The 53911-nt window shown below is 47.9% G+C and overlaps 2 protein-coding genes and 1 long non-coding RNA gene across 8 annotated transcripts; all 3 read right to left on the bottom strand.

Moving 5' to 3' along the window:
* Positions 1–831: 831 nt before the first annotated feature.
* LOC110504515 (THO complex subunit 3) lies at positions 832–4667 on the bottom strand. The gene is made up of 6 exons (XM_090221553.1): positions 4413–4667; positions 3927–4083; positions 3484–3688; positions 3015–3176; positions 2735–2835; positions 832–1331 (listed from the first exon to the last, which is right to left on the bottom strand). The coding sequence occupies exons 1-6, from the start codon at positions 4590–4592 to the stop codon at positions 1168–1170; spliced, it is 969 nt and encodes a 322-aa protein (XP_090077679.1). The 5' UTR covers positions 4593–4667; the 3' UTR covers positions 832–1167.
* Positions 4668–6730: 2063 nt separating this feature from the next.
* Positions 6731–49945, bottom strand: LOC110504513 (shootin-1). 6 transcript variants are annotated; one of them, XM_036970195.2, is made up of 17 exons: positions 49656–49945; positions 48106–48166; positions 31097–31191; positions 30548–30710; positions 29171–29268; positions 27866–27947; positions 26690–26784; positions 12953–13099; positions 11361–11514; positions 11015–11174; positions 10828–10901; positions 10588–10700; positions 10320–10334; positions 9746–9811; positions 9484–9619; positions 8624–8939; positions 6731–8214 (listed from the first exon to the last, which is right to left on the bottom strand). In XM_036970195.2, exons 1-17 carry the CDS (start codon positions 49731–49733, stop codon positions 8037–8039), a joined length of 2031 nt encoding a protein of 676 aa, XP_036826090.2. In that variant the 5' UTR covers positions 49734–49945; the 3' UTR covers positions 6731–8036. The 6 variants fall into 6 exon arrangements, with proteins under 6 accessions (XP_036826090.2, XP_036826091.2, XP_036826092.2 ...); XM_036970196.2 differs by having other exon boundaries at positions 9484–9616; XM_036970197.2 differs by having other exon boundaries at positions 30554–30710; positions 49656–49939.
* A 150-nt stretch (positions 49946–50095) lies between these two features.
* LOC110504512 (uncharacterized) lies at positions 50096–51900 on the bottom strand. Its single transcript, XR_002470608.3, has 2 exons — positions 51767–51900; positions 50096–50921 (listed from the first exon to the last, which is right to left on the bottom strand). It is a non-coding gene; the product is annotated as an uncharacterized LOC110504512 (long non-coding RNA).
* Positions 51901–53911: the final 2011 nt, after the last annotated feature.

The raw sequence follows: 53911 nt of genomic DNA, 5'->3' as shown, positions 1-53911 counted from the left end.
CAGAGGGCAGGCAGGTCTACCATATCAAGTCCAAAATCTCACATATCCTCACTTCTTGTATACATTACATAGTTGCACATCATCTTAATAATGCCGTAGCCTGCAATGAATCACCATTTTCTGGCTGAGATACTGAGATATTGTGTTATTGACTGTGCGTTTGTTTATGTGTAACTTCTGTGTTGCTGTTTTTTGTCGCACTGCTTTGCTTTATCTTGGCCAGGTCGCAGTTGTAAATGAGAACTTGTTCTCAACTGGCCTACCTGGTTAAATATATATTTTCCTAAATGTATTGAAATAACCCACTAAAATCTAGACAGAAGACATATCCTGCACCATATCCGTTTTACACCTTGATATGTCCAACCAAGACAAATAAGTAAACAAGACTGTTCTTTTAATATAAAAAAAAAAAATCAATTTAAAGTTAACAAAAATATGGTACTGCACTGTGTGTAATGCAAACCGTACGGAGAAACTGTACAAGAAACACATGTTGATAATTAGGATGCAGTGCCATCTGGTGGTTGTAAAGAGAAAGAACTGTTGAGTGTTTTTTCCCCTCACTACAGAGAGTAAATCTCGTTTTATCCCAATCCTTAAAGACAACTCTAGAGTCGCTGTTAAGCATCTCATTTTACATCTAACACGGCACATTTTCTATAAACAAAAACAGTAGAAGAAAGTTGAGCATACGACTTAAGACAGATATCGGTTTACATGATATAGTCATTTAAACAGGCATCCCTTTCTGGCAATGTTTAATGGACCAAAAGACAAGGATGTTGTATTGAACATATAGAGAAGAAGTGATACAGCACAGGGATAGCATCCCTTTCTGGCAATGTTTAATGGACCAAAAGACAAGGATGTTGTATTGAACATATAGAGAAGAAGTGATACAGCACAGGGATAGGTAACATGACTCCACGAAGTAGGGCCAATCATCCGTATAAACTCGGGTTTAAAGAGTGAATCAAAATACAGTGTGTTAGATCCCACTCAGGAATCATTAGGTAATCCAAACAGTTTGACTGTGCCTGCCTTGCTATCCCACTCAGGAATCATTAGGTAATCCAAACAGTTTGACAGTGCCTGCCTTGCTATCCCACTCAGGAATCATTAGGTAATCCAAACAGTTTGACAGTGCCTGCCTTGCTATCCCACTCAGGAATCATTAGGTAATCCAAACAGTTTGACTGTGCCAGACTCTCTATTGTTGTCGTACTTCCCTTCCTTGTCATCACATGCGTAGGCCAGCAGCGGTCTCTTAGGATGCCAGGCTACTGTGAACGTAGGAGACTCACACTGGACCTCCCACAGCTTCTCTCCTGCAAAAACACGAAACAGAAGATACTCTGAATGATGAACTGAAATTAATGAGGACTATATTCTTGCCAAGGACTATGCGGCATAGCGTGGGCTTGTTTTGTAGGCCGTAAGGTCCACGGGGAGTGGGGGGAGTGGGTTATTCTTGCACATTCAATTCTTTTAACTATTTTGTGGTTTTGCTAATTGTGTTTCTTATGTGTCAACAAAAAGTTTGTGTGACTTTTTTTTTTCTCCAACTAACCTGTTTCAACCTCTGCTATGTCTATGAAGTGGTTCCAACTAACCTGTTTCAACCTCTGCTATGTCTATGAAGTGGTTCCAACTAACCTGTTTCAACCTCTGCTATGTCTATGAAGTGGTTCCAACTAACCTGTTTCAACCTCTGCTATGTCTATGAAGTGGTTCCAACTAACCTGTTTCAACCTCTGCTATGTCTATGAAGTGGTTCCAACTAACCTGTTTCAACCTCTGCTATGTCTATGAAGTGGTTCCAACTAACCTGTTTCAACCTCTGCTATGTCTATGAAGTGGTTCCAACTAACCTGTTTCAACCTCTGCTATGTCTATGAAGTGGTTCCAACTAACCTGTTTCAACCTCTGCTATGTCTATGAAGTGGTTCCAACTAACCTGTTTCAACCTCTGCTATGTCTATGAAGTGGTTCCAACTAACCTGTTTCAACCTCTGCTATGTCTATGAAGTGGTTCCAACTAACCTGTTTCAACCTCTGCTATGTCTATGAAGTGGTTCCAACTAACCTGTTTCAACCTCTGCTATGTCTATGAAGTGGTTCCAACTAACCTGTTTCAACCTCTGCTATGTCTATGAAGTGGTTCCAACTAACCTGTTTCAACCTCTGCTATGTCTATGAAGTGGTTCCAACTAACCTGTTTCAACCTCTGCTATGTCTATGAAGTGGTTCCAACTAACCTGTTTCAACCTCTGCTATGTCTATGAAGTGGTTCCAACTAACCTGTTTCAACCTCTGCTATGTCTATGAAGTGGTTCCAACTAACCTGTTTCAACCTCTGCTATGTCTATGAAGTGGTTCCAACTAACCTGTTTCAACCTCTGCTATGTCTATGAAGTGGTTCAAACTAACCTGTTTCAACCTCTGCTATGTCTATGAAGTGGTTCCAACTAACCTGTTTCAACCTCTGCTATGTCTATGAAGTGGTTCCAACTAACCTGTTTCAACCTCTGCTATGTCTATGAAGTGGTTCCAACTAACCTGTTTCAACCTCTGCTATGTCTATGAAGTGGTTCCAACTAACCTGTTTCAACCTCTGCTATGTCTATGAAGTGGTTCCAACTAACCTGTTTCAACCTCTGCTATGTCTATGAAGTGGTTCCAACTAACCTGTTTCAACCTCTGCTATGTCTATGAAGTGGTTCCAACTAACCTGTTTCAACCTCTGCTATGTCTATGAAGTGGTCCTCGGAGGCTGAAGCCAGCATCTTCCCATCATGGCTGAAACTCAATGTTCTCACTGGCCAGTCCAACCTGAAACGCAAGACAATCAGACTCAATGTATGTATACATTGCAAAAGCATGAATGTCAAGTGATACAAATACGGATCATTGTTTGGGTGCTTAATGGGCTACTAGGGTTAGCTGATGATGGTGATGAGGGATATGCACCATCTGTCCATATGGACTGTTTTCAATGTAGACTCACTAACCTGGAGAAACAGCGAACACAGACCAGTTCTTCAACGGTCCACAGACTGACCAGGGCATCTGCACTTCCTGTGGCAAAGTACTTCCCCGTGGGGTCAAACTTGATGCAGATGCAGTTGGAGGGGTGGGCGTTGATCGACTGGATGGGCTTCAGCTCGGGGTAACTGAAAACAACATGTCAAAGTCAGGGAGCCCGTAACTTAGGCTAATTATGAACCTATCTACTACTTCAAGTCATATCCATTTTCATGTGCAGCAGCAATAGGCATAGGCTACATCACAGGACATAAGCTACACATTCTAGTTTGGACAGGATTGTGAATACTTGAGTAACGGGGTATGGGGGAAATGACACCCTATTCCCTAAATAGTGCACTGGTTTATACCAGCACTATATGGGTTCTAGCCAAAAGTAGTGCACTAAATAGGGAATAACCTAGGGTTCTATTTTGGAAGGGACCAAGGTCTTACCTCAAGATGTTGATGCACCCGTTTCCATTGGTGAGAAAGAACATGTTGTTGTCATTATTCCACGAGATCTCGTTGACTTCAAACTTAAACTGCTCCTCAGCTCGTGACCGGTGTGATTTGACGTCGATGAAGGTAACCACATCATCCTTGTTCCCAACGGCTATCGTTTGGCCGTCGGGACTCCAGCAGATGTTGATGTTTTCCCCTGCAAACAAACACAGCAGGTAGATCATGCACTTTTGGGTCGGCACAGATCAGAATGAATACAACAGGACACATTACTGTAATGGCACATACTGTAAAGTCTTGCACTTCAGTACAATGCTAATGTATTGTTTTTGGCTTAAGACACAGCAGATGTATCGCTTGCATCGCTGTACAAAATGGGTTTTACTTTAGTGTTGACAGTAGCCGTGCACGTTGTTGATCTAATTGGAATGTACCTTTAGTGTTGACAGTAGCCGTGCACTTCGTTGTTCTGACGTCCCAGATGCGTATGGTCTTGTCCCCCGATGCAGTGACAAACACGTCTGGGTTGGTAGGATGCCAACACAACTGATCAACACTGTCTCCGTGGCCTCTGTAGTTGTTCTCCTTCACCTGTAAGGGGTAGAAATAGGTCAAAACAACAAGATAGCTAGCTGTGTGCTAAAGTGGAGGTTGCTACTACAAATAGTAACTAACTAGCCAGTTGTCTCGGCTAGCTGGTTCAGCACATAACATAGCATCTAGCTAGTTAGCAGGCTCTTCCCGATCTGATCATAGTTAACAAATTAATAGATATCTGCTAGATATAAAAGTAAGTGTATAATTTGGTGTGCCTGAATGTTACAATATAAGACTTGAGAGTTGTGTTATGAGCCTTGCACTAGCATGCGTGGTTCATTTATGCAATGTTAGCTTGCGTCTATAACATGCTAGCAACGTACCAAACGGTCTTTTTCCAAGACAAATACGCTTGCTGTTTTATCAAAAGACCCAGATGCCAACCTCCTGCCGTCGCAACTCCATGCTACTGAATGGACTTTAGCGCTATGCGCAGGGAATTCCCTGCTTTTGTTGTTATTTCTAAAACTCTCTTGCATCTCTTGATAATATTTGGACGCCATTTTGGAAGATACTACCGCGTTATGTCGCTACGGGGGGGGGGGGGGGGGGGGGGGTCTTCTTCTTCTTTGGAGTTTAACGGCGGTTGGCATCCAATATGTTGCATTACCGCCCCCAACTGGACTATGATGTAAATCCATTATACTTTGTGATAACAAAAAAAATCTAAAATAAACCCCCTTCGACTAACGCTATAGTCATTAAAAACCCACTACCCCATTCCACTACTTTGCCCCTATCTCCTCCTGCACCATGCCAACAGCCTTGGAAGACCAGACACCACCACTCAACACACCCTGTAACTCTTCTGAAGTCAAATCTCATATACCCAAATACTTCTCTGCAGCTGCCACCACAACATCTATTTTCTGTGATTTACATTCCATTTCTGTGATACAGTTGATAACCATTGCTATGAACGCTAAGAAGACAACCTTGCTGAAGCATATATCACTCATTGGCCTATCCTTCTGTGCTGGCACAGATCTATTACTCACAGGGATACTCTCAGGATCCTTCACCCTCGACCCATTCACCTCTACTTTCTTCACTGCCTCAGCATATGACACCTTCTGCACTGCTCCCAGCAACATGGAGCCCCCTTACAGTTGACACAGACAACTTTATTCACCAAAACTACACAATCCTCTATCCCATGCCCTCCTGCACACATCCCACATCTTGGAATCTCTCTCCTACAAACTGCTACGACATGACCATAAACGTTGCACCTGACTCAGTGCAGTGGATTCGGCACAAAACCTCTAACAGGATAACTGATATATCCTGACATGATTTTGTCTGGTAGAGACTCTGACCCAAAACTCAAGAGGACCATGCTCACCACCAGGTCTGATTTGCACCAAACAACGGGCATCACAAACACCAGGAATCTTCAACTTCAATTGCTCACGCGCCAGCTCCCTCTGGTCAGAAGAAACACAAACAAATATCACAAGTCCAGTACAGGTTACCTTCACTGATTCAACTGTACCCAACTCCTTTCCTACCCACCCTGAAATCACAAATGGATCCGCCAAAAGGCAAGGGTCCACTTTCTCCAAAAATGTCACTCCTACTCGCTCTTCTTCCTCTTTCCTCTCCATTCCTCTTCAGAAATCCACCTTTCTGTGTCCCTGGCCTGGCCTGATATTCCTGCTCTCCTGACTCCAACACATAATTGTTCTGCTCACCTTGGAAAACGTGTCGTCTCCAGGCGGCAACATTTTGAGAGCATGAGAAGTAGCCACACACAGAAAAAACGACCACCAAACTCAACTGTGTTTTATTCCCCGTCGCAGTGGAAAACCTTGAGCTTTCTCTTGGTACACTCTGATAGCGCCTTGTGCTCTAGTTCACTTGGCATTGGCCCAAAGCACCAAAGTGGCTGGTTGACAACACAGCCAAAAACGTGTTAGCCCCGATTACACATTGCTGGCCTTCCAATGTCTTGAGGGGTGGGATCTAGCTACAGTCCTGTATTATGTTTTTTGTATTATCACGGATAAATCGTGGATTATAAAAGATTATAAACTGGGTGGTTCAAACCCTGAATGCTGATTGGCTGACAGCCATGGTATATCAGACTGCATACCACGGGTATGACGAAACATTTATTTTTACTCTCCTAATTACGTTGGTAAACAGTTTATAATAGCAATAAGGCACCTCGGGGGTTTGTGATACATGGCCAATGTACCACGGCTAAGGGCTGTATCCAAGCACTCCACGTTGCGTCGTGCATAAGAACAGCCCTTAGCCGTGGTATATTGTCCATATACCACACCTCCTCAGGCCTTATTGCTTGAATATATCATCATTGTCTAAATAGTTAAATGGTTTTGAATTATTTATAATCTTTTTTTTTTTTTTACTTTTATTGAACAAAATAGGCATTAAAGTGAAGCAATCCATTTAAACGCTGTCTAACTTTATTGATTCAACACTCTTAACAATTACACACCTTACATTTAGGTATTAAAGGCTCAGTCAAACACAGCACAGTACAACACTCTGTGGTTCAGTTTCTATGCCAATAATGCCATCTCAGGTTATGTTTGAAATGGAGTTCAGTTCAGCAATAATGATCTAACATTAGTCATATACTACACACACAAAGATGGAAAAATAGATGCAAGTACAAGTCTTGTTGTTTTTATTGGGTCATTTTATTTCATACAATTGAAAAATGAATATCAATGTAAATGTTAAAAAAAACAACAAAAAAAAACATAACACTTCATTTTTCAAATCCCAAACACACACAATATCAAGATTCACACAAACTCAGTCCAGTTATTTCCTTGTTCGTCAGCTGCTTGCCTAATAAATAAAAATGGAATTGAGAAAATGGTGACAGGTTTAAGACTTAGTCAACGATCTGGAAAACATGAAAGAAGGCTTCATAGAAATGACTTAAAATAGAGTCAATGCTCTCAATGTCGTTTCTATATTTTTAAGAAAAAATGTACAATGTCATAACGTGAGAGTGACTGTCCTATGAGCCTTCAAATGTATTTATTTCTTAGATTAAGTTGCTGTATCAGTTAAGTTTGCATACTGTTTAATCCAGTTGTTTTAGGTTGTACTAGATATCTGAAAGCATGACCTACTAACATAATACAGGTGGGATAATACACACAGGATGAAATCAGGTTACAGCCGTAATGAAACAATGGGAGTATCCCAGCAAATATGAACAAAGCACCTTATACAGCTTGGGAATGTAGGTGGAAGTCATTTACAAATGTTGTGCCATTGCTAGGATAGTCAAGAGGCAAGTGTGTCTAATACGAGGTAGACTGAGTACACAAGCACCTAATTCCTCACGGACGGTAGGCTATTTTTGATTGAAACATGTGCACGGCTTTCATTTGCATCCCTACGCTGTAGTCGCATCGATTACACATTAAATATAGTTCACAAACTGAAACAGTTTGAAGTAGCAAAAGTACCTTCGTAATGTGCAATATCTGTATCCTATTTGCTAATGATGACCCAGATGGTAAACATACTTCTGTATTGATGTTTAGGTGGTGGTTCTACTGCACAAAGTAAGCAGTGACTGTACTGAAAGTCTTACGGTAGTCGGATAGTGTCTTCTTTAGATTCAGGAAAAGTAAGGGAGAAGCAGAACTTGCATCAAATAAGCTTGTGCTATACTGTAGATTAGAAGTATCATTAAATTCCTGTACACTATAACAGGATGTGCGGAAGAAGAGAAAGAACTGATCAAAAAAGGTTGGATTCTAAAACAGTGCATTTCATCAGATGGTGACACAAAGACACATCCGATTGAGATCGTTTGCGCATCAAATAAAATAACCTAACACTTTTTTATAATGAAGTGTCTCTTAACTGCAGATAACTGAGATTCTGTGCAAATTGTGCAGCTTTCCTCAGCACGCCTGCCTTCCTGGTTGCCCAGGGACCTCTGGAGCCGACCTTCAACACTCTGCATCTGTACTCCCATTCCCGCTGAGTGGGTTGGGCACTGCGGAGAGGCTGGGAGACAGTGTGGCATGCGTGTCCGTCTCCACAGTCAGACTAGGGTTAAGGTGGTTGATTCCGTTGGCCTGTGGTGGTGCCCATTTCTCAGGCTTCTCCTTCTCAGGCTCCTCCCCACTGTTGGAACGCAACAACAAGGGTGAGTACTCTTTCAAAAGTCCTTCTTATTTTCAAACATGTATTCTGCACCAACAAAAAGATACCCCAACAAAGTATTTAATAGAATAATTTTGTTTGAAAAAAAAAAACGTTTAAAAAAAATAACAAAATATATATATATGTTTTATTGTTACACACCGGATAGGTGCAGTGAAATGTGTTGTTTATAAGGGTCTGCCACAGTAGTCCTGCGCCCCTGGAGCAAATTTGGGTTAAGTGCCTTGCTCAAGGGCACATCAACAGGTGTTTCACTTTGTCGGCTAGGGTATTCAAACCAGAGACATTTCGTAGTTGTGCCTATGATATGTGAGCCAATTTAGCTGAAATAATTAACATGATGATAGTCACCATAATGGATGTACATTACCTGACAATGCATCCATTGGTTACCGGCGCCTCGGAGTAGGCCTCTTTCTCAGACAAAGAAGTACGGGACCTCCTGTCCTGCCAGGACCCTGCTTGGGGCTCTTGGCCAGAGTCTGACCTGCGCCTGGCTGCTACGGCTGGGCCAGGGCCCCTTCCGCTGGGGGAGGCTGGCTCTCTGGGGCTCTGCCCAGGCCCTGGTCCTGTAGGCCCCTCTGGCTCTTTGCCTGAGCTGTCGGAGCTGTGGGAGCTCTGGCTGTGCCTCCCGTTCAGGCTGTCAGAGGACGAAACCTTGCTTATTTGTCCGTCCCTGCTCTCATCTGAGGGAGCGAGACAAAGGGGTTAGTAGGGACATGATGTAAGAGAACAGCATGTTCACTCTCTCTGTGGGTTATTATCTGCACTAGATTACTATATGATCTAGGAGCATAAACAATAACATATTTTGACTGGCATTTTACAAAGTAAACAGTGATGCAGATTTTTTACCAACCACACTGTAGGCCTGACATCTAAACTGGTTCATGATACTTGGTTGTCCCTGGACAATAATCAAAAGACAAAGATAACACACTGTTGATTGGCTAAGAACTGGTTACAAAGACTACACTGTATAATTATTATTGAATTCACAACACGTGAATGTGGCTCACCCCTAATGAATAGTGACATCATGCATGCCCTGGTCTATAGTTTAACGATTAGAGTACTGTATCCAAATGATCACGACAGAGTGTATTGAGCCCTCTGGTGGGGATATGTAGAATAGTCACGGCTATTTCAGCACACCACTCAAATAGTCTATTCATAGCTATTTTAGGAGAATTAAAGAAATTTAAACAAACAGACGAATGGTGGTGCTACCTCCATCTCTGGAGTCACAGGCTTGTTTACGTCTCCTCCTAAGGATGACCTCCAGCTCACTGCTGACAGGGCTCTTCCCTGGGGGGGGCGGGACCGACTCCTGAGACCCCCGACTGGGACTCTTCTTCACCGTCTCCTGGGGGGGGGAGCCAGAAACACATACAACATGTTTTACTGTTAGTAACAGATATATAGGTTGTTGTCACTTATTAAAAGCATATATGAGCTTTTATAATGTCTTTATAAAAAATAAATAACATACCAGAATGCCTTTCAGTTCTTCCATGGCACTCTCCTGTGGCAACTTTTCTTCCATTACTGGAGGTTGCTAGGGGTTGAGAGAATGCTATTAATACATCAACTAAGTTAATAAACAGGACAGAACACACATGTTACTTATGTGCTGACGTAAGCTGGTGTTAGCTTTTATCACATAGCTGGTCTATATTTGAAAGCTGGAGGCCATTTTTTTTTTTATAGATTTTTCTCCTCATAGCCCCTCGGAGCCTGCAAGTTGTCATGGTGATTGTGTCAATCAATAGAATATACCGGTAAATGACATGAAAGCGGCAGCCATGTTGTGTCTGTCAGTCTACACTGTGAGGTAATCCACGGACAATGTTACACAAAGAGAAAGAGCCCCATGCCAAAAGCCAAACATGAAGACTGGTTTTAGTGAGAGATTAATAACAGAACTGCTATAATCCATCTCACTCTAGTACCATATGATGTGGATTATCCCTGTGATGTGGGGGTTAGCATGCTGTTTTGTTGTGATTTTAGGATCCCGGGAGACTTCCCTTTCACAAAATGTATGTAAAAGTCAATATACTCACTTTTACGGCAACTCTCTTTGGGGAGACAGTCAGTTGATTAAAAAACATGACATGGTTGGAGAAATAAGGGAGTAATCAGTTTGAGAACATCAAGTAGAGTCTATATTTCCACAGTTTGAGAACATCAAGTACAGTCTATATTTCCACAGTATGACAACATTAAGTAGAGTCTATATTTCCACAGTTTGAGAACATCAAGTAGAGTCTATATTTCCACACTTTTCCAAGACAATTATTTAAACAAAACATGAACTGTTGACCTCTTCACCTTAGTATCTCCTCCCTTGACAGGCCTCAGAACCACTCCATGTTTAATCCTCTCCATCATCTCGTTGACTGCCTTCACTTTGACATCATCTGTACCTCCTTCTGCACCTCCTTCTACAAGACAAGGAGAGATGGATAATATTGTGAAGATGTGTGATTTTAAAATAAGAAATTCCTCAATTATGAATGATTATTTGAACCATATTCTCTATGTTCTATATTATTCTGATTTCAAACCTACCAGGAGTTTGTTCCAACTTCGGGGATCCCCCCTTTGAACCCTTGGATGATTTCCTCATGATTGCAATCAGTGAGCTATTGAATGAAAAGAGTCAATTAAACTCAGTATGATTAGACAGATTGGTGGTTGGAGCATTCATCCCTCCATGCAAGCCTGTACACGACATAATAATAGCCTATTGTCTTACCTGAGGGGGTTGCATCGCGATGGGGGAGGGGGTGGAGGAGGAGGAGGGGGTGGTGGTGGGGGTGGAGGGGGCTGGGGAACAGGGGCGGGGGGTGGGGCGATCCCTGGTTCAGGGCCTGGTGAGGGCTCAGTGCTCTTCTGGACCTGCAGCAGCTCTTGCACTAAAGATGTAAAAGACAGATGTGTTAGATGAAGCCTGGGTCACCAGTCTTTTAACATGAGAAGATGGACAACCAGTTATTCTACTGGTACTGCTGGAGACGTATTCGTTCACAAAGCTGTAGGAATAAAATCTGTGGGTAACCCACAGTGTGATGTGATTGACAGCCCGTAGGTGTCCTCCTCACCTCTTTTCTCTAGGTCACGGTTCTTCTTCTCTACTTCCTGCAGACATCCCTCTGTCTCTCTCTTCTCCTCCTCCATCAGTTCCAGCTGGCTCTGCAGCTCTGCTATCTGCTGTTTCAGAGAGTACTCCTGTAGCTCAGCCTCCAGAGCCTTCACCTACATGGATATGAATGGAGATCCAGATTGACTATATTTCAGTTGGACTGCGCAGAATCACTGATTTACAAAATCACCTTGCACTACTCATTATGTGTTCAAGATGAGCAATTCTGCTCTTTGCCTTGCTAAAACTACACTGAAGAAACTATAAACGCAACAGCAGCAGAAAGGCTGGTAAAACAGAAACAATCCAGGTTTATGGTGCTTCAACACGACTGAGAATATAATACACTGAACAAAAATATAAACACAACATGTAAAGTGTTGGTCCCATGTTTCATGAGCTGAAATAATCCCAGACATTTTCCATATACAAAAAAATCTTGTCTCTCAAATATTGTGCACAATGGGATGTGTTTACATCCCTGTTAGTGAGCATTTCTCCTTTGCCAAGATAATCCATCCACCTGACAGGTGTGGCATATCAAGAAGCTGACTTAACAGCATGATCATTACACAGGTGTACCTTGTGCTGGGGACAATAAAAGGCCACTTTAAAATGTCAAATTTTGTCACACAACACAATGCCACTGAGAGAGCATGCAATTGGCATGCTGACTGCAGGAATGCCGACCAGAGCTGTTGCCAGAGAATTTAACGTTAATTTCTACACTATAAGCCCAGGACTTCCATATCTGTCTTCTTCACCTGCGGAATGGTCTGAGGGGGAGTGCCGAGGACTGTTTCTGTTTGTAATAAAGATCAGCTTGTCTACATGGTGCTGAGAAAGATCAGTTACAGAAGCTAGATCTGTCAGACATATGTCTGTAATGTAGCCTGCTGTCTGTCGGTCGGTCGGTCGGTCTGTAGGAAAATATAATATACTGTCAGAGAGGGGAAGATGGTAGTTTATGATTGCTGCCAGATTAATTAGGGAGGAATCCTGTGGGCTGGACAGCTTCAAACAGACACCCATCATAGCCCCATGTCATATGTTGTGGGTACTGGGGGTGGAGATCTGAGAGGTGATGACTTTGCAGGTTTGGCCACAGCTGCAGTACAGCAACTGCTGCATGGGAAACCAGTGTGGGTAGTCAGACCATAGAGATATATACTGTATCTATCTAGGAGTCAGACTGGGACTGTGAGGCTTACCTTCTGGTGATGCTACCTATAACTGTAGTAGTCCTCTGAGGGAGGGAGGGAGGGAGGGAAGGAAGGAAGGAAGGAAGGAAGGAAGGAAGGAAGGAAGGAGGGAGGGAGGGAGGGAGGGAGGGAGGGAGGGAGGGAGGGAGGGAGTCAGTCAGTCAGTCAGACAGACAGACAGACAGACAGACCGTCCATGACCTAGACCTACCTTCTGGTGATGCTGCAGTCTCTCCTGCTCCAGAGTCTTGGTAACATTAGATATATACTGTATCTATCTCTATGAGTGAGTCAGGGACTCATAGTGGGGGTAGGATAGTCATACTGCGACAGTGGGACCTAGACCTACCTTCTGGTGGTGCTGCAGTCTCTCCTGCTCCAGAGTCTTGGTAACATTAGCCACGTCCTCTAGAGCCTTGATCAGCTGCAGGCTGGGGTCAGCGTTCTGCAGCAGGATCATACTCTGTCTGTTAGCCTCTTTCTGCTTCACCAACATCTTGAGGAGGAGAGAGAAGGAGGGGAGGAGGGAGGGGAGGGGAGAGGAGGGGAGGGATGGAGGAAGGGAGGAGGGGAGGGAGTGAGGAAGTGAGGAAGGGAGGAGGGGAGGGAGTGAGGAGGGGAGGGAGTGAGGAAGGGAGTAGGGAGGAGGGGAGGGAGTGAGGAAGGGAGGGAGGGGGAGGGAGGAAGGGAGGAGGGGGGAGAGTAAGGACGGGAGGAGGGGAGGGAGTGAGGAAGGGAGGGAGGGGGAGGAGGGGGGAGGGAGGAGGGGAGGAGGGGAGGAGGGGAGAGAGTGAGGAAGGGAGGATGGGAGGGAGTGAGGAAGGGAGGAGGGGATGGAGTGAGGGAATGAGCAGGTGTTTTAAAAGACAACAGACCCAGGTTCTCTGGATATGGAAGCATTAGACTGTAGCATGAAGCAGGATATGGAAGAGTTAGACTGTAGCATGAAGCAGGATATGGAAGAGTTAGACTGTAGCATGAAGCAGGATATGGAAGAGTTAGACTGTAGCATGAAGCAGGATATGGAAGAGTTAGACTGTAGCATGAAGCAGGATATAGAAGCATTAGACTGTAGCATGAAGCAGGATATAGAAGCATTAGACTGTGGCATGAAGCAGGATATAGAAGCATTAGACTGTGGCATGAAGCAGGATATGGAAGCATTAGACTGTTGCATGAAGCAGGATATAGAAGCATTAGACTGTAGCATGAAGCAGGATATAGAAGCATTAGACTGTAGCATGAAGCAGGATATGGAAGAGTTAGACTGTAGCATGAAGCAGGATATGGAAGAGTTAGACTGTAGCATGAAGCATGATATGGAAGAGTTAGACTGTAGCATGAAGCAGGATATGGAAGAGTTAGACTGTAGCATGAAGCAGGATATAGAAGCATTAGACTGTAGCATGAAGCAGGATATAGAAGCATTAGACTGTAGCATGAAGCAGGATATGGAAGAGTTAGACTGTAGCATGAAGCAGGATATAGAAGCATTAGACTGTAGCATGAAGCAGGATATGGAAGCATTAGACTGTAGCATGAAGCAGGATATAGAAGCATTAGACTGTAGCATGAAGCAGGATATGGAAGCATTAGACTGTGGCATGAAGCAGGATATGGAAGCATTAGACTGTAGCATGAAGCAGGATATGGAAGCATTAGACTGTAGCATGAAACAGGATATGGAAGCATTAGACTGTAGCATGAAGCAGGATATGGAAGCATTAGACTGTAGCATGAAACAGGATATGGAAGCATTAGACTGTAGCATGAAGCAGGATATTGACGCATTAGATTGTAGCATGAAGCAGGAAGTAGGAAGTAAGCATGTGTTGTTTTTATATAAATGGTCAACAACCACAGCCAGCATTCTCCAGAGAACCCCCTTCTCCAGCCTCAGGCCAAGCAGTGTAACAGTACACACCACTACTGTGGCTGTGGTTCCCACAAGCAAATGTGTGCCCTTCAAAGCATTGCTGAGTCTGTGCTGCTGCTGTCAGTCCCCAGACTAGGACTAATACTGTTGATGCTCCTCTGTCCCCAGACTAGGACTAGTACTGTTGCTGCTGTCAGTCCCTAGACTAGGACTAATACTGTTGCTGCTGTCAGTCCCCAGACTAGGACTAATACTGTTGATGCTCCTCTGTCCCCAGACTAGGACTAATACTGTTGCTGCTGTCAGTCCCTAGACTAGGACTAATACTGTTGCTGCTGTCAGTCCCCAGACTAGAACTAGTACTGTTGCTGCTGTCAGTCCCTAGACTAGGACTAATACTGTTGCTGCTGTCAGTCCCTAGACTAGAACTAGTACTGTTGATGCTCCTCTGTCCCCAGACTAGGACTAATACTGTTGCTGCTGTCAGTCCCTAGACTAGGACTAATACTGTTGCTGCTGTCAGTCCCTAGACTAGGACTAGTACTGTCATGTTGTCTTGTCTCTGTCCTTTCCCTTCACCCTGTCTCCCTCTGCTGGTCGTTGTTATGTTACCTTTTCTCCCCCTCTTTTCCCCAGCTGTGCCTTGTCTCCTCCTAATTACCCATTCACCCCGTTCCCCACCTGTTCCCTTTTTCCCTCTGATTAGGTCCCTATATCTGTCTCTGTTTCTGCTCCTGTCCTTGTCGGATTCTTGTTTGTTTGTTTATGTGTCTCATGCCTGAACCAGACTATCATCGTGTGTGTGCTGCAACCTTGTCCTGTCCTGTCGGAATCTACCTGTCCATCTGAGCCCACGTATGTTCGTCATTAAAGTACTCTGTTTGTTAATTCGCTTTTGGGTCCTCATTCACGCACCATAACAGAAGAATCCGACCAAGAATGGACCCAGCGACTTCGGATCCTCTCCACTCAGCCGTCGAGATCCAGGGAGCGATGCTAGGCAGACACAAGCAGGAATTGTCTGCTGCTCGACATGCCGTTGAGACCCTGGCCACCCAAGTCTCCAACCTCACAGAACAGGTTCACCATCTCCGCCTCGATCCACCGGCCACTTCCAGGGCTTTCGAATCTCCGGAGCCCAGAATCAATAACCCGCCGTGTTACTCTGGGGAGCCCACTGAATGCCGCTCGTTCCTCACCCAGTGTGATATTGTGTTTTCTCTCCAGCCCAACACTTACTCCAGGAGCACTGCTCGTGTCGCCTACGTCATATCTCTCCTTATTGGACGGGCTCGTGAGTGGGGCACGGCAATCTGGGAGGCAAGGGCTGAGTGTATTAACCAGTATCAAGACTTTAAGGAGGAGATGATACGGGTTTTTGATCGATCTGTTTTTGGGGAGGAGGCTTCCAGGGCCCTGTCTTCCCTATGTCAAGGCAATCGATCCATAACAGACTACTCTATTGAGTTTCGCACTCTTGCTGTCTCCAGTGGCTGGAACGAGCCGGCCTTGCTCGCTCGTCTTCTGGAGGGTTTCCGCGCAGAGGTAAAGGATGAGATTCTCTCCCGGGAGGTTCCTTCCAGCGTGGATTCCTTGATTGAACTCGCTATTCGCATTGAGCGACGGGTTGATCTTCGTCACCGAGCTCGTGGAAAGGAGCTCGCGCTCTCCGTCGCCTCCCTCTCCGCATCACTACCATCTTCCTCTGCCGGCTCGGGTGCTGAGCCCATGCAGCTGGGAGGTATCCGCATCTCGACTAAGGAGAGGGAACGGAGAATCACCAACCGCCTCTGTCTCTATTGCGGTTCCGCTGGTCATTTTGCCACTTCATGTCCAGTAAAAGGCCAGAGCTCGTCAGTAAGCGGAGGGCTACTGGTGAGCGCTACTACTCCTGTCTCTCCTTCAAGATCCTGCACTACCTTGTCGGTCCATCTACGCTGGACCGGTTCGTCAGCTTCCTGCAGTGCCTTAATAGACTCTGGGGCGGAGGGCTGTTTTATGGACGAGACCTGGGCTCGGGAACATGACATTCCTCTCAGACAGTTAAAGGAGCCCACGGCCTTGTTCGCCCTGGATGGTAGTCCTCTCCCCAGGATTCAGCGTGAGACGCTACCTTTAACCCTCACTGTTTCTGGTAATCATAGTGAAACCATTTCTTTTTTAATTTTTCGTTCACCTTTTACACCTGTTGTTTTGGGCCATCCCTGGCTAGTTTGTCATAATCCTTCCATTAATTGGTCTAGTAATTCTATCCTCTCCTGGAACGTCTCTTGTCATGTGAAATGTTTAATGTCTGCTATCCCTCCTGTTTCCTCTGTCTCTTCTTCACAGGAGGAGCCTGGTGATTTGACAGGGGTGCCGGAGGAATATCACGATCTGCGCACGGTGTTCAGTCGGTCCAGGGCCACCTCTCTTCCTCCACACCGGTCGTATGATTGTAGTATTGATCTCCTTCCGGGAACCACCCCCCCCCGGGGTAGACTATACTCTCTGTCGGCTCCCGAACGTAAGGCTCTCGAAGATTATTTGTCTGTAGCTCTTGACGCCGGTACCATAGTCCCCTCCTCCTCTCCCGCCGGAGCGGGGTTTTTTTTTGTCAAGAAGAAGGACGGGTCTCTGCGCCCCTGCATAGATTATCGAGGGCTGAATGACATAACAGTGAAGAATCGTTATCCGCTTCCTCTTATGTCTTCAGCCTTCGAGATCCTGCAGGGAGCCAGGTTTTTCACTAAGTTGGACCTTCGTAACGCTTACCATCTCGTGCGCATCAGGGAGGGGGACGAGTGGAAGACGGCGTTTAACACTCCGTTAGGGCACTTTGAATACCGGGTTCTTCCTTTCGGCCTCGCTAACGCTCCAGCTGTCTTTCAGGCATTAGTCAATGATGTCCTGAGAGACATGCTGAACATCTTTGTTTTCGTTTACCTTGACGATATCCTGATTTTTTCACCGTCACTCCAGATTCATGTTCAGCACGTTCGACGTGTCCTCCAGCGCCTTTTAGAGAATTGTCTTTTCGTGAAGGCTGAGAAGTGCACTTTTCATGCCTCCTCCGTCACATTTCTCGGTTCTGTTATTTCCGCTGAAGGCATTAAGATGGATCCCGCTAAGGTCCAAGCTGTCATTGATTGGCCCGTCCCTAAGTCACGCGTCGAGCTGCAGCGCTTTCTCGGCTTCGCGAACTTCTATCGTCGTTTCATCCGTAATTTCGGTCAGGTGGCAGCTCCTCTCACAGCCCTTACTTCTGTCAAGACGTGCTTTAAGTGGTCCGTTTCCGCCCAGGGAGCTTTTGATCTCCTCAAGAATCGTTTTACATCCGCTCCTATCCTTGTTACACCTGACGTCTCTAGACAGTTCGTTGTCGAGGTTGACGCGTCAGAGGTGGGAGTGGGAGCCATCCTTTCTCAGCGCTCCCTCTCTGACGACAAGGTCCACCCATGCGCGTATTTTTCTCATCGCCTGTCGCCGTCGGAACGTAACTATGATGTGGGTAACCGCGAACTGCTCGCCATCCGGTTAGCCCTAGGCGAATGGCGACAGTGGTTGGAGGGGGCGACCGTTCCTTTTGTCGTTTGGACTGACCATAGGAACCTTGAGTACATCCGTTCTGCCAAACGACTTAATGCGCGTCAGGCGCGTTGGGCGCTGTTTTTCGCTCGTTTCGAGTTCGTGATTTCTTATCGTCCGGGCTCTAAGAACACCAAGCCTGATGCTTTGTCTCGTCTCTTCAGTTCTTCAGTAGCCTCCACTGACCCCGAGGGGATTCTCCCTGAGGGGCGTGTTGTCGGGTTGACTGTCTGGGGAATTGAGAGGCAGGTAAAGCAAGCACTCACTCAAACTCCGTCGCCGCGCGCTTGTCCTAGGAACCTTCTTTTCGTTCCCGTTCCTACTCGTCTGGCCGTTCTTCAGTGGGCTCACTCTGCCAAGTTAGCCGGTCACCCTGGCGTTCGGGGTACGCTTGCTTCCATTCGCCAGCGTTTCTGGTGGCCCACCCGGGAGCATGACACGCGTCGTTTCGTGGCTGCTTGTTCGGTCTGCGCGCAGACTAAGTCCGGTAACTCTCCTCCTGCCGGCCGTCTCAGGCCGCTTCCTATTCCCTCTCGACCGTGGTCTCACATCGCCTTAGATTTTGTCACCGGACTGCCTTCGTCAGCGGGGAAGACTGTTATTCTTACGGTTGTCGATAGGTTCTCTAAGGCGGCTCATTTCATTCCCCTTGCTAAGCTTCCTTCTGCTAAAGAGACGGCACAAATCATCATCGAGAATGTTTTCAGAATTCATGGCCTTCCGTCAGACGTCGTTTCGGACAGAGGTCCGCAATTCACGTCTCAATTTTGGAGGGAGTTTTGCCGTTTGATTGGGGCTTCCGTCAGTCTCTCTTCCGGCTTTCACCCCCAGTCTAACGGTCAAGCAGAACGGGCCAATCAGACTATTGGTCGCATCTTACGCAGTCTTTCTTTTCGCAACCCTGCGTCTTGGTCAGAACAGCTCCCCTGGGCAGAATACGCCCACAACTCGCTTCCTTCGTCTGCGACCGGGCTATCTCCTTTTCAGAGTAGCCTCGGGTACCAGCCTCCGTTGTTCTCATCTCAGTTCGCCGAGTCCAGCGTCCCCTCCGCTCAGGCTTTTGTCCAACGTTGCGAGCGCACCTGGAAGAGGGTCAGGTCTGCACTTTGCCGTTATAGGGCGCAGACTGTGAGAGCTGCTAATAAGCGTAGAACGAAGAGCCCTAGATATTGTCGCGGTCAGAGAGTTTGGCTCTCCACTCAGAACCTTCCCCTTAAGACGGCTTCTCGCAAGTTGACCCCGCGGTTCATTGGTCCATTCCGTATCTCTCAAATCATTAACCCTGTCGCAGTGCGACTTCTTCTGCCGCGATATCTTCGTCGCGTCCACCCGGTCTTCCATGTCTCCTGTGTCAAGCCCGTTCTTCGCGCCCCCGCTCGTCTTCCCCCCCCCCCCCCCATCCTTGTCGAGGGCGCACCCATCTACAGGGTCCGTAGGATTTTGGACATGCGTCCTCGGGGCCGTGGTCATCAGTACCTAGTAGATTGGGAGGGGTACGGTCCTGAGGAGAGGAGTTGGGTTCCCTCTCGGGACGTGCTGGACCGTGCGCTGATCGATGATTTCCTCCGTTGCCGCCAGGCTTCCTCCTCGAGTGCGCCAGGAGGCGCTCGGTGAGTGGGGGGGTACTGTCATGTTGTCTTGTCTCTGTCCTTTCCCTTCACCCTGTCTCCCTCTGCTGGTCGTTGTTATGTTACCTTTTCTCCCCCTCTTTTCCCCAGCTGTGCCTTGTCTCCTCCTAATTACCCATTCACCCCGTTCCCCACCTGTTCCCTTTTTCCCTCTGATTAGGTCCCTATATCTGTCTCTGTTTCTGCTCCTGTCCTTGTCGGATTCTTGTTTGTTTGTTTATGTGTCTCATGCCTGAACCAGACTATCATCGTGTGTGTGCTGCAACCTTGTCCTGTCCTGTCGGAATCTACCTGTCCATCTGAGCCCACGTATGTTCGTCATTAAAGTACTCTGTTTGTTAATTCGCTTTTGGGTCCTCATTCACGCACCATAACAAGTACTGTTGCTGCTGTCAGTCCCTAGACTAGGACTAATACTGTTGCTGCTGTCAGTCCCCAGACTAGGACTAATACTGTTACTGCTGTCAGTCCCCAGACTAGAACTAGTACTGTTGCTGCTGTCAGTCCCTAGACTAGAACTAGTACTGTTGCTGCTGTCAGTCCCTAGACTAGAACTAGTACTGTTGCTGCTGTCAGTCCCTAGACTAGAACTAGTACTGTTGCTGCTGTCAGTCCCCAGACTAGAACTAGTACTGTTGCTGCTGTCAGTCCCCAGACTAGAACTAGTACTGTTGCTGCTGTCAGTCCCCAGATTAGAACTAGTACTGTTGCTGCTGTTAGTCCCTAGACTAGAACTAATACTGTTGCTGCTGTCAGTCCCTAGACTAGAACTAGTACTGTTGCTGCTGTCAGTCCCCAGACTAGGACTAATACTGTTGCTGCTGTCAGTCCCCAGACTAGGACTAATACTGTTGCTGCTGTCAGTCCCCAGACTAGGACTAATACTGTTGCTGCTGTCAGTCCCCAGACTAGGACTAATACTGTTGCTGCTGTCAGTCCCCAGACTAGGACTAATACTGTTGCTGCTGTCAGTCCCCAGACTAGGACTAATACTGTTGCTGCTGTCAGTCCCCAGACTAGGACTAATACTGTTTCTGCTCCTCAGTCCCCAGACTAGGACTAATACTGTTGCTGCTGTCAGTCCCCAGACTAGGACTAATACTGTTGCTGCTGTCAGTCCCCAGACTAGGACTAATACTGTTGCTGCTGTCAGTCCCTAGACTAGGACTAATACTGTTGCTGCTGTCAGTCCCTAGACTAGGACTAGTACTGTTGCTGCTGTCAGTCCCTAGACTAGGACTAATACTGTTGCTGCTGTCAGTCTCCAGACTAGGACTGATACTGTTGCTGCTGTCAGTCCCCAGACTAGGACTAATACTGTTGCTGCTGTCAGACCCCAGACTAGGACTAATACTGTTGCTGCTGTCAGTCCCTAGACTAGGACTAATACTGTTGCTGCTGTCAGTCCCCAGACTAGGACTAATACTGTTGCTGCTCCTCAGTCCCCAGACTAGGACTAATACTGTTGCTGCTGTCAGTCCCCAGACTAGGACTAATACTGTTGCTGCTGTCAGTCCCCAGACTAGGACTAATACTGTTGCTGCTGTCAGTCCCCAGACTAGGACTAATACTGTTGCTGCTGTCAGTCCCCAGACTAGGACTAATACTGTTGCTGCTGTCAGTCCCTAGACTAGGACTAATACTGTTGCTGCTGTCAGTCCCCAGACTAGGACTAATACTGTTGCTGCTCCTCAGTCCCCAGACTAGGACTAATACTGTTGCTGCTGTCAGTCCCCAGACTAGGACTAATACTGTTGCTGCTGTCAGTCCCCAGACTAGGACTAGTACTGTTGCTGCTGTCAGTCCCTAGACTAGGTCTAATACTGTTGCTGCTGTCAGTCCCTAGACTAGGACTAATACTGTTGCTGCTGTCAGTCCCCAGACTAGGTCTAATACTGTTGCTGCTGTCAGTCCCCAGACTAGGACTAATACTGTTGCTGCTGTCAGTCCCCAGACTAGGTCTAATACTGTTGCTGCTGTCAGTCCCTAGACTAGGACTAATACTGTTGCTGCTGTCAGTCCCCAGACTAGGACTAATACTGTTGCTGCTGTCAGTCCCTAGACTAGGACTAATACTGTTGCTGCTGTCAGTCCCCAGACTAGGACTAATACTGTTGCTGCTGTCAGTCCCTAGGCTAGGACTAATACTGTTGCTGCTGTCAGTCCCTAGACTAGGACTAATACTGTTGCTGCTGTCAGTCCCCAGACTAGGACTAATACTGTTGCTGCTGTCAGTCTCTAGACTAGGACTAATACTGTTGCTGCTGTCAGTCCCCAGACTAGGACTAGTACTGTTGCTGCTGTCAGTCCCTAGACTAGGACTAATACTGTTGCTGCTGTCAGTCCCTAGACTAGGACTAATACTGTTGCTGCTGTCAGTCCCTAGACTAGGACTAATACTGTTGCTGCTGTCAGTCCCTAGACTAGGACTAATACTGTTGCTGCTGTCAGTCCCCAGACTAGGACTAATACTGTTGCTGCTGTCAGTCCCCAGACTAGGACTAATACTGTTGCTGCTGTCAGTCCCCAGACTAGGACTAGTACTGTTGCTGCTGTCAGTCCCCAGACTAGGACTAATACTGTTGCTGCTGTCAGTCCCTAGACTAGGACTAATACTGTTGCTGCTGTCAGTCCCTAGACTAGGACTAGTACTGTTGCTGCTGTCAGTCCCCAGACTAGGACTAATACTGTTGCTGCTGTCAGTCCCTAGACTAGGACTAATACTGTTGCTGCTGTCAGTCCCCAGACTAGGTCTAATACTGTTGCTGCTGTAAGTCCCCAGACTAGGACTAATACTGTTGCTGCTGTCAGTCCCTAGACTAGGACAAGTACTGTTGCTGCTGTCAGTCCCCAGACTAGGACTAATACTGTTGCTGCTGTCAGTCCCTAGACTAGGACTAATACTGTTGCTGCTGTCAGTCCCCAGACTAGGTCTAATACTGTTGCTGCTGTCAGTCCCTAGACTAGGACTAATACTGTTGCTGCTGTCAGTCCCTAGACTAGGACTAGTACTGTTGCTGCTGTCAGTCCCCAGACTAGGACTAATACTGTTGCTGCTGTCAGTCCCTAGACTAGGACTAATACTGTTGCTGCTGTCAGTCCCTGGACTAGGACTAGTACTGTTGCTGCTGTCAGTCCCCAGACTAGGACTAATACTGTTGCTGCTGTCAGTCCCTAGACTAGGACTAGTACTGTTACTGCTGTCAGTCCCTAGACTAGGACTAATACTGTTGCTGCTGTCAGTCCCTAGACTAGGACTAATACTGTTGCTGCTGTCAGTCCCCAGACTAGGACTAATACTGTTGCTGCTCCTCAGTCCCCAGACTAGGACTAATACTGTTGCTGCTGTCAGTCCCCAGACTAGGACTAGTACTGTTGCTGCTGTCAGTCCCTAGACAAGGTCTAATACTGTTGCTGCTGTCAGTCCCTAGACTAGGACTAATACTGTTGCTGCTGTCAGTCCCCAGACTAGGTCTAATACTGTTGCTGCTGTCAGTCCCTAGACTAGGACTAATACTGTTGCTGCTGTCAGTCCCCAGACTAGGACTAATACTGTTGCTGCTGTCAGTCCCCAGACTAGGACTAATATTGTTGCTGCTGTCAGTCCCCAGACTAGGACTAATACTGTTGCTGCTGTCAGTCCCTAGACTAGGACTAATACTGTTGCTGCTGTCAGTCCCCAGACTAGGACTAATACTGTTGCTGCTCCTCAGTCCCCAGACTAGGACTAATACTGTTGCTGCTGTCAGTCCCTAGACTAGGACTAGTACTGTTGCTGCTGTCAGTCCCTAGACTAGGTCTAATACTGTTGCTGCTGTCAGTCCCTAGACTAGGACTAATACTGTTGCTGCTGTCAGTCCCCAGACTAGGTCTAATACTGTTGCTGCTGTCAGTCCCTAGACTAGGTCTAATACTGTTGCTGCTGTCAGTCCCTAGACTAGGACTAATACTGTTGCTGCTGTCAGTCCCCAGACTAGGACTAATACTGTTGCTGCTGTCAGTCCCTAGACTAGGACTAATACTGTTGCTGCTGTCAGTCCCTAGACTAGGACTAATACTGTTGCTGCTGTCAGTCCCCAGACTAGGACTAATACTGTTGCTGCTGTCAGTCCCTAGACTAGGACTAATACTGTTGCTTCTGTCAGTCCCCAGACTAGGACTAATACTGTTGCTGCTGTCAGTCCCTAGACTAGGACTAGTACTGTTGCTGCTGTCAGTCCCCAGACTAGGACTAATACTGTTGCTGCTGTCAGTCCCTAGACTAGGACTAATACTGTTGCTGCTGTCAGTCCCCAGACTAGGTCTAATACTGTTGCTGCTGTCAGTCCCCAGACTAGGACTAATACTGTTGCTGCTGTCAGTCCCTAGACTAGGACTAATACTGTTGCTGCTGTCAGTCCCCAGACTAGGTCTAATACTGTTGCTGCTGTCAGTCCCTAGACTAGGACTAATACTGTTGCTGCTGTCAGTCCCTAGACTAGGACTAGTACTGTTGCTGCTGTCAGTCCCTAGACTAGGACTAATACTGTTGCTGCTGTCAGTCCCTAGACTAGGACTAGTACTGTTGCTGCTGTCAGTCCCCAGACTAGGACTAATACTGTTGCTGCTGTCAGTCCCTAGACTAGGACTAATGCTGTTGCTGCTGTCAGTCCCTAGACTAGGACTAGTACTGTTGCTGCTGTCAGTCCCCAGACTAGGACTAATCACGTTTGCTGCTGTCAGTCCCAAGACTAGGACTAATACTGTTGCTGCTGTCAGTCCCTAGACTAGGACTAGTACTGTTGCTGCTGTCAGTCCCCAGACTAGGACTAATACTGTTGCTGCTGTCAGTCCCCAGACTAGGACTAATACTGTTGCTGCTGTCAGTCCCTAGACTAGGACTAATACTGTTGCTGCTGTCAGTCCCTAGACTAGGACTAGTACTGTTGCTGCTGTCAGTCCCCAGACTAGGACTAATACTGTTGCTGCTGTCAGTCCCTAGACTAGGACTAATACTGTTGCTGCTGTCAGTCCCCAGACTAGGACTAATACTGTTGATGCTCCTCTGTCCCCAGACTAGGACTAATACTGTTGCTGCTGTCAGTCCCTAGACTAGGACTAGTACTGTTGCTGCTGTCAGTCCCTAGACTAGGACTAATACTGTTGCTGCTGTCAGTCCCCAGACTAGGACTAGTACTGTTGCTGCTGTCAGTCCCTAGACTAGGACTAGTACTGTTGCTGCTGTCAGTCCCTAGACTAGAACTAGTACTGTTGCTGCTGTCAGTCCCCAGACTAGGACTAATACTGTTGCTGCTGTCAGTCCCTAGACTAGGACTAATACTGTTGCTGCTCCTCAGTCCCCAGACTAGGACTAATACTGTTGCTGCTGTCAGTCCCTAGACTAGGACTAATACTGTTGCTTCTGTCAGTCCCCAGACTAGGACTAGTACTGTTGCTGCTGTCAGTCCCCAGACTAGGTCTAATACTGTTGCTGCTGTCAGTCCCTAGACTAGGACTAATACTGTTGCTGCTGTCAGTCCCTAGACAAGGTCTAATACTGTTGCTGCTGTCATTCCCTAGACTAGGACTAATACTGTTGCTGCTCCTCAGTCCCTAGACTAGGACTAATACTGTTGCTGCTGTCAGTCCCTAGACAAGGTCTAATACTGTTGCTGCTGTCATTCCCTAGACTAGGACTAATACTGTTGCTGCTGTCAGTCCCCAGACTAGGTCTAATACTGTTGCTGCTGTCAGTCCCTAGACTAGGACTAATACTGTTGCTGCTGTCAGTCCCCAGACTAGGACTAATACTGTTGCTGCTGTCAGTCCCCAGACTAGGACTAATACTGTTGCTGCTGTCAGTCCCCAGACTAGAACTAGTACTGTTGCTGCTGTCAGTCCCCAGACTAGGACTAATACTGTTGCTGCTGTCAGTCCCTAGACTAGAACTAGTACTGTTGCTGCTGTCAGTCCCCAGACTAGGACTAGTACTGTTGCTGCTGTCAGTCCCCAGACTAGGACTAATACTGTTGCTGCTGTCAGTCCCTAGACTAGGACTAATACTGTTGCTGCTGTCAGTCCCTAGACTAGGACTAATACTGTTGCTGCTCCTCAGTCCCCAGACTAGGACTAATACTGTTGCTGCTGTCAGTCCCCAGACTAGGACTAATACTGTTGCTGCTGTCAGTCCCCAGACTAGGACTAGTACTGTTGCTGCTGTCAGTCCCCAGACTAGGACTAATACTGTTGCTGCTGTCAGTCCCCAGACTAGGACTAATACTGTTGCTGCTGTCAGTCCCCAGACTAGGTCTAATACTGTTGCTGCTGTCAGTCCCCAGACTAGGACTAATACTGTTGCTGCTGTCAGTCCCTAGACTAGGACTAATACTGTTGCTGCTGTCAGTCCCCAGACTAGGACTAATACTGTTGCTGCTGTCAGTCCCTAGACTAGGACTAATACTGTTGCTGCTGTCAGTCCCCAGACTAGGTCTAATACTGTTGCTGCTGTCAGTCCCTAGACTAGGACTAATACTGTTGCTGCTGTCAGTCCCCAGACTAGGTCTAATACTGTTGCTGCTGTCAGTCCCCAGACTAGGACTAATACTGTTGCTGCTGTCAGTCCCCAGACTAGGACTAATACTGTTGGATCTGGACGGTTTCTGTTATTGGAGGTCAGTAAACATGCATTCAGGATAATCTATACGCACCATTCCGCAACACAAAATTATTATGAATAACTAATTACAGTGAGAATATAGGTCTATGTTTATTTAAGAGTAATTTGAACATTAGGAGAAAAAAAAGTAAAGTTATAAAACATTTGGAGATGTTAGCTATCACACGTAGCTAAAGACAACAAACATTTGGAGATGTTGCTTGTCTGCCTGCCTGCCTGCCTGCCTGCCTGCCCGTCCGTCCGTCCGCCCGCCCGCCCGCCCGCCCGCCCGCCCGTCCGTCCGTCCGCCCGCCCGCCCGTCTGTCTGCCTGCCTGCTTGCCTGCCTGCCTGTCTGTCTGTCTGTCTGTCTGTCTGTCTACCTCGTGGGCATACGTCTCAGCCTTCACCCTCAGGCTCTGCTCCAAATCCAGCTGCTCCTTCATCTCCTCATACTCTGTAGTAGCCATCACAGACACTGAAGAGAGAGAGAGAGAGAGATGAGAGGAGAGAGATGAGAGAGAGAACTATGGATTAAAGCATAACCACAGTAAAACAATAAAACATAGCCACTCAGGGAGGATGGTCTAATTGAAAGCCTGAAGCTGTTTCCAGATCACTGTAATATAGTAACAGCAGAGGAGAAAGAAGAGGGCCATCTGCTGTGTAGCCCCCTCTCTACCAGGATGAAGTCTCTGAGGGGGAGACCGTGGAGCAGTAGCATGCCCTCGACAGTTGATTAAGGATGGTGAGCTGTGTGTGTGTGTGTGTGTGTGTGTGTGTGTGTGTGTGTGTGTGTGTGTGTGTGTGTGTGTGTGTGTGTGTGTGTGTGTGTGTGTGTGTGTGTGTGTGTGTGTGTGTGTGTGTGTGTGTGTGTGTGTGTGTGTGTGTTGGGAGGGCCTGGTCTTTACAGGAAGACAGCCAGCTGCCAGCTACACAGCCACCCCCACATATATTACCTTATAGAAAGCTGACAGGAGTTTAGTACAGCTCTTGTGGCAGTGCCTCACTGATGCATATAAATCAATGCACACATTATATCTCTCTATATACAGTATAACTGGTATTAAATGTAACTGTCCCGAAGGCTACTACACCACATTCCCTGGTCTATACATTCTGCACTACATATGATGAACAGTAGCCAACCAGAAACATTTGAACACAGTGGGTCGTGTATAGACTGTCATGTACTGATATGAACACAGTGGGTCGTGTATAGACTGTCATGTACTGATATGAACACAGTGGGTCGTGTATAGACTGTCATGTACTGATGTGAACACAGTGGGTCGTGAGCAGACTGTCATGTACTGATATGAACACAGTGGGTCGTGTATAGACTGTCATGTACTGATATGAACACAGTGGGTCGTGTATAGACTGCCATGGACTGATATGAACACAGTGGGTCGTGTATAGACTGTCATGTACTGATATGAACACAGTGGGTCGTGTATAGACTGTCATGTACTGATATGAACACAGTGGGTCGTGGGTAGACTGTCATGTACTGATACGAACACAGTGGGTCGTGGGTAGACTGTCATGTAACTCACCTCTATTGAACCTCTTGATGGTCTTGCTTTGCTGCTCCATGGTTTTGTGAAGCTCCTTCATTTCAGCCTGCTCCTTCTCAGTCTACAAAAACATTCAGAGTGAAGCAGAAAGGCTGGTCAAACAGAAACAATCCAGGTTTATGGTGCTTCAACACGACTGAGAATATAATACACTGAACAAAAATATAAACACAACATGTAAAGTGTTGGTCCCATGTTTCATGAGCTGAAATAAAATATCCCAGAAATGTTCCATACTGCACAAAAAGCTTATTTCTCTCAAATGTTGTACACACATTTGTTTACATCCCTGTTAGTGAGCATTTTTCTCCTTTGCGAAGATAATCAATCCACATGACTTCAAGAAATGGATTAAACAGCATGATCATTACACAGGTGCACCTTGTGCTCTGGACAATAAAAGGCTACTCTAAAATGTGCTGTTTTGTCACACAACAATGCCACAGATGTCTCAAGATCTGAGGGAGCGTGCAATTGGCATGCTGACTAAAATAATGTCCACCAGAGCTGTTGACAGATAATTCAATGTTAATTTCTCTACCATAAGCCGCCTACAATGTCGTTTTAGAGAATTTGGCAGTACGTCCAACCGGCCTCACAACCGCAGACCACGTGTAACCAAATCAGTCCAGGACCTCCACATCCGGCTTCGTCACCTGCGGGATGGTCTGACACGAGCCACCCGGACAGCTGATGAAACTGTGGGTTTGCATTTTACTCACCAGACATGTCACCCATTGAGCATGTTTGGGATGCTCTGGATCGACGTGTACGACAGCGTGTTCCAGTTCCCGCCAATATCCAGCAACTTTGCACAGCCATTGAAGAGGAGTGGGACAACATTCCACAGGCCACAATCAACAGCCTGATCAGCTCTACGTGAAGGAGATGTGTCACGCTGCTTGAGGCAAATGGTGGTCACACCAGATACTGACTGGTTTTCTGATCCACACTCCTACCTTTTATTTTAAGGTGTCTGTGACCAACAGATGCATATCTGTATTCCCAGTCATGTAAAATCCATACATTAAGCCCCAAATAATGTATTTCAATTGACTGATTTCCTTATATGAACTGTAACTCATTTATATTTTTGTTCAGTGTACATATCAAAACTATGAAAAATCTAGACAGATATTCTGCATTCAAACTTACATAGTACAATACAAGCCCTCTCAGCAGCCCTCAGAATCCCGCCCCAAGCAGACAGAGACACTTTCTGTGCCTGTCTGAGACTGTCCTCCTGTGAGGTATTGATTTCCAGGCCTGGTAGTGGATACTCACCAGGGCTGTTAGCTCTTCAATCTGCCTCTGCTGCTCTTGAAGCTGACAGGCGAGCCACTTCTTCTCCTCCAGCAGAGTGCTCACTGTCTCCTGCAGCTCTGGAGGGGAAGAAAGAGGTTCCTGGGTGACACGACGTGATGACATCTCTTCACTACATCTAATATTCTGACATATAGCTCTGTTACTTTAACATTTTCAACATGGTTTATCTTGCTACTGGAAATACCATTAGAAAAAAACAACAGAAAGACGAAACCTAATATGCTGTACAGGCACAACGTTATTTCACTGCAGTCAGTCCATTACCCCGTCAAGACACATTTAGACAAAGGGTCTGATATAGTGTTGACCTGCTGTTGGTATTGGCTGTACTGGTCTGGGCTGGTGTCCTGTGTTCCGGTCTGTGTACTGGTCTGATATAGTGTTGACCTGCTGTTGGTATTGGCTGTACGGGTCAGGACTGGTGTCCTGTGTTCCGGTCTGTGTACGGGTCAGGGCTGGTGTCCTGTGTTCCGGTCTGTGTACGGGTCAGGGCTGGTGTCCTGTGTTCCGGTCTGTGTACGGGTCTGGGCTGGTGTCCTGTGTTCCGGTCTGTGTACGGGTCAGGGCTGGTGTCCTGTGTTCCGGTCTTTGTACGGGTCAGGGCTGGTGTCCTGTGTTCCGGTCTGTGTACTGGTCTGGTAGGTACCCAGTACTGTCTGTGTACTGGTCTGGTAGCTACCCGGTACTGTCTGTGTACGGGTCTGGTAGCTACCCGGTACTGTCTGTGTACTGGTCTGGTAGCTACCCGGTACTGTCTGTGTACTGGTCTGGTAGCTACCCGGTACTGTCTGTGTACGGGTCTGGTAGGTACCCGGTACTGTCTGTGTACGGGTCTGGTAGGTACCCGGTACTGTCTGTGTACTGGTCTGGTAGCTACCCGGTACTGTCTGTGTACTGGTCTGGTAGCTACCCGGTACTGTCTGTGTACTGGTCTGGTAGCTACCCGGTACTGTCTGTGTACGGGTCTGGTAGCTACCCGGTACTGTCTGTGTACTGGTCTGGTAGCTACCCGGTACTGTCTGTGTACTGGTCTGGTAGCTACCCGGTACTGTCTGTGTACGGGTCTGGTAGGTACCCGGTACTGTCTGTGTACGGGTCTGGTAGGTACCCGGTACTGTCTGTGTACTGGTCTGGTAGCTACCCGGTACTGTCTGTGTACTGGTCTGGTAGCTACCCGGTACTGTCTGTGTACTGGTCTGGTAGCTACCCGGTACTGTCTGTGTACTGGTCTGGTAGCTACCCGGTACTGTCTGTGTACTGGTCTGGTAGCTACCCGGTACTGTCTCTGTACTGGTCTGGTAGGTACCCGGTACTGTCTGTGTACGGGTCTGGTACCTTTACCCTGCTGTTGGTTCTGGCTGTACGGATGAGGGCTGGTGTCCTGTGTTTCCGTCTCCTCCTCAAGGGGCATGCAGTCTGTGATGCTAGGTAGCATCTCATCCAGACAGGGTCGAGACGACAGGCTCAGATACTTCAGCTTCCTGTTCTCACTGTTCAACTGTGGGACAAACAACACACACTGGATTATATATGATAAAGACAAATTATGTACAGATAATAACAGAGGCCAATAGCACATAGAAACATACACTGATTTGGCATGTTGACTGTAATATTGTAAGATATGTATGTACTGTAGCCTACACGTCAATGGCTTATGGAAATAAACATTATACCTACAAACGTGTAAAAATGCTTGTCTTTTTGAATCACCACCTCTTGGTATAATTAAGTAATGGTATACCACTACTTAATTACTAAGTCAAGCAGTGTCAGTCTCTTACCTTGGTGGTAAGGGCCTCAACTACTAAGTCAAGCAGTGTCAGTCTCTTACCTTGGTGGCAAGGGCCTCAACTACTAAGCCAAGCAGTGTCAGTATCTTACCTTGGTGGCAAGGGCCTCAGCATTTTCTCTGCAGGATTTTTCTATCTCCAGCTGCGTCTGCAGAACGCTCACCTCCTCGATCACCATTTGGGAAACTGGAATACAAAAAACATTACATTGCAGTTAGTTTTATTGTTTTATGGTACGATTTGACTCCTATTTAAAATAATGAATGACTGACTGAATAAATGACTGACTGAATGAGAGGAAACATGTCTATTGTGTTACTCTATTTCCCCTTCTCCCTATTGAGCTATTCAGTTGCCCTCTATTTCCCCTTCTCCCTATTGAGCTATTTAGTTTCCATCTATTTCCCCTTCTCCCTATTGAGCTATTCAGTTTCCCTCTATTTCCCCTTCTCCCTATTGAGCTATTCATTTTCCCTCTGTCGACAGACAGAACTGTAACAGGGTCCATGTGACATGCTAATGTAGCCAGATCGTGTTGCATTGGAGACCAGGAAGGCTCAGGCTCTTTTTTCATTGTAAATCATTAGTATTTCCTCTGGCTACTAACTACTCTAAATCAGATTAACTAAGGTCCATGTGGTTCCATTGACAATGTAAGCTTATTCTGCATTTGTGCCAGTGGTAATTTTAGTTTCAAAACAAAGGCGACAGTGCTTAAAATGCTCTTAGATTTGTTTTGGGGGGGTTGCTGTTGTTGTCAGGAAAAGAGGTGCAATCATTCTCCCATATGCACATACACATTGCATATTGGCACACCCAGAACACCCATATGTCCATAATTTGTTATCTATTGAAATGCTCCTTAGTTTACAGTGTCTATACTACTACAGTACAACTGGCCCCTCAAGGGAGAATCTGGTTTCATCCGCTTCATCGTGACACCAATCCAACTAGGGATACAACAGCCTACCTACTCTCCTACCTAGTCTGCTACCTAGTCTGCTGCCTAGTCTGCTACCTAGTCTGCTGCCTAGTCTGCTACCTAGTCTGCTACCTAGTCTGCTGCCTAGTCTGCTGCCTAGTCTGCTACATAGTCTGCTACCTAGTCTGCTACCTAGTCTGCTAGCTAGTCTGCTACCTAGTCTGCTAGCTAGTCTGCTGCCTAGTCTGCTACCTAGTCTGCTGCCTAGTCTGCTACCTAGTCTGCTACCTAGTCTGCTCCCTAGTCTGCTACCTAGTCTGCTGCCTAGTCTGCTGCCTAGTCTGCTACCTACTCTTCTACCTAGTCTGCTCCCTAGTCTGCTACCTAGTCTGCTACCTAGTCTGCTGCCTAGTCTGCTACCTAGTCTGCTACCTACTCTTCTACCTAGTCTGCTCCCTAGTCTGCTACCTAGTCTGCTGCCTAGTCTGCTGCCTAGTCTGCTACCTAGTCTGCTAGCTAGTCTGCTAGCTAGTCTGCTGCCTAGTCTGCTGCCTAGTCTGCTACCTAGTCTGCTAGCTAGTCTGCTACCTAGTCTGCTAGCTAGTCTGCTACCTAGTCTGCTAGCTAGTCTGCTGCCTAGTCTGCTACCTAGTCTGCTGCCTAGTCTGCTAAATAGTCTGCTGCCTAGTCTGCTACCTAGTCTGCTGCCTAGTCTGCTACCTAGTCTGCTACCTAGTCTGCTACCTAGTCTGCTAGCTAGTCTGCTACCTAGTCTGCTAGCTAGTCTGCTACCTACTCTTCTACCTAGTCTGCTCCCTAGTCTGCTACCTAGTCTGCTAGCTAGTCTGCTACCTAGTCTGCTAGCTAGTCTGCTACCTAGTCTGCTACCTACTCTGCTACATAGTCTGCTACCTAGTCTTCTACCTAGTCTGCTAGCTAGTCTGCTACCTAGTCCGCTAGCTAGTCCGCTACCTAGTCCGCTAGCTAGTCCACTACCTAGTCCGCTACCTAGTCCGCTACCTAGTCCGCTAGCTAGTCCGCTACCGAGTCCGCTACCTTCTCTGCTACCTAGTCTGCTACCTAGTCTGCTACCTAGTCCGCTACCTAGTCCGCTACCTAGTCCGCTACCTAGTCCGCTAGCTAGTCCGCTACCGAGTCCGCTACCTTCTCTGCTACCTAGTCTGCTACCTAGTCTGCTACCTAGTCCGCTACCTAGTACGCTACCTACTCCGCTACCTAGTCCGCTAGCTAGTCCGCTACCTAGTCCGCTACCTAGTCTCCTACCTAGTCTGCTACCTAGTCTGCTGCCAAGTCTGCTACCTAGTCTGCTGCCTAGTCTCCTGCCTAGTCTGCTACCTAGTCTGCTGCCTAGTCTCCTGCCTAGTCTGCTACCTAGTCTGCTACCTAGTCTGCTACCTAGTCTGCTGCCTAGTCTGCTACCTAGTCTGCTGCCTAGTCTGCTACCTAGTCTGCTACCTAGTCTGCTGCCTAGTCTGCTGCCTAGTCTGCTACATAGTCTGCTACCTAGTCTGCTACCTAGTCTGCTAGCTAGTCTGCTACCTAGTCTGCTAGCTAGTCTGCTGCCTAGTCTGCTACCTAGTCTGCTGCCTAGTCTGCTACCTAGTCTGCTACCTAGTCTGCTCCCTAGTCTGCTACCTAGTCTGCTGCCTAGTCTGCTGCCTAGTCTGCTACCTACTCTTCTACCTAGTCTGCTCCCTAGTCTGCTACCTAGTCTGCTACCTAGTCTGCTGCCTAGTCTGCTGCCTAGTCTGCTACCTAGTCTGCTACCTACTCTTCTACCTAGTCTGCTCCCTAGTCTGCTACCTAGTCTGCTGCCTAGTCTGCTGCCTAGTCTGCTACCTAGTCTGCTAGCTAGTCTGCTAGCTAGTCTGCTGCGTAGTCTGCTGCCTAGTCTGCTACCTAGTCTGCTAGCTAGTCTGCTACCTAGTCTGCTAGCTAGTCTGCTACCTAGTCTGCTAGCTAGTCTGCTGCCTAGTCTGCTACCTAGTCTGCTGCCTAGTCTGCTACCTAGTCTGCTGCCTAGTCTGCTACCTAGTCTGCTGCCTAGTCTGCTACCTAGTCTGCTACCTAGTCTGCTACCTAGTCTGCTACCTAGTCTGCTAGCTAGTCTGCTACCTACTCTTCTACCTAGTCTGCTCCCTAGTCTGCTACCTAGTCTGCTAGCTAGTCTGCTACCTAGTCTGCTAGCTAGTCTGCTACCTAGTCTGCTACCTACTCTGCTACATAGTCTGCTACCTAGTCTGCTACCTAGTCTGCTGCCTAGTCTGCTACCTAGTCTGCTACCTAGTCTGCTACCTAGTCTGCTACCTAGTCTGCTAGCTAGTCTGCTACCTACTCTTCTACCTAGTCTGCTCCCTAGTCTGCTACCTAGTCCGCTAGCTAGTCCGCTACCTAGTCCGCTAGCTAGTCCGCTACCTAGTCCGCTACCTAGTCCGCTACCTAGTCCGCTAGCTAGTCCGCTACCGAGTCCGCTACCTTCTCTGCTACCTAGTCTGCTACCTAGTCTGCTACCTAGTCCGCTACCTAGTACGCTACCTACTCCGCTACCTAGTCCGCTAGCTAGTCTGCTACCTAGTCCGCTACCTAGTCTCCTACCTAGTCTGCTACCTAGTCTGCTGCCTAGTCTGCTACCTAGTCTGCTGCCTAGTCTCCTGCCTAGTCTGCTACCTAGTCTGCTACCTAGTCTGCTACCTAGTCTGCTGCCTAGTCTGCTACCTAGTCTGCTGCCTAGTCTGCTACCTAGTCTGCTACCTAGTCTGCTACCTAGTCTGCTGCCTAGTCTGCTACCTAGTCTGCTGCCTAGTCTGCTACCTAGTCTCCTACCTAGTCCGCTACCTAGTTCCCTACCTAGTACCCTACCTAGTCCGCTGCCTAGTTCCCTACCTAGTCCGCTACCTAGTCCGCTACCGAGTCCGCTACCTAGTCCGCTACCTAGTCCCCTAGCTAGTCCGCTACCGAGTCCGCTACCTAGTCCGCTACCTAGTCCCCTACCTAGTCCCCTAGCTAGTCCGCTACCTAGTCCGCTACCTAGTCCGCTGCCTAGTCTGCTGCCTAGTCCGCTACCTAGTCCGCTGCCTAGTCCGCTACCTAGTCCCCTAGCTAGTCCGCTACCTAGTCCGCTACCTAGTCCGCTGCCTACTCCGCTGCCTAGTCCGCTGCCTAGTCCGCTACCTACTCCGCTACCTAGTCCGCTACCTACTCCGCTACCTAGTCCGCTACCTAGTCCCCTACCTAGTCTCCTACCTAGTCCCCTAGCAAGTCCGCTACCTAGTCCGCTACCTAGTCCGCTGCCTACTCCGCTGCCTAGTCCGCTGCCTAGTCCGCTACCTACTCCGCTACCTAGTCCGCTACCTAGTCCGCTACCTAGTCCGCTGCCTACTCCGCTGCCTAGTCCGCTGCCTAGTCCGCTACCTAGTCCGCTACCTACTCCGCTACCTAGTCCGCTACCTAGTCCGCTACCTAGTCCCCTACCTAGTCTCCTACCTAGTCCCCTAGCTAGTCCGCTACCTAGTCCGCTACCTAGTCCGCTACCTAGTCCCCTACCTAGTCTCCTACCGAGTCCGCTACCTAGTCCGCTACCTAGTCCCCTAGCTAGTCCGCTACCGAGTCCGCTACCTAGTCCGCTACCTAGTCCCCTACCTAGTCCCCTAGCTAGTCCGCTACCTAGTCCGCTACCTAGTCCGCTGCCTAGTCTGCTGCCTAGTCCGCTACCTAGTCCGCTGCCTAGTCCGCTACCTAGTCCCCTAGCTAGTCCGCTACCTAGTCCGCTACCTAGTCCGCTGCCTACTCCGCTGCCTAGTCCGCTGCCTAGTCCGCTACCTACTCCGCTACCTAGTCCGCTACCTACTCCGCTACCTAGTCCGCTACCTAGTCCCCTACCTAGTCTCCTACCTAGTCCCCTAGCTAGTCCGCTACCTAGTCCGCTACCTAGTCTGCTAAACTCCCCCTCTGTGTTCTGCTTAAGCAACCACTGTGTTTATTCATGTAGAATATTGTTCCGTTGCAAAAAACACAACATCTTAACGCAATATTCAAAATGTTCATTCATTTTATTTTTTCTACCTAGTCCGCTAGCTAGTCCGCTAGCTAGTCCGCTACCTAGTCCGCTACCTAGTCCCCTACCTAGTCTCCTACCTAGTCCCCTACCTAGTCCCCTACCTAGTCCCCTACCTAGTCCCCTACCTAGTCTCCTACCTAGTCCCCTACCTAGTCCCCTACCTAGTCCCCTACCTAGTCTCCTACCTAGTCCCCTAGCTAGTCCCCTAGCTAGTCCGCTAGCTAGTCCGCTAGCTAGTCCGCTACCTAGTCCGCTACCTAGTCCCCTACCTAGTCTCCTACCTAGTCCCCTACCTAGTCCCCTACCTAGTCCCCTACCTAGTCCCCTACCTAGTCTCCTACCTAGTCCCCTACCTAGTCCCCTACCTAGTCCCCTACCTAGTCTCCTACCTAGTCCCCTAGCTAGTCCGCTAGCTAGTCCGCTACCTAGTCCGCTACCTAGTCCCCTACCTAGTCTCCTACCTAGTCTCCTACCTAGTCCCCTACCTAGTCCGCTACCTAGTCCGCTACCTAGTCCGCTACCTAGTCCGCTAGCTAGTCCGCTACCGAGTCCGCTAACTAGTCCGCTAGCTAGTCCGCTACCTAGTCCGCTACCTAGTCCGCTACCTACTCCGCTAGCTAGTCCGCTAGCTAGTCCGCTACCTAGTCCGCTACCTAGTCCGCTACCTAGTCCGCTACCTAGTCCGCTAGCTAGTCCGCTACCGAGTCCGCTACCTTCTCTGCTACCTAGTCTGCTACCTAGTCTGCTACCTAGTCCACTACCTAGTACGCTACCTACTCCGCTACCTAGTCCGCTAGCTAGTCCGCTACCTAGTCCGCTACCTAGTCTCCTACCTAGTCTGCTACCTAGTCTGCTGCCTAGTCTGCTACCTAGTCTGCTGCCTAGTCTCCTGCCTAGTCTGCTACCTAGTCTGCTACCTAGTCTGCTACCTAGTCTGCTGCCTAGTCTGCTACCTAGTTTGCTGCCTAGTCTGCTACCTAGTCTGCTACCTAGTCTGCTACCTAGTCTGCTGCCTAGTCTGCTGCCTAGTCTGCTACCTAGTCTGCTGCCTAGTCTGCTGCCTAGTCTGCTACCTAGTCTCCTACCTAGTCCGCTACCTAGTTCCCTACCTAGTACCCTACCTAGTCCGCTGCCTAGTCCCCTACCTAGTCCGCTACCTAGTCCGCTACCGAGTCCGCTACCTAGTCCCCTAGCTAGTCCGCTACCGAGTCCGCTACCTAGTCCGCTACCTAGTCCGCTACCTAGTCCGCTACCTAGTCCCCTACCTAGTCCCCTAGCTAGTCCGCTACCTAGTCCGCTACCTGGTCCGCTGCCTAGTCCGCTGCCTAGTCCGCTACCTAGTCCGCTGCCTAGTCCGCTACCTAGTCCGCTACCTAGTCCGCTTCCTAGTCCCCTACCTAGTCTCCTACCTAGTCCCCTAGCTAGTCCGCTACCTAGTCCCCTACCTAGCCTCCTACCTAGTCCCCTAGCTAGTCCGCTACCTAGTCCGCTACCTAGTCTGCTACCCAGTCTGCTGCCTAGTCTGCTGCCTAGTCTGCTACCTAGTCTGCTACCTAGTCTGCTAGCTAGTCAGCTACCTAGTCTGCTGCCTAGTCTGCTGCCTAGTCTGTTGCCTAGTCTGCTACCTAGTCCGCTACCTAGTCCGCTACCTAGTCTGCTACCTAGTCTGCTGCCTAGTCTGCTGCCTAGTCTGCTGCCTAGTCTGCTACCTAGTCCGCTACCTAGTCCGCTACCTAGTCCCCTACCTAGTCTCCTACCTAGTCCCCTAGCTAGTCCGCTACCTAGTCCCCTACCTAGCCTCCTACCTAGTCCCCTAGCTAGTCCGCTACCTAGTCCGCTACCTAGTCTGCTACCTAGTCTGCTGCCTAGTCCGCTGCCTAGTCCGCTACCTAGTCCGCTACCTAGTCCGCTACCTAGTCCCCTACCTAGTCTCCTACCTAGTCCCCTAGCTAGTCCGCTACCTAGTCCCCTACCTAGCCTCCTACCTAGTCCCCTAGCTAGTCCGCTACCTAGTCCCCTACCTAGCCTCCTACCTAGTCCCCTAGCTAGTCCGCTACCTAGTCTGCTACCTAGTCTGCTACCTAGTCTGCTACCTAGTCTGCTGCCTAGTCTGCTGCCTAGTCTGCTACCTAGTCTGCTGCCTAGTCTGCTGCCTAGTCTGCTACCTAGTCTCCTACCTAGTCCGCTACCTAGTTCCCTACCTAGTACCCTACCTAGTCCGCTGCCTAGTCCCCTACCTAGTCCGCTACCTAGTCCGCTACCGAGTCCGCTACCTAGTCCCCTAGCTAGTCCGCTACCGAGTCCGCTACCTAGTCCGCTACCTAGTCCGCTACCTAGTCCGCTACCTAGTCCCCTACCTAGTCCCCTAGCTAGTCCGCTACCTAGTCCGCTACCTGGTCCGCTGCCTAGTCCGCTGCCTAGTCCGCTACCTAGTCCGCTGCCTAGTCCGCTACCTAGTCCGCTACCTAGTCCGCTACCTAGTCCCCTACCTAGTCTCCTACCTAGTCCCCTAGCTAGTCCGCTACCTAGTCCCCTACCTAGCCTCCTACCTAGTCCCCTAGCTAGTCCGCTACCTAGTCCCCTACCTAGTCCACTACCTAGTACGCTACCTACTCCGCTGCCTAGTCCGCTACCTAGTCCGCTACCTAGTTTTCTAAACTCCCCCTCTGTGTTCTGCTTAAGCAACCACTGTGTTTATTCATGTAGAATATTGTTCCGTTGCAAAAAACACAACATCTTAACGCAATATTCAAAATGTTCATTCATTTTATTTTTTCTACCTAGTCCGCTAGCTAGTCCGCTAGCTAGTCCGCTACCTAGTCCGCTACCTAGTCCCCTACCTAGTCTCCTACCTAGTCCCCTACCTAGTCCCCTAGCTAGTCCCCTACCTAGTCCCCTACCTAGTCCGCTGCCTAGTCCGCTACCTAGTCCCCTAGCTAGTCCGCTACCTAGTCCGCTACCTAGTCCGCTGCCTACTCCGCTGCCTAGTCCGCTGCCTAGTCCGCTACCTACTCCGCTACCTAGTCCGCTACCTACTCCGCTACCTAGTCCGCTACCTAGTCCCCTACCTAGTCTCCTACCTAGTCCCCTAGCTAGTCCGCTACCTAGTCCGCTACCTAGTCCGCTGCCTACTCCGCTGCCTAGTCCGCTGCCTAGTCCGCTACCTACTCCGCTACCTAGTCCGCTACCTACTCCGCTACCTAGTCCGCTACCTAGTCCCCTACCTAGTCTCCTACCTAGTCCCCTAGCTAGTCCGCTACCTAGTCCGCTACCTAGTCCGCTACCTAGTCCCCTACCTAGTCTCCTACCGAGTCCGCTACCTAGTCCGCTACCTAGTCCCCTAGCTAGTCCGCTACCGAGTCCGCTACCTAGTCCGCTACCTAGTCCCCTACCTAGTCCCCTAGCTAGTCCGCTACCTAGTCCGCTACCTAGTCCGCTGCCTAGTCCGCTGCCTAGTCCGCTACCTAGTCCGCTGCCTAGTCCGCTACCTAGTCCCCTAGCTAGTCCGCTACCTAGTCCGCTACCTAGTCCGCTGCCTACTCCGCTGCCTAGTCCGCTGCCTAGTCCGCTACCTACTCCGCTACCTAGTCCGCTACCTACTCCGCTACCTAGTCCGCTACCTAGTCCCCTACCTAGTCTCCTACCTAGTCCCCTAGCTAGTCCGCTACCTAGTCCGCTACCTAGTCCGCTACCTAGTCCCCTACCTAGTCTCCTACCGAGTCCGCTACCTAGTCCGCTACCTAGTCCCCTAGCTAGTCCGCTACCGAGTCCGCTACCTAGTCCGCTACCTAGTCCCCTACCTAGTCCCCTAGCTAGTCCGCTACCTAGTCCGCTACCTAGTCCGCTGCCTAGTCTGCTGCCTAGTCCGCTACCTAGTCCGCTGCCTAGTCCGCTACCTAGTCCCCTAGCTAGTCCGCTACCTAGTCCGCTACCTAGTCCGCTGCCTACTCCGCTGCCTAGTCCGCTGCCTAGTCCGCTACCTACTCCGCTACCTAGTCCGCTACCTACTCCGCTACCTAGTCCGCTACCTAGTCCCCTACCTAGTCTCCTACCTAGTCCCCTAGCTAGTCCGCTACCTAGTCCGCTACCTAGTCCGCTGCCTACTCCGCTGCCTAGTCCGCTGCCTAGTCCGCTACCTACTCCGCTACCTAGTCCGCTACCTACTCCGCTACCTAGTCCGCTACCTAGTCCCCTACCTAGTCTCCTACCTAGTCCCCTAGCTAGTCCGCTACCTAGTCCGCTACCTAGTCCGCTACCTAGTCCCCTACCTAGTCTCCTACCGAGTCCGCTACCTAGTCCGCTACCTAGTCCCCTAGCTAGTCCGCTACCGAGTCCGCTACCTAGTCCGCTACCTAGTCCCCTACCTAGTCCCCTAGCTAGTCCGCTACCTAGTCCGCTACCTAGTCCGCTGCCTAGTCTGCTGCCTAGTCCGCTACCTAGTCCGCTGCCTAGTCCGCTACCTAGTCCCCTAGCTAGTCCGCTACCTAGTCCGCTACCTAGTCCGCTGCCTACTCCGCTGCCTAGTCCGCTGCCTAGTCCGCTACCTACTCCGCTACCTAGTCCGCTACCTACTCCGCTACCTAGTCCGCTACCTAGTCCCCTACCTAGTCTCCTACCTAGTCCCCTAGCTAGTCCGCTACCTAGTCCGCTACCTAGTCTGCTAAACTCCCCCTCTGTGTTCTGCTTAAGCAACCACTGTGTTTATTCATGTAGAATATTGTTCCGTTGCAAAAAACACAACATCTTAACGCAATATTCAAAATGTTCATTCATTTTATTTTTTCTACCTAGTCCGCTAGCTAGTCCGCTAGCTAGTCCGCTACCTAGTCCGCTACCTAGTCCCCTACCTAGTCTCCTACCTAGTCCCCTACCTAGTCCCCTACCTAGTCCCCTACCTAGTCTCCTACCTAGTCCCCTACCTAGTCCCCTACCTAGTCCCCTACCTAGTCTCCTACCTAGTCCCCTAGCTAGTCCCCTAGCTAGTCCGCTAGCTAGTCCGCTAGCTAGTCCGCTAGCTAGTCCGCTAGCTAGTCCGCTACCTAGTCCGCTACCTAGTCCCCTACCTAGTCTCCTACCTAGTCCCCTACCTAGTCCCCTACCTAGTCTCCTACCTAGTCCCCTACCTAGTCCCCTACCTAGTCCAGTACCTAGTCTCCTACCTAGTCCCCTAGCTAGTCCCCTAGCTAGTCCGCTAGCTAGTCCGCTACCTAGTCCGCTACCTAGTCCCCTACCTAGTCCCCTACCTAGTCCCCTACCTAGTCCCCTACCTAGTCCCCTACCTAGTCTCCTACCTAGTCCCCTACCTAGTCCCCTACCTAGTCCCCTACCTAGTCTCCTACCTAGTCCCCTAGCTAGTCCGCTAGCTAGTCCGCTACCTAGTCCGCTACCTAGTCCCCTACCTAGTCTCCTACCTAGTCTCCTACCTAGTCCCCTACCTAGTCCGCTACCTAGTCCGCTACCTAGTCCGCTACCTAGTCCGCTAGCTAGTCCGCTACCGAGTCCGCTAGCTAGTCCGCTAGCTAGTCCGCTACCTAGTCCGCTACCTAGTCCGCTACCTACTCCGCTAGCTAGTCCGCTAGCTAGTCCGCTACCTAGTCCGCTACCTAGTCCGCTACCTAGTCCGCTACCTAGTCCGCTAGCTAGTCCGCTACCGAGTCCGCTACCTTCTCTGCTACCTAGTCTGCTACCTAGTCTGCTACCTAGTCCACTACCTAGTACGCTACCTACTCCGCTACCTAGTCCGCTAGCTAGTCCGCTACCTAGTCCGCTACCTAGTCTCCTACCTAGTCTGCTACCTAGTCTGCTGCCTAGTCTGCTACCTAGTCTGCTGCCTAGTCTCCTGCCTAGTCTGCTACCTAGTCTGCTACCTAGTCTGCTACCTAGTCTGCTGCCTAGTCTGCTACCTAGTCTGCTGCCTAGTCTGCTACCTAGTCTGCTACCTAGTCTGCTACCTAGTCTGCTGCCTAGTCTGCTGCCTAGTCTGCTACCTAGTCTGCTACCTAGTCTGCTGCCTAGTCTGCTGCCTAGTCTCCTACCTAGTCCGCTACCTAGTTCCCTACCTAGTACCCTACCTAGTCCGCTGCCTAGTCCCCTACCTAGTCCGCTACCTAGTCCGCTACCGAGTCCGCTACCTAGTCCCCTAGCTAGTCCGCTACCGAGTCCGCTACCTAGTCCGCTACCTAGTCCGCTACCTAGTCCGCTACCTAGTCCCCTACCTAGTCCCCTAGCTAGTCCGCTACCTAGTCCGCTACCTGGTCCGCTGCCTAGTCCGCTGCCTAGTCCGCTACCTAGTCCGCTGCCTAGTCCGCTACCTAGTCCGCTACCTAGTCCGCTACCTAGTCCCCTACCTAGTCTCCTACCTAGTCCCCTAGCTAGTCCGCTACCTAGTCCCCTACCTAGCCTCCTACCTAGTCCCCTAGCTAGTCCGCTACCTAGTCCGCTACCTAGTCTGCTACCTAGTCTGCTGCCTAGTCTGCTGCCTAGTCTGCTACCTAGTCTGCTACCTAGTCTGCTAGCTAGTCTGCTACCTAGTCTGCTGCCTAGTCTGCTGCCTAGTCTGCTGCCTAGTCTGCTACCTAGTCCGCTACCTAGTCCGCTACCTAGTCTGCTACCTAGTCTGCTGCCTAGTCTGCTGCCTAGTCTGCTGCCTAGTCTGCTACCTAGTCCGCTACCTAGTCCGCTACCTAGTCCCCTACCTAGTCTCCTACCTAGTCCCCTAGCTAGTCCGCTACCTAGTCCCCTACCTAGCCTCCTACCTAGTCCCCTAGCTAGTCCGCTACCTAGTCCGCTACCTAGTCTGCTACCTAGTCTGCTGCCTAGTCCGCTGCCTAGTCCGCTACCTAGTCCGCTACCTAGTCCGCTACCTAGTCCCCTACCTAGTCTCCTACCTAGTCCCCTAGCTAGTCCGCTACCTAGTCCCCTACCTAGCCTCCTACCTAGTCCCCTAGCTAGTCCGCTACCTAGTCCCCTACCTAGCCTCCTACCTAGTCCCCTAGCTAGTCCGCTACCTAGTCTGCTACCTAGTCTGCTACCTAGTCTGCTACCTAGTCTGCTGCCTAGTCTGCTGCCTAGTCTGCTACCTAGTCTGCTGCCTAGTCTGCTGCCTAGTCTGCTACCTAGTCTCCTACCTAGTCCGCTACCTAGTTCCCTACCTAGTACCCTACCTAGTCCGCTGCCTAGTCCCCTACCTAGTCCGCTACCTAGTCCGCTACCGAGTCCGCTACCTAGTCCCCTAGCTAGTCCGCTACCGAGTCCGCTACCTAGTCCGCTACCTAGTCCGCTACCTAGTCCGCTACCTAGTCCCCTACCTAGTCCCCTAGCTAGTCCGCTACCTAGTCCGCTACCTGGTCCGCTGCCTAGTCCGCTGCCTAGTCCGCTACCTAGTCCGCTGCCTAGTCCGCTACCTAGTCCGCTACCTAGTCCGCTACCTAGTCCCCTACCTAGTCTCCTACCTAGTCCCCTAGCTAGTCCGCTACCTAGTCCCCTACCTAGCCTCCTACCTAGTCCCCTAGCTAGTCCGCTACCTAGTCCCCTACCTAGTCCACTACCTAGTACGCTACCTACTCCGCTGCCTAGTCCGCTACCTAGTCCGCTACCTAGTCCGCTACCTAGTCTCCTACCTAGTCCCCTAGCTAGTCCGCTACCTAGTCCCCTACCTAGTCTCCTACCTAGTCCCCTAGCTAGTCCGCTACCTAGTCCGCTACCTAGTCTGCTAAACTCCCCCTCTGTGTTCTGCTTAAGCAACCACTGTGTTTATTCATGTAGAATATTGTTCCGTTGCAAAAAACACAACATCTTAACGCAATATTCAAAATGTTCATTCATTTTATTTTTTCTACCTAGTCCGCTAGCTAGTCCGCTAGCTAGTCCGCTACCTAGTCCGCTACCTAGTCCCCTACCTAGTCTCCTACCTAGTCCCCTACCTAGTCCCCTACCTAGTCCCCTACCTAGTCCCCTACCTAGTCTCCTACCTAGTCCCCTACCTAGTCCCCTACCTAGTCCCCTACCTAGTCTCCTACCTAGTCCCCTAGCTAGTCCCCTAGCTAGTCCGCTAGCTAGTCCGCTAGCTAGTCCGCTACCTAGTCCGCTACCTAGTCCCCTACCTAGTCTCCTACCTAGTCCCCTACCTAGTCCCCTACCTAGTCCCCTACCTAGTCCCCTACCTAGTCTCCTACCTAGTCCCCTACCTAGTCTCCTACCTAGTCCGCTAGCTAGTCCGCTAGCTAGTCCCCTACCTAGTCCCCTACCTAGTCCCCTACCTAGTCCCCTACCTAGTCCCCTACCTAGTCTCCTACCTAGTCCCCTACCTAGTCCCCTACCTAGTCCCCTACCTAGTCTGCTAAACTCCCCCTCTGTGTTCTGCTTAAGCAACCACTGTGTTTATTCATGTAGAATATTGTTCCGTTGCAAAAAACACAACATCTTAACGCAATATTCAAAATGTTCATTTTTTACCTTTATTTAACCAGGCAAGTCAGTTAAGAACAAATTCTTATTTTCAATGACGGCCTAGGAACAGTGGGTTAACTGCCTTGTTCAGGGGCAGAACGACAGATTTGTACCTTGTCAGCTCAGGGATTTGAACTTGCAACCTTCCGGTTACAAGTCCACCGCTCTAACCATTTGCTCTAATGCCTTCTGAACACACATGCCTCTGCATATTATCCCCAGCTTGATTACACCATATTTGCAAAGCAGTAGGTCGATCCTAACCCTGATGTCTGACACTGAGTCCCTGAGAATTCTGGGAAAGGGGATCGAAGATTCTGCTTGTTATCACGCTTAGGAGCAGTAGGAAAGTTTTGCAGCACACACACATGACGACAGGCTGATCTCTATAGCTGTCCTGCGGTTAAACTACTCCTCTCTGACTCCCTGGATAGTCTCCACGTCCAGTAATTCTGTAATGAGACTAGAGGAAGAGCAGAGCTGGAGGGGCTGTGTGTCTGTATTGTGGTAGAGATTCTAGGTCAATAACTCCTCTATGCTTAATGCTCCATGAACTGAATGTTGACTCCAAAAACCTGCCTTTAACATGGTGTCATATACTCTGTGGAGGAGCGCTGAGCAAGTCATTGTGTCCCAAAGGGCACCCTATTCCCTACTTAGAGCAACTACTTTAGATAGGGCCCTATTCCCTACATAGAGCACCTACTTTAGATAGGGCCCTATTCCCTACTTAGAGCAACTACTTTAGATAGGGCCCTATTCCCCACATAGAGCACTACTTTAGATAGGGCCCTATTCCCTACTTAGAGCAACTACTTTAGATAGGGCCCTATTCCCCACATAGAGCACTACTTTAGATAGGGCCCTATTCCCTACATAGAGCACTACTTTAGATAGGGCCCTATTCCCCACATAGAGCACTACTTTAGATAGGGCCCTATTCCCTACTTAGAGCAACTACTTTAGATAGGGCCCTATTCCCTACATAGAGCACCTACTTTAGATAGGGCCCTATTCCCCACATAGAGCAACTACTTTAGATAGGGCCCTATTCCCTACTTAGAGCACCTACTTTAGATAGGGCCCTATTCCCTACATAGAGCACCTACTTTAGATAGGGCCCTATTCCCTACTTAGAGCAACTACTTTAGATAGGGCCCTATTCCCTACATAGAGCACCTACTTTAGATAGGGCCCTATTCCCTACTTAGAGCAACTACTTTAGATAGGGCCCTATTCCCTACATAGAGCACTACTTTAGATAGGGCCCTTTTCCCTACATAGAGCACTACTTTAGATAGGGCCCTATTCCCTACATAGAGCAACTACTTTAGATAGGGCCCTATTCCCTACATAGAGCACTACTTCAGATAGGGCCCTATTCCCTACATAGAGCACTACTTTAGATAGGGCCCTATTCCCTACATAGAGCAACTACTTTAGATAGGGCCCTATTCCCTACATAGAGCAACTACTTTAGATAGGGCCCTATTCCCTACATAGAGCAACTACTTTAGATAGGGCCCTATTCCCTACATAGTGCCCTACTTTTGATCAGGACCCTGGGAATAGAATGCCATTTGGGACACAGACAGTGACTGACTCAAGAGCTTCTCTACAGAGGGAACGGAATCTTATCTTAGACATTGTACTGTAGGGGAAATATGAGCCTGCTTCCTGTTTCCCCTACAGACACCAAGCACTTACCGCTGTCAGGTGGGAGAGGAGGTAAAAGCTAGGCCAATCAGCAGGGACATTTGCAGCTAATGCTGGCTCGCTGCGTCAGATAAGTACAGTACCAACGCTGCAGGCCTGAGTCTGCTTGTTTGTCAGCGACGAGGTCTTGTAAGTATTATTGTTGTTTGAACGTAATCAGACAACTTTTAGTCCTAGCAAAGCAAATAGCTATAGCCTGTACTTTCAGGACTATAGAACATAATCTCAATCTTCAGAGATTATATAGCCAATGGTAATTGCATGATAAATTGTAGTTACTAATATCTCTTGTTTTGAGTGCGTGTCAACTTGAAATTATATTTGAAAAGCTTATTTCCCCATATCATATTGACTTGAGTATAATGTACCTATAAAATATACAGTATCACTCTGAGTGAAGGGCCACAATAGAATAGATGCCAGACTGGAACACAGGAGCAGCCCCTCTCTTTCTCTAGTAATGAATCATTCATAATGGAGGATTTGAATAATGCAGTGAAATAACACGAGGTGTTGGCGTGGCGACTTGTGGTTCTCATCGGAGATGAATGAATGCCGACCACAGCAGGGGACAGGGGAGAGACACAGTCCCCCTGATGATTATAATAAGACCTGGTAATAACACGAGGTGTTGGCGTGGCGACTTGTGGTTCTCATCGGAGATGAATGAATGCCGACCACAGCAGGGGACAGGGGAGAGACACAGTCCCCCTGATGATTATAATAAGACCTGGTAATAACACGTTTTAGACACTATTGTTCTCTTGGCCCTGCCTGAAGGCTCCTATGGTGTCTAGGTGTGTACAGTCATAATTCAGAGCAACCTGTCTTTGATGACCTATTGTTTAGGTTAAAGGTCAGCAAAACGAAATGGGTTACCTCTCTGTTTAAAGTCTGTCTGTACCTGTCTGGGAAGCTGAAACTGGTCAGCGGAATTGGTCCCAGCTTGGTTGAGGAGAGAGACAAACATCTAACTTTATTAGGTTATGTAAAAAAAATGATTTAATGCAGCACATCAAAAGGTAAACATTTCTCACATGATTTACCTCTCCTGCGAGAGAATCAAGCAGAAGCATTTCAGGAACTTGACTGGTAAAGATCCAGCCAAGCATCTGAACAAAAATGCCGATGACGTAGCCTATAATACGACATTGCCAAAAAAGACAGCTAGCTGAAAGCTGTGAGAAAGTAGCACAACAACCCCTGTCATACTAATGCTACACTTTAAACCCTACAGTATACTGTAGCTGTGAACGTTGAACGATTATTATCTTTCTTACCTCGCATAATGAAATCAGGCGGTCTGTCAGCGCTCCAGAACTCAACCCTGTAACCTTGTTCCTTACCAAATCAATTGTTAATGGAGCTACTGTGGTATTTTATTACATGTTGCTAGGAAGAACTGGGCAGGGTCGCCAAAACACAAATCCATGACTATGGTTGGCCGAAGGTCTGAGTAGTCATGGAAACTGAGATACCTTCTTACACACACCCATTCAGGAGCCGGTTTGGAGAGGCGGTCATCACCAGAGGGGTGTGTAGAGAGGTGTGAGGAAGGGTAATGTGTGTAACAGTCTTACCCCCCCTCCCCACTCCATCTCTTACACCACTGCTACTCTCTGTTGTTATCATCTATGCATAGTCACTTTAATAACTCTACCTACATGTACATATTACTTCAACTAACCGGTGCCTGCGCACATTGACTCTGTACCGGTAGCCCCCTGTATATAGTCTCGCTATTGTTATTTACTGCTGCTCTTTAATTACTTGTTACTTTTATTTCTTATCTGTATTTTTTTAAACTGCGTTGTTGGTTAGGGGCTCGTAAGTAAACATTTCACTGTAAGGTTTTGTATCCAGTGCATGTCACTAATAAAATGTTATTTGATCAAATGTGTGTGTGTGTGTGTGTGTGTTAGTGTCTGGAACTCACCTCTCTTGATGTGTTTCAGCTGGCTCTCTGCTTCGTCTCTCTCTTCAGTCAGTTTCATGCACTGAGGAAACAGGAAGGAATGGGTTCACGTTCTACAATACAATCATATGCAGGTCACAAATAAACCTGCAAGCACAATCCATTTAAGTGTAGTGAATTGATGACAGTAATCCATGGTCCTTCGTTGTTGTAGGGTATGAAAGGATAGGACACTGGACTCACTACACTAAGACAGTTTCCGTCAGTCAACACACTGTTCCAACACAGATGTTACTCATTTAGAATACACTGTCATACAGAGCAACCTAGACAGTATTGAGTGCATACATTCTCATAATGGTCCCCCATGGGAATTGAACTCACAACCCTGGCGTTGCAAGAGCTGTGCTCTACCAACTAAGACACACGGGACTCCTATGATCTGCTATAGGACTATCTCCTCATAGTTTCAGTCTCTATGATCTGCTGTGGGACTATCTCCCTATAGTTTCAGTCTCCTATGATCTGCTGTGGGAATATCTCCCTATAGTTTCAGTCTCTTATGATCTGCTGTGGGACTATCTCCTCATAGTTTCAGTCTCTATGATCTGCTGTGGGACTATCTCCCTATAGTTTCAGTCTCCTATGATCTGCTGTGGGACTATCTCCCCATAGTTTCAGTCTCCTATGATCTGCTATATGACTATCTCCCCATAGTTTCAGTTTGTTGGACAGACAAGGGAGATGCTTCTACATGGTTTATTATATTGGTAATAGCGTACATGGAAAACAATGGTCCATCTACAATTCAGAGTACATTCAATAGGTATTATGTGGCCTATATTGGGTCATTATCCGTTAGGGCAGGATAGACTTACATTTTCTTACCAATTATTCTATAACGGCTACAGGAAGCTCTTCCCTGACATCCGTGCAATGCCAGGGACGTTCTGATCTGAAATTGCCTTGACTAGCCTATTGTTAAAGCACGTGTCCCACTTTCACCCACTTTCTTTCTACCTGCTCTCTGCCAAAGAGAAACAAAAAACAACAGTCCCACTGTTTTAAACAGTGTCATCTTGCTTGAAATAATAGATAATAATAGATATTTAAAAATATGCTAAGGTTTATGAAATCGGCCTACTTGGTGGGACCCTTTAGTCAAGGCCTGATTTTATTAATTTATAGTGCATAGATTATTGAATTTCTAGAAACAACGTAGCGCTGAAATAAATACAAAAAAGTGACAAAATGACATATACAATCTAAGATGACGTACCAGATAACCAAACCTCTAAATCAGGTTTGTTCAACTGAGATCCAATCATTATTTTAGCTGCCAAAATCTCACCGAACCTGGGCTTTCCTATCAATGGCAAGAATAGCGAGATTTTGGGAGGGGTCGGCCCTTTGATTTCACACAGCATAGCCTACCTACACCAAAACCGGCCGGCACAAATATGTGCAGGGAAAAAATAAAAACGTCTCACCTTGACCTCGTTATGTCTACTATGTTACTTCTGTAATCGTTGAAAAAGGTCTCAAATATGTAACGGAAGAGCATCTATTACCTGCATTTTTTGGGTATCTCGCGCCTCCGCCCCACATCCTTCCATCTGCACCAGCCCCGATGATGAAGACGGTAGCATTATGACCCCGGTCGATAACTAAACTAATATCTTGGACTTTATAATATCGTATTATAGAAATAAAATAAATACATAGGCTACTTCTAGCAACTGGCAAGTCCGCTGAGATGTCTTAGAAAAAGCATTTCATGTCTATATGGAATGGATAAGACCGCTACTTCTATTCAGGCACAGTGAATCCTTTCGCTGACAGCATCGCCAGCCCCGGCCCCCCCCCTCCCTTCGCCCCACTACTCAGGGTTTATTGCGCATGCATCCTCATCTCGTATTCGTCTACATTTGCTGATGAGCATGAAAGCTCCACCCGTTCAGTTTGATTGTGCATTGTAATTAGGCTAAAATGTTTAATTCAAAGTCTTCACTGCTAAATGTAAAAACATTTATTATAATAACAATACATAATAATAATAATAATTGCCCATCTCTCTGCAGACTGACACTCATTTCACATCTTTGCTTAGAATGCTCAACAACACAGATTTGGTCAATAGCCCTGTTGTATGGAATTAGGATCTGAGTTTAACCATAGGCAGCTGGTGGGATTCAGCAAATCAGAAATATATATTACGCTTGTGGAAAAAAGTTATATGGTGAATGAATAAGGATTTGTTTTAATTAAGAAAATCATTAAATACAGTGTTCTGAATCCCCCACACACACAAAACCATACAAATATATTCCATTATCAAGTACAGCAGATTGAATACCCTCATAAGACAATTCCATTAGTCCTACTAGAAACACACAAAGTAACACACAAGATTGACAGTTGACACAAACACAAATAAAAAAAGCTAACATTTCATCATTACAAAAATATAAATTAGGCTCTTAACAGATCATATAAAAACAATATCAATATCATATCAATAACAATATCATGTGGGATTAAAATATGTTCACAGAACAATCCCAGTAAAAAAAAAAATTAAAATTCATTCCTCTTGAAACGATGTGGAACATTGCAGCATTCCTCTTGAAACGATGTGGAACATTGCAGCATTCCTCTTGAAACGGTGTGGAACATTGCAGCATTCCTCTTGAAACGATGTGGAACATTGCAGCATTCCTCTTGAAACGATGTGGAACATTGCAGCATTCCTCTTGAAACGATGTGGAACATTGCAGCATTCCTCTTGAAACGATGTGGAACATTGCAGCATTCCTCTTCCTCAGTACACATTTGACCTGGCCAGCAAAATGGAGGAAAAACTGATGAGAATGAAACACTGAGCAGATCAGGTCACATCCAGCATCACTGATATAGGATCTTTACAGTGAAACGTTACGCAAGGTCACATCCAGCATCCCTGATATAGGACCTTTACAGTGAAACGTTACGCAAGGTCACATCCAGCATCACTGATATAGAACCTTTACAGTGAAATGTTACGCAAGGTCACATCCAGCATCACTGATATAGGACCTTTACAGTGAAATGTTACACAAGGTCACATCCAGCATCACTGATATAGGACCTTTACAGTGAAACGTTACGCAAGGTCACATCCAGCATCACTGATATAGGATCTTTACAGTGAAATGTTACGCAAGGTCACATCCAGCATCACTGATATAGGACCTTTACATTGAAACGTTATGCAAGGCCACAGTTTAAGAGCAAAGCATAATATGTTAATTAATCAATAATCAACAATTGATGAGGCCTAAAACCAAGGAATCTCCCCAGTCCAGAAAGAAGAGCATGTCATGCCTAGCCTGGGGGCCAGTCTCTTTCTCCAGTAGGAGAAACATGTCATGCCTAGCCTGGATGCCAGTTTGTTTCTTCTCTCTTGTCAACCCTTTAAATGTAAATTCCATAAGTAGTTGTCAAGAGAGCAGAAAGACACTGGTACCCAGGCTATGTCATGTCATGTTTATCCTACCGGAGAAAGAGACTGGTAGCCAGGCTATGTCATGTGATGTTTATCCTACTAGAGAAAGACACTGGTACCCAGGCTATGTCATGTCATGTTTCTCCTACTGGAGAAAGACACTGGTACCCAGGCTATGCCATGAGATGTTTCTCCTACCTGGAGAAAGCAGATATGGACATGATTCCCAGCAGCATCTCCAGACTGTAGAAGCAGAGTAACACAGCATTAAGGATGAACTCCAGGAGCAGGACGAAGGACTGCAGCATCAGGTAATACACAGACAGCACTGTGCACGGCACCAGGACCAGCACACTCACTTAAATGGCCACAGAACGCTCTGTTAAGTTCCCCTTCCAACCTGGAACAAGTGTGGACGGAAAAAGGAAGGACAAATAGCATAGGCCTACAGTAGGTGCCAAATAGAACTAACAGATGCCATAAAGGCCATAAATATTAGAAATTATAAGCACAATGTAGGCTACATAATGTGAAGACTCTTATTTTCATTAACACATGTATCATTCTACATCATGTGATGATGCAGAGGCATACTGGTAGCCCAGAATACAGCTTAACAAAACACAAACAGTAAAATATTCAGAGGGACTCCAGGGCCAAGGAAAACCAGTAGTAGCCCAACGTCCAACGTGAGACTAGCGTGTGGATGGAAATACAAAGGCATACTTAGAAATCAATAGTTTTGCTTTCAGCCTGACACTGGGTTTGCAAAAACATCAGGCAGTGAGCGATTGATTAAACATGAGTTTATGTCCCATTGTGTGGTCATTTGAGTAGACTACAAACCTTTGTAAACAAACATCAGACCCTCAGCAAGGAAGCAGGCTGCAAAATACCAGCCGGTAGAACAGGACTTTCAGTGGTGTGGAGGACAACTGAGATGTGTCGTTAAGGTCATTTCTAAGACTTGCAAATGGTAGCCCGCTGGCAGATGATATACCCATGGGTCTATGACATGAGTAGGCAGGGAAAAGCCGTTTTGGTGATTTCTGGTAGCCTATTTCGTCATAAATCAATCACAGCACATTTTTTGACTCATTCAACAGTTTTTACCTAATTAAGTCCAATACCATTGGAAATTAATTATGAAAGTTACATTTATATTCCTAAAACTCAATTGAAAACCTAAACATAAAATGTATTATTTACACAAATGTGCAACAATAGTAATAAATTGCACCCGCACCAAAAACCCTGCTGTTTTGACGATAAATCACTCGTATCGATTAGTGTGTGTGTGTGTGTGGGGGGGGGGGGGGGGGGGGATCAGGTTGAATGCTTGAATCAGGTTGAACCCTAACCCTAACTCAAAAACCACACGGAAGCAGGAGATCATTTTCCGTCACTGGTTAGAGAACAATCTGCAGAAGACAGTAAGCTACATTTTGGAATGTTGCATTTTGATACGGGGGGGGGGGGGGGGGGGGGTCATCAACAGAAAGAGAAACGCAACGCGGTTTTGGCAATCACTCCTATCGATTATCAGGTTGAAATCAATAGCTCGACGCGGGAGACGTGGTTGCACGTCCTGTTAAAACTAACAGCTCAAATCCCACATGGAATAATATGTACATCACTGGTTATAGAAGACACCTAGCTACATTTTGGAATGTTGCATTTTGATACGGGGGGTCATCAACAGAAAGAGAAACGCAACACGGTTTTGTCAATCACTCGTATCGATTATCAGGTTGAAATCAATAGCTCGGCGCGGGAGACGTGGTTGCACGTCCTGTTAAAACTAACAGCTCAAATCCCACATGGAATAATATGTACATCACCGGTTAGTGGATAACTTATAGAAGACACCTAGCTACATTTTTAAGTGTTGTATTTTGATTCAAGTGGGTCGACAACGCGGCAAATGTAATGCAATTCATTTTGTTTTTATAACTTCCATCTATATCACGTGGAAATCAGTAGAACAAGGTGCAAACGTTTGAGGTGTACACACTGTTTAAACTAACACTATTCAAAGGCCACACGGAATCGGAGATATTTTTAACATTTTTTTTTTTTTTTTACATCACTTCAAGTGCTGTCGCAAAAACCATCAAGCTCTATGATGAAACTGGCTCTCATGAGGACAACCACAGGGAAGGAACCTTGGCTTTGACGTCTCTAATATTGTGTCCCAAATTGTTACCCTATTCCCTATAGTGCATTACTTTTGACCAGGAAGCATAGGGCTCCGGTCAGATGTAGTGCGAATTGCAAAAATCTCTGAAGTTGGAATCTTATATCTCCCTCTCTAACTTTAAGCATCAGCTGTCAGAGCAGCTC

Source organism: Oncorhynchus mykiss, chromosome 25, assembly GCF_057628025.1.
Source record: "Oncorhynchus mykiss isolate SJ-2025 chromosome 25, ASM5762802v1, whole genome shotgun sequence".
Lineage (NCBI taxonomy): Eukaryota > Metazoa > Chordata > Actinopteri > Salmoniformes > Salmonidae > Oncorhynchus > Oncorhynchus mykiss.
This window is presented reverse-complemented; position numbering and strand designations above follow the sequence as displayed.

Coding starts and splice junctions, on each gene's coding strand:
- LOC110504513 (XM_036970195.2), bottom strand. CDS start 49,733: ATGCTACCGTCTTCATCATCGGGGCTGGTGCAGATGGAAGGATGTGGG. Junction 29,269..30,547: donor GAACCAACAGCAGGGTAAAG/GTACCAGACCCG, acceptor CTTCCCCTCCAG/AGCTGCAGGAGACAGTGAGC. Junction 8,215..8,623: donor ACCAATGGATGCATTGTCAG/GTAATGTACATC, acceptor GCGTTCCAACAG/TGGGGAGGAGCCTGAGAAGG.
- LOC110504515 (XM_090221553.1), bottom strand. CDS start 4,592: ATGGCGTCCAAATATTATCAAGAGATGCAAGAGAGTTTTAGAAATAAC. Junction 3,689..3,926: donor GGCTACTGTCAACACTAAAG/GTACATTCCAAT, acceptor GTTTGTTTGCAG/GGGAAAACATCAACATCTGC. Junction 3,177..3,483: donor GGGTGCATCAACATCTTGAG/GTAAGACCTTGG, acceptor TGTTGTTTTCAG/TTACCCCGAGCTGAAGCCCA.